The 59,557-nt window shown below is 41.6% G+C and overlaps 1 protein-coding gene across 8 annotated transcripts; it reads right to left on the reverse strand.

The window, feature by feature from the left end:
• Positions 1-1,708: 1,708 nt before the first annotated feature.
• On the reverse strand, positions 1,709-47,610 carry STN1 (STN1 subunit of CST complex). Of its 8 annotated transcripts, none has more exons than XM_042960970.1 (10): positions 47,572-47,610; positions 46,704-46,895; positions 40,046-40,141; positions 33,878-33,946; positions 28,479-28,652; positions 27,600-27,714; positions 23,707-23,881; positions 17,810-17,932; positions 14,437-14,509; positions 1,709-2,484 (listed from the first exon to the last, which is right to left on the reverse strand). In XM_042960970.1, exons 2-10 carry the CDS (start codon positions 46,834-46,836, stop codon positions 2,327-2,329), a joined length of 1,116 nt encoding a protein of 371 aa, XP_042816904.1. In that variant the 5' UTR covers positions 46,837-46,895; positions 47,572-47,610; the 3' UTR covers positions 1,709-2,326. The 8 variants fall into 8 exon arrangements, with proteins under 8 accessions (XP_042816904.1, XP_042816903.1, XP_042816905.1 ...); XM_042960969.1 differs by having other exon boundaries at positions 47,562-47,574; XM_042960971.1 differs by lacking the exon at positions 47,572-47,610 and adding an exon at positions 47,369-47,473.
• Positions 47,611-59,557: the final 11,947 nt, after the last annotated feature.

The raw sequence follows: 59,557 nt of genomic DNA on the forward strand, positions 1-59,557 counted from the left end.
TTTTAACAGATGGCTCTGGCTGCTGTGTGCTAAGTGAACTAAAGGGGGGCCGGGGCGGAAGCAGGGAGTCGAGTCAGGAGGCACCTGCAATGCTCCAAGTGGTAGTAGTGGAGCCGTGAGGAGCAGTTAGATTCTAGAAATACCTTGAAGGTAGTGCCAATGTAACTGGTAGGCAGGTTGGAGGTGGAATGTGAGAGAAAGAGAAAAAGTCAATGGGTTTGGCCTAGGCAACTGGAAAGATGGGGCTGCCTTTTTCTGAATCAGGCAAAACTTCAGAAGGAGCAAGTCTTCAGTCAGGGGTGATCAGGTGCCTGGCTTTGGGCAGGGGTTCGTGACAGCTGTTAGACACCTCAGTGGGGATGTCAACAGGAAACTGAATGCAGGGGTCTGGAGTTCAGAAGAGGTCTTAAGTGGATGCAAATTGGAGAGCCTGTCAGCATATGGATGTTCTAAGCCACACGACTGCTTCACATCTCCAAGGGGGCAAGCTGTACAGGAATGAGCTCTGGGACTGAACCCTGAGCCCCTGGGGACATGGAAGACCATGAAAAGGGACTGAGAAAGAGCACCCAGAGTGTGGTGTCCTGAAATCCAAGTGCAGAAAGTATTTTGGGCGGCAGGGGGGGGGTGATCAACTGTATGTACGTGCATACATATGCCACATTTATGCAGATGTACAGACATACACATACGGGTCAATTGTAATATACTCTGTAAACAGACCTGTACCTCAGTTTTCTTGGGAAGAGTGCTCCACAGCAAAAGGATCTGTCTACTCCATCATTTAATGGCTGCACAGTGTTTCACTGTGTACACATATCATAATTAACTTTTCCCTATGGATATTTTTCCCAGTTGTAGAACTCTGAATTACACAGCAATGGGAATCTTGTGTGTTCATCCTTTCACACCTGTGCGATCATCTCCTTGGGATAAATCCTGGAAATGCGCTGCTGGTTCAGACTCCTTCCTGGGCAGCCCTGATAATCTGAGATGCGGAACATCCGCTGCTATCAGGAAGAACCACTGGGATGTTATTCCAGGCAGACCCCATTCTATGGGAAGCTTCTGAATGCACAGAGGACACAGGGCAGCCATCTGGGTAAACGGCTGTTAGAAATATGGCAGATGTTTGGGTCAAGTCAGAAAGTCCACAACAGGAAGCAATCTGTTGGTCCTAGCCCTCAGCCTGACATATGAAACTGCAGCCGACTTCTGAGTATTAAAACCACTGCATTTCCACATAGAGCAGAACGACTCTGGAGGCCTGCGGGCTCTGCAGCAGAGCCACTAAGAGCTTGTTACGTCAAGAGCAAAGGCAGCAGATGAAGGCAGATGTGCCTCTTTGAAACGACTGTAATTAACTCCAAATCTTTCCTGACACTTCATTTTTTTTTTTTTGCTGGCTGCGTTTGTCGATTTGTCATTTAGCTGTTAGAACAAGCCTGCTACATACCTCAGATTCCACCACCTGTCTGGGCACAAACAGAGTGTTCGTCTGGATGGTGTCGGGACGCCCTGTGCGTTCAACAGTAACCTTGAGAGTAACATCTACCAGCCAGGCATTTGGCTGAGAGCCTCTAAGGACTTCAGGGTGTTAAAGGACAATGTATTTAGTCACGTATGTCCTCAAAGTGTTAAGGAAATGTACTGAGACATCTTTTGATTCAGAAGGAAAGTAAGGAAAATGACCAACACAGAGCCATGCCTTAGATCCATTTATTCCCGTCTCTGGGTGGGTCTGTAAACACCAATCATCCGAGGGCTCAGGACCCACCACTGGTACTTGACCCTTGGCAATCATAGGTGAGTGATACTCATCCAAGAATAAGTCCCCTACATTAGGTTCTTAACCACTGGGAGAGGCCTACAAGAATGTAGCTGATGGTCTGAAGTTCGAAAAGGTTTTAGATCTGTGTGCTCTGGCTATATGCTCTTCATTTCACTTTACCACGTGACATTCCTTTACCCTGATAGGGCCTCAAGCCACATGTACCCCGATTCAGCCGCCAACACCGTTTCCTCCCCTTCTGCTCCAAGAGCAACGCCCGGTCCAGTCAGGAGGTCGACAGGACAGGTTTCCGTCTATGTCACGGCGGAGACAGAAGTGACTTTATCCCAAGGATACAGCAGCGAGAGGGCAGCCTACAGAATTTATGCCCAATTGCGTTCCTTAAATGACTATATTTCATAGTTTCTTAGGAGGTAACTGCCACCAGACCTATCAGCCTCTGCGTGATGTTTAAAATCAGAGCCTGGGAGTGATTGCCGCCCGGTCTTCCTCTTCCTCGGCCCGGCTCCGCCCACGCCATCTGCCAGCGGCTCCTCAGAACGCTGTGTAGTAGTGCTCCATGGTGCTGATGATGTCACTCTGGTCCTCCAGGAGCTCCAGCACTTGCTGCAGCACAGCTTCGCTCAGGCGCGGGCTGACGCTCAGGCGAGCACAGGCCAAGATGTGCTGGAAGTGGCAGCCCTTCTCTATGTCTGCAGGAAAAAGGCAGTTGGCTAAGCTTGGCACACCTGTCAGACCCTCCTCCCGCTCCTCCGTCCTCCCCCTCTGAGTTGAAGTCCTTTTCCACGGATCCTGAGTCCGAACCTGCATTTTAACAAGATCCGCACGCACATTAGGGTTGGAGATGTACTGGTTTAGATTATCAGCAAAAACAAAACAAAAACCCTGTTCTTGGGCCCCTAACTTCACGACGGTGACGTGGACCCATTGCTCAGCTCAGGCCTTCAACCTTCAACGATTCCTAATCAATCACTTGTTATCCAGAACCTAATGGATTTTTAGTGTTTGCTCATCTTTTTTCTCTAGTGCAATTTTTTGCCGACCCCCCCCCCCCCCAGCTTCCCAGGTGGGAGCCCTCTGGAGACTGACAGGAGAGCTGGCTTACAGCAGCCTCTGTATTCTTTCCCTGCCGGCTGGAGATCACAGGTAAGCAATACTCATCCTGACTGATGCTACACCATGGAGAAGAACACCATGGTCTGTTCTCTTTCTTCTTTGCCTAGGCTTCCAAGCAGTCCTGTCTATCATGGTTGTGTTCTAGTAATCCCTTACCCTCCACCCCCAAAAAATCCAAGACCATTTTGTACACCAGGAAAAAAGTTCAGGGTTAGGAGCCTCTTTCCTATTTGAAACCAATGATTTAGAGTAGTGGAATGCACGGTGAAGTTGTGACCATTAGAGGATCCCGAAATCAACTTAATGGGTTGCGATTAAGAGAGACGGGTATAGGAAATTATAAAATGTACTGCATTATAGCATATGTATTATTTTGTGAAACTTTATACTAAATATATAATATGTATATTATATATATATATATACACACATATTATATATAGCTTTGTGTGTGTGTGTGTGTGTGTGTGTGTGTGTGTGTGTGTGTGTATAAGGTACTAGGTCATGATGTAAAATGCATTTGTAATTCTGAGTCAAAGTCAAACCCCATTATCGAAAACAAACTTTCCCCAGATTCACTTAATGCCCCGTGTGGGGCCAGGCTTGGCCTCTCACTGTTGTGTCCCCAGCATCTGGCACACAAGCTGCTCCATATGGTCACTGAATGTTGTTTTCAGAGAACAAAATGCTTTAGGCTCCAGGAAGGTGATTAAAGAGGTATCATAGTGTTGGGCAAAGGCATGGTTTGGGAGTTGGCACACCTCTATGGCCTTGGGCAACTCATAGCATCTGAACCCATTTTCTCACCAACAGGGAGGGGAACTAAGAAGGGGGTGAGGGAACCTCTGAGATCCTTTGTAGCTCTACAAGAATTTCATAAGCGGTGCCCCTGAGCTAACAAAGACTTGCTAAATTCTGACCTCTAGTGGCTCTGTCAACTCATTACTTCTCCCAGGTGGGGTTACTGTTGAAAAATTTGCCATCTTCCACTGCTTTCCAGGCTGTTTCTTCAACATTCATTTGCTAAAGATTTCTGGAACATCTAGTATGTGTGTAGTGCTAAGCAAGGAAGAGCAAGTGGTAGATGGAGAGCTGACTCTGGAGTCCAGCAGACCCGAACTCAAGTCCTGGCTCTGTCTGGGGCAGAGTGGTTCATTATTCTGGGTCTGTCTCCTCACCTGTAAGATGGGAAGAAAAATCACCTACTTCCTCAGTGGTTGTGGGAATGAAAGGAGACCTGTGGCAGGTGCTTCCTACACAGGAATTACTAGGACTCAGTCATCATCTCCAAGACCTATGAAGATGCACATAACCTAGTCCCTGGTCTAAACCTGATGCTTCAGCTCTTCCTGAGAATGGTGATGATGGAGGGTGGAAAGTGGGCCTGTACACAGCAGAGAGGAAGCACTAGGAACTTCACCACTTCTTGGATTTTAATCTATCTTTGCAGGGCCTGGATGCCCAAGCTCAGGGCTCAAGAGGACTTATAGAGACACGTGGGGCCATAAGCAGTGATGTTGACTGTCCTGAAGGCCTTAAACTATTTCTTTAGAAGGGCCATGCTGCTGTCTGGGTGTTGTCTGGGAAGGCTGCTCACAAAGTGACCTTCAAGTCACATGGGGAGAAGGACTGGTATTAGTTTTTCTTTAAGTGTCTGGCAGAATTCACCAGTAAAGCCATCAGGTCCAGACCTTTACTTTGTTGGTAGACTTTTAGTTACTGATTCAATCTCCTTACTAGTCATAGGTCCACTCCAATTTCCTATTTCTGTGTGATTTAGTCTTGGTAGGTTTTGTTTCCAGGAACCTGTCTATTTCATCTGGTTATCCAGTTTGTTAGCGTGCAACTATTCACGGTACTCTCTTACAATCCTTTTTATTTCTGTAGAACCAATACTAATGTCATTTTCATTTTCTGATTTTACCAATTTGAGTCTTTTCTCTTTCTTCTTAGTCCCTCCAGCTAAAGGTTTGGTAATTTTGTTGTTCTTTTTAAACAACCAACTTTTGGTTTCACTATTTCTCTATTTATCTTTGCTCTAATTATCATTATTTCCTTTCTTCTGCTAGCTTTCAGTTTAGTCTGTTCTTTTTCTAGTTCCTTAGTCAAAAGTTGGGTTTTGATTTGAGATCCCTCTTGTTTTTTAAGTGTTTGTAGCTATAAGGTTCCCCTTAGCAATGCATCTCCTAAATTTGGTGTGTTTTCATTTTCATTCATCACTAGCAATTTTCTAATTTCCCTTGTGATTTCTTCTTTGATCTACTAGTTAAGAGTGCTGTTTAGTTTCCACAAATTTGTTAAATTTTCCAGTTTGGTCATTGACTTCTAAGTTCATCACACTGTGCTCAGAGAAGATACTTTGTATGGTAACTTTTTAAAATCTACTGAGACTTGGGGCGCCTGGGTGGCTCAGTCGGTTGAGCGGCCAACTTCAGCTCAGGTCACGATCTCACAGTCCGTGAGTTCGAGCCCCGCGTCGGGCTCTGTGCTGACAGCCTGGAGCCTGTTTCGGATTCTGTGTCTCCCTCTCTCTGACCCTCCCCCGTTCATGCGCTGTCTCTGTCTCAAAAATAAATAAACGTTAAAAAAAAATTAAAAAAAAAATAAATAAAATAAAATAAAATAAAATAAAATAAAATAAAATAAAATAAAATCTACTGAGACTTAACTAGTGGCCTAACATATGGTCTATTGTGGAAAATGTCCCATGTACACTTGAGAAGAATGTCTACTCTATTGTTGGATAGGGTGCTTTGTGTATGTCTATTAGATATATTTGATTTCTTGTGGTGTTTAGGTCCTCTTTTTCCTTACTTATCCTGCTTGTTCTATCCATTATTAAGAGGAGGGTACTGAAGTCTCCAACTATTATTGTAGAACTGTTTATTTCTCCTTTCAATTTAATCAACTTTGCTCAATATATTTTGATGGCCTGTCATTAGATACATAAATGTTTATAATTGCTGTATCTTCTTGCTGTACTGAACCTTTTAATAATATATAATGTCCTTCTTTGCCTCTTGTAAACTTCTTGGTTTTGATGTTAGTACAGCCATCCCTGCTCTCTGTTGATTACTTTTATTTGCATAGGATATCTTTTTCCAGCCTTTCATTTTTTTTTTCAACATTAATTTTTGAAAGACAGAGACAGACAAAGCATGAGTAGGGGAGGGGGAGAGAGAGAAAGAGAGGGAGACACGGAATCAAAAGCAGGCTCCAGGCTCTGAGTTGTTAGCACAGAGCCTGATACAGGACTCAAACCCCCAAACTGTGAGATCATGACCTGAGCCAAAATCGGATGCTTAACCCACTGAGCCACCCAGGTGCCCCACAGCCTTTTCAATCCATTTGTGTTTTTGGATCTAAAATGAGTCTCTTGTAGACAGCATACAGTTGGATCATGGTTTTGTTTTTAAATCCATTCTGCCAATCTGTCTTTTGAGTGGAAAGTTAAATCCATTTAGGTTTAAACTACTGTCCTGCTGGTGGGTGGGGGGAGGACTTACTTTTGTCATTTTGCTATTTGTTTTCTAAATGCCTTATAGCTTTTTGTCCTTCATTTCCTGCATTACTGAATTCTTTTGTATTTAGCTGATTTTTAAAAATTTTTAATGTTTATTTATTTATTTGGAGAGAGAGAGAGCATGAGCAGGATAGGGATAGAGAGAGAGGGAGAGTCACAATCCCAAGCAGGCTCTGTACCATCAGCGCAGAGTTCAATGTGGGTCTTGAACTCATGAACCGCAAGATCATGACTTGAGCCTAAACCAAGAGTTGGATGCTTAACCAGCTGAGCCACCCAGGCGTCCCGAGGTGACTTTTTTGAACAAAAAGTTTGGTGATTTTTTTGAACAAAAAGTTTAATAAATTCCTTTCTCATTTCCTTTTGTCCATATTCTATAGCTATTTTCTTCACGGTTACCATGGGGATTACATTTTGCATCCTAATTTGAATTTATTCCAATTTAACTTCAACACAGAAAAATTCTGCTCCTTTGCAGCTCTATCCCTGCCTTTGTTTTAGTTTTTGTCACAAAATCACATCTCTATGTACTATGTGCCCAAAAACATAAACTAAGTATTCTTCTAAATTCATTAGTCCCTTAAATTGTATAGAAAACAAAATGAGGAATTAAAAACCAAAGTTACAAGAAGGTAAGTAGACTAATCATTGTTTTTAACAATGTATTAGCCTCTTAAATCATACAGAAATCAAAAAGTGAAGTTATAAACCACTGTTACAATAATACTAGCTTTTATAACTGCCCACGTATTTACCTTTATTGAGATACTTCTCCATATGGCTTTGAGTTACTGTCTAGTGTCCTTTCATTTCACCCTGTCAGATGCCCTTGAGCATTTCTTGTAGAGCAGGTCTAGTGGTAACAAAGACTTTTGTTTATCTTAGAATGTCTTAATTTCTCCCTCACTTTTGAAGGACAATTTTGCTTGACTGACCTTTCTTTTTTTTTTTTACTTTCCATTTAGAACTTTGAATGTATCAACCCACTACCTTCTGGCCTCCAAAGTTTCTGATAAGAAATCTGAAAATATTACTGATGAGCCCCTGTGACAAGCTGCTTCTCTCTTGCTGCTTTCAAGATTCTCTATTTGTCTTTGCCTTTCAAAAGTTTGATTATGATATGTTTTGGTGTGGGTCTCTCTGAGTTCATCTTACTTGGGAGTTCACTGAGCTTCTTGGATGTTTGTATGTATGTCTTTCATCAAATTAAGGATGTTTTCAGCCACTATTTCTTCAAATATTCTCTCTCTTCTCCTTCTGGGACTCCCACAATACATGTTGGCCTACTCGATGGTGTCCCGAAAGTCTCTCAAGCTCTGCTCTCTTTTCTTTAACTCCAAGTTTGTTGAATCTTCCTTCTGCTTTTGAATCTCTATAGTGAAGTCTTCATTTCAGTTATTGTACTTTCTAGCTCCAGAATTTCTTTCTGGTTTCTTCCTAGGTTTTCTATTTCCTTACTTAGATTTCCATCTTGTTTATCAACCATTTTCTTGACCTTCTCCATCTCTCTCTTTAGTTCCTTGAACATCTTTAGGCCAGTTGTTTTAAATTTTTCTCTAGCATATCTGCCATCATGGCTTTTTCAGGGACAGTTTCTGTTGATTATTTTTTTCTTTTGAATGGGCTATATTTTCCTATTTTTTTGTGTATGCCTTGTGATTTTTAGTTGAAAACTGGACATCTGAATTCAATAATGTGGTAACTCTGGAGGGCAGATTCTCCCCCTTCTCCTAGGATTTGCTGGGTCTTGCTATTTATTTATTTTTAATTTTAAGTTTTTAAAAGATTGTATTTAAAAAAAAATTTTTAATGTTTATTTATTTTTGAGACAGAGAGAGACAGAGCATGAACAGGGGAGGGGCAGAGAGAGAGGGAGACACAGAATCTGAAACAGGCTCCCGGCTCTGAGCTGTCAGCACAGAGCCCGACGCGGGGCTCAAACTCATGGACTGTGAGATCATGACCTGAGCCGAAGTCGGCTGCTTAACCGACTGAGCCACCCAGGTGCCCCAAAAGATTTTATTTTTAAATAATCTCTACACCCAATGTGGGGTGCAAACACCCAACCCTGGGATCAAGAGTCACACTCTCCTCTGACTGAGCCAGCCAGGCACCCCCGTTTTTTGTTATTTTTTAAAATTATAGGCTGTCTCTATGCCAAGGATCAGCCTCAGGTATAAACTTAAGGTCGTCTCAGGTCTTTTTCTGAGCCTGTATCTTACCCTGGGCATGTATAATCACTTTCTGATTTTTCCCATATATGCAGTTGCTTTTTAATGCCCTAGTCTTTCTTTTCTGGCTCCCAAAAGGGGAAAAAAGAAAAGTGAAGAGGGGGAGGGGAAGGCACCAGCCCTTTAAGTGCTTCCGAAGTCACTTCAGCTTTTGGGGGAAGGGCTTGCAACAATGGGAGGAAGAGGAAGTGCAACAATGCAACAAATTGCATTTGTCTGCAACTCTGTGATCAGAAGCAACAATCAGCAAACAGCACAGATCCCTGATATTTGGAGGACCTGTTCCTTTTTGCCCACCTAGGCTCCTGCAAACTCTGTGCAAGCTATTCCAAGATCATGTACATAGGTGCCTGCCATATGGCTGGGGGAAATGGTACTGACTAAGAGCTGAAAATTGACTGATGTTATCCCTAATTTATTCTCCAAGCCTTCTCCTGGAAGTTGTAAGCCTTCAATAGACTCCAGAGTTCCAAAACAGTTACATCAGACAGGTGCAATTGTTGTCTAAGTGAAGAGATAGATTGCTGGTGCTTCCTATTCCACCACCTTCCTAACAGTTTCATAAAACAGTAATTTACTTAATCTTCAAAACAACCCATCATGAGGATACTTATTATTATCCCTATTTTGCATAGAAAGAAAGTGAGGCAAAGTTTTGTCAACATAGCACTGGAAGTCCAAGCCACAGTAATCAGAAAAGAAAATGACATAAAAGACATCGAAAATGGCAAGAAAGAAATAAAACTGTCATGATTTGCAGATGACATGATACTATATATAGAAAACCCTAAAGACTCACCCCAAAACCATTAGAACTAATAAATGAATTCAGTAAAGTTGCAAGACACAAAATTAATACACAGAAATTGGATGCATTTCTACATACTGGAAATGAACTATCAGAAAGAGAAATCAAGAAAACAATCCCATTTATAACTGCATCAAAAAGAATTAAATACCTAAGAATATACTTAACCAAAGAGTGTAAAAGATCTGTACTCTAAAAACTATAAGACACTGATGAAACAAACTGAAGATAACACAAATAGATGGAAAGATATTCTACGCTCATGGATTTGAAGAATTAATATTGCTAAAATGTCTATAGTATCCAAAGCAAAATACAGATTCAATGCAATCCTTATCAAAATATCAATAGCGTTTTTTAAAGAACTAGAACAAGTAATACTAAAATCTATACAGAACCACAAAAGACCCCCAAAACAGCCAAAGCAATCTTGAGAAAGAACAAAGCTGGAGGGATCATGCCCTCAGATTTCAAACTATACTACAAGGCTGTAGTAATCAAAACAGTATGGTAGTAGTACGAAACCAGGTACATATTAACGGAACAGAATAGACTGCCCAGAGATAAGCCCATTTGTAGACAGTACCTTTTAATCTATGATAAAAAAGGCAAGAATATACAGTGGGGAAAAGACCATCTCTCCAACAAATGGTGCTGGGAAAACCGGACAGCTACGTGCAAAAGAATGAAACTGGGCTACTTTCTTACACTACACACAAAAATAAACTCATAATGGATTAAAGACCCAAATGTAAGCCCTGAAACCATAAAACTTCTAAAAGAAAACACAGGCTGTAAACTTTTGGATATCAGCCTTAGCAATATTTTTTTTGGATGTGTCTCCTCAAGCAAGGGAAACAAAAGCAAAAATAAACAGTTGGGACTACACTGAACTTTTAAAAAGCCTTTGCACAGAGAGGGGACCATCAAAAAACAAAAAGGCAACCTGCTGAATGGGAAATATATCACTGATATACATATATATCATCAGTGATATATATATATATCATTTCCAAATGATATATCTATAAACGGTTAACATTAAAAATACATAAAGAATTCATACATCTCAACATCAGAAAGTAAATAATATGATTTAAAAAGAAGACCTGAATATACATTTTTACAAAGAAGACACATGGATGGCCAAAAGACCAGGAAAAGATGCTCAAGTCACTAATCATCAGGAAAGGCAAATCAAACCCACAATGACCTATCGTTAGAATGGCCAGAATCAAAAAGCCAGGAAATAACAAGTACTGGCGAGGATGTGGAGAAAAGGGAACCCTCATGCACTGTTTGTGGGAATGTAAATTGGTGCAACCACTGTGGAAAACAGTATGGGGGTCAAAATATTAAACACAGAAATACCGTATGATCCAGCAATTCCATTTCTGGGTATTTATCCGAGGAAAATGAAAATACAATATATGCAGCACCATATTCATTCCAGCATTATTTTTTTTTATTTCATTAATTTTTTAAAATGTTTACTTATTTTTGAGAGAGAGAGACACACACACAGCACGAGCCAGGGAAGGCAGAGGCAGAGGGAGACACAGAATCTGAAGTAGGCTCCAGGCTCTGAGCTGTCAGCACAGAGTCCAAGGCACGGCTTGAACTCACAAACCATGAGAACATGACCTGAGCTGAATTCGGACACAACCACCTGAGCCACCCAGGCACCCCTGCAGCATTATTTACAATAGCCAAGATATGGAAGCAACCTGAGTGTCCACTGATGGATGAATGGATAAGGAAGACGTGGTGTATATATACAATGGAACATGACTCAGCTGTAAAAAAGAATGAGATCTTGCCATTTGCGACAACATGAATAGACTTAGGGGGTATTATGCTAAGTGAAGTAAGTCAAATAGAGAAAGACAAATACCATATGGTTTCACTTACATGTGGAATCTAAAAACCAAAACAAAGGGACAAACAAAACAAAACAGAAACAGACTCGTAAATATGGTGAACAACTGGTGATTGCCAGAGCGGAGGCGAGTGAGGGGATGGATGAAATAGGTGAAGGGGGTTAAGAGGTACAAACTTACAGTTATAAAATATAGAGTAAGTTAGGACTATATTTTAATATTTTAATATTAAATTTTAATATTTTAATATTAATATTAAATTTTAATATTTTAATATTAAATGATATTTTAATAACTTTATATTTTAATATTTCAATAACTTCATATGGTGTCAGATGGTAACCAGACATCGTGGTGATCATTTCGTAATGTGTATAAATGTCAAATCACTAGGTCATATACCTGAAACTAATATAATATTAGTGTTGTAGCTCAACCGTATTTAATTAAAAAAAAAAAAGGAAACTGAGGCACAGATTTACCGAAGGTTACACAGCTACAAAGTGGTAGAGCTGGGATTCAAACTCTGGGCAAGCTCCAGAGCCCAGCTTTTCACAACTTTGCCATGCTGCCTGTCTTTAGACAAGCCCAGTATCAGTGCTTTAGGGACCAAAACCAGACTTCATGTTTATAGCCCCTTTCTTATTGTAAGTTTATCCATTACTGAAATACTCATAAACGACTAAAGATTTTATATCCTACCAACCATCGTGATAAGGAACAAATGCTGTAGTTTGTACAAAAGGTAAGAAACACTAAAGGCCCAGTAGGAATGATTAAGTGTTTGAAGATCTATCTATATGTATAATGGGATACTGTGCAACTATTTAAAAGACTGAGGCACTGTTAAATGTGCTGTTGCTGAATGAACTCTAGAAGCCAAGGTTAGATTTAAGATACAGGGTGCGGAACACACAGCATCATATGCTAACTTTTGTGTTGTTTTTGTTTTTTTTTAAAGAAACTGTACAAATGTGTCCGTCAGTGTTTGCAACATCTCTAGAACAATATGCCTGAAACTAGTAACAACCACTGCATTTGGACTTGGGAACGTAAATCTTGGGGCTCAGTGTTTGGAGGGAGTCTGACTTTCCTGTGTGTACTTTGCACTGTTTGACTTCTTACCATGTCCATACATTATTATTCAGAATCTATATATATTTTCTATGTAAAGGGGTAATCATAGCAGGCTGCAAGATAGTCCCCACAAGGTATTTTTGCTGGCATTCTCAGTTACTCCTGGGAGTAACTCCCAGGAGTTCAGCTCCTGGGAGTTTCCTAGTTCTGGGGACTGGCTTATAGCTTCGAGGCTCCCATACACAGACTGAGTGTCACAGGATTTCCACCTTGATGCACACACTCACCAAGGCAGTAGCTGGTCTGTGGGTGAGAAGGGAACGTAAAACCTGCCACTTTTACAGTCTCAGGTCACTAGGCAGTTTGGTTCTCCTAAGAAATGAAGTGTGAATTCCTGTCATTTGCTTCACCAGGCACGGGGATTATTTCAATCCATCCTGTTCCTAGTGCAGACCAAAACAGGAATCTGGCCAGGTAGCCTAGGATGAGGATCAGTGCAGGAAGGTTATCTGGGGAGGGGCCTCTCATCTCTTCATGGTTGAGGAACTCCACATTTCACTGTTCTTCAAAGCTCCCTAAAGTGTGGACAGATAGGTTTTCCCCCAACTCAAGGATACTCGTCCTTGTTGCTCTGAATGATGTAAACATCGGCCAGAAACCTTGCATTAAAATAATAGACTGCTTTCAGTTTATTTTAAGATCTGTTGTGACACCATTCTGGGATCTGACATCATAGGTTCTTAAAGGCTAAATAGGGCTGCATACCACAAACACCAGGACTGGAGACCTGGTCCAGCTCCACCCGCTGACTCAGCCTGGAGTAGGGCCAGGCCCTGGGGATTTAGGGGCTGAAAGGGCTGGGGGTGGGTTTCTCTGGACAGAAAGAGGGCAGGCTGAGGAGACCTGCGGTCATTAACAAGTCTTTCCCCCTTCTCTGCCAGCCTCATTTGTTCACAGATGCCAATATTCGTTATTAGTATATGTTTGCAAAAGACAGACTTTGAAAAGTCATCTTGAAGTCTGATCAGTTTACACAGGATTTAAAGATAGGACTAGTGCTTTCTTCTCTAACTAGTGTGAAAGTGGTAATATCTGTTGTCAGACTATCTACAGTTTGAGTTTCTAACCACTAGGGGTTGACCTAACTCCACTAAAACCAACTTTATTCTAAGCCATTTTCTTCTGCAAATTATCAGGTTCCAAGATGACTGAATTAGTGTTCATAAACTATAATGTCTCGAATCATGCTCCTAAAACTGAAAGTCTTTGTGTTAGAAGAGAGAAAACGGTCTCACTCCGAAGACAAGGTAGGATAAGAAATAAGACAAATTAGAGAGAATAAGACATAGAAGGTCAAAAACTCCTAGCCCAGTGGCTTACCTCACTGTACTGGAGTCACCTGAGATGCTCACCTGTCCAGCTCCTGTCCCACCCCCTAATGAATCAGAATCCCAGAGCTGGGACCCAAGCACTGTATGTTTAAAAAAGTTCCATGGTTGGGGCGCCTGGCTGGCTCAGCCGGTTAAGCGTCCAACTCTTGATTTTGGCTCAGGTCATCATCTTGAGGTTCGTGGGATGGAGCTCCGAGTCGGGCTCTGTGCTGACAGAGCAGAGCCTGCTTGGGATTCTCTCCCTCCTTCTCTCTCTGCCCCTCTCCCACTTGTGTGCATGCTCCCCGTCTCTCTCTCAAAATAAAGAAAGAAACTTGAAAAAAAAAGTATAAATGGAATCTTTTAAATATAATAATAAAAATTAAAATGACAATAAAAAACTCTATGGTTGAGTCTTATGAGCAGCAAAGGTCAGAACAACTGTGCGAGTCTAACACTCACTTTATAAAAGAAGAGACTGAGGCTCAGAGAGGGCAAGTGTCTTGACCAGTCATACTTCGAAGTCACTACTGGGGAAAGCCCCAGGTTTCCTGACTCTCTATCCCAGGTGCTCTCTGGGAGGGAACAACCCCCTCCAGGACATCAGGGCACCACATACATGTATATTACCCCACTTACGATTTGGTTTCTGACAGTCTTCTTGAATGATATGGTGTATTTTTCTGTGCAGTTCTTTGTCCTCTCTGGTTACCTACACAGGAAAACCAGGAGAGAAAGCATTCTTAAGCAATAAAGCAGCTGTGTCATCTCGATTACCAGATTAGTTTTTAGGATAGTTTCTAAAAATTTCCTAATAATCACAAAATAATCCCATCCCTACACCAAAAACCAACAATGTGGTTTTTGATAATTGGCCTATTATGAAACCAGCTCTCCCCCTAAGCAGCTCACGGCTCTGTAGTTGGTGCAGAGGCATACTCCCTTGGAAGGTAGTTTACTGGGGCCATGATGTCAAGAAAACCTGAAATTCTACATTTTTTTTTTAATGTTTATTTTTGAGAGAGACTCAGAGAGAGAGAGAGAGAGAGAGAGAGAGAGAGAGCTCGCGAGGATGAGTGGGGGAGGGGCAGAGAGAGAGGGAGACACAGAATCCAAAGCTGGCTCCAGGCCCTGAGCTGTCAGCACAGAGCCTGACGTAGGGCTCAAACCCACAAACAGTGAGATCATGACCTGAGCCGAAGTCGGACACTCAACCGACTGAGCCACCCAGGCGCCCCTGAAATTCTACACTTTTAAGGAGCAATTTTCTTCCCAAATATTTGTTAACACATTCTTGATGTTTCTCACTTGTTTTTATATTGAAAGAGAGACACAAGTGATCAAAGTCTGATCTCCAACCCGGACTCCTTCCTCTGGGCATGACACAAGTCTCCTGTCTCATTAATTTTCTTCTTACTCCCAACCACAAAGGAAAACAAATGAAATTAAAACCGTAAGGAAAGGCTAGCAAGAGAGTAAATCTAGCCCATCCCTTGAAACACTCTGTCTTAAAGGCAAAAATAACGAAGCTCCTTTCTCAACCAGCTCAAGTAAGAGGGAAGCAGTAACCAAACGGGTTTCATCTTCCTTCCATAGTAAATCTAAAAACCAAAAAGAAAAAAAAAAAGAGAAAGAGGAAGGAAGGAAAAGAGGAAGAAAGGAATAAACAAAAAAATCATGCAAATACATACATGTATGAGGAATTGTCGAACTAGACTTACAAAATGATCAGATTTTAGAACGACCAGATTTTAGAATGAATGGGGATACTGACAACGCCTGCCTTCTCTTGACTCACAAGGTTATTGTGAAGAGCAAATAAGGTAATGGGGGTGAGAGCTGTTGAAAGCAGGAAACTACCAAACAAACAGAAATATCTACATCACAGTGATAACTATTTCCCTGAGGCAAGGCCCTCAGGAAAACAGAAACCTCTAGGACAGGCGAGGAGGTGGAAGGGGAGGAGTGAAGTCAGAGAAGGCGGATGGTTCTGCTGAGGAAAAGAGCCATTATTGCTTGATCACCCCATTCCAGTTCACACTGATTCACAGGAGGAAGTGCCCTAGCCCTGCCACACCTCAGTCCTGGCCTGCTGCCTGTAGTCCTGTAGCTGCTTTCTACAGACACAGAAGGCCAACTCTGGAGCCTCCCGGGGGAGGGGGAGGAGGGGATGGGATGCGGGAGGAGGCATGTTGAGGTGAGCTGCCTAGCATGGGATTCTCCAACCCTACTAGGCCTTTCCATGCCAGGAGGAGGTGGTCTGCACCCACCTTACAAAGATCAGAATACCCTTTTCAAAGGTTACTCAGGGGCACCTGTCTGGCTCAGTTGATAGAGCATACGACTCTTGATCTCAGGGTTGTGAGTTCAAGCCTTACCCTGGATGGTAGAAATTACTTACAAAAAAAATTTTTTTTAAGTTGCTCAAATAGTATTTAAATATATCTTAACTGGGGCGCCTGGGTGGCTCAGTCGGTTAAGCGTCCGACTCTTGATTTCGGCTCAGGTTATAATCTCACAGTTTGTGAGATCGAGCCCCTCAGGGGGCTCTGCGTTGACAGTGCAAACCTCATTGGGATTCTCTCTCTCCCTCTCTCTGCCCTTCCCCCTTGCTTGCATTCTCTCTCTCTTTCCCTCTGGAAATAAATGAATAAACTTTAAAAAAAAATTTTTTTAAATAAAACGTATCTTAATTGAAAAAAAAAAAAGCTCTCTAAAGTAGGGAAATAACTAGAGTAAATCAACATCATGAAAATGTCCTATTAAGGAAAGCTTCCCCTCAAGAATCACGTCTGTAAATACAGAGACTTCTAGGAGTCCTCACAATTTTGAACTGCCTCTAGAATTGCTCATGACTGAAGCCACATCTACACTACGAGCAACAGTCATGAGAAAGCCTGTTTTTACTGAAAGCTTGGCTCCTTCAATTATTAAAGGCAGGCAGTGAGAGGTGAACCTTTAACTCTGGAGGTTATGAGGCAAGCAAGCGCTTGTACCCCTGGTGGGAATGTCAATTAGTAGAGCCTTCTAGCAGGCCAATCAGACTGTGTTGACCAAATGCTTAAGGTACTTGCCCTTTGCTCCAGCAATTCCTCTTTAAGAGCGAATCTTACCAAAATGCTTACATGAATTCACAAAGAGAGTTATGCAAAAATAGCAACAGCAACACTATCTGTGAGAACAAAAGTTAGAATCAACATAAATGTCCATCAGAAAGAAGTGGCTAAAAGTGTATGGCAAGTACCCAGAATATGGAATACCACGCAAGGTCAAAAAAATTGAGAAGTACTAACATGGAAAGATACCTGTGGTGTGCTATTTTGGTACCCCCAAAACTTGCCAGGAAATATTTATTTATTTAAAGTTTTTATTTATTTATTTTGAGAGAGGCAGTGCAAGTGGTGAAGGGGCAGAGAGAGAGGGAGAGAGAATCCCCAGCAGGCTCCATGCTGCCAGCGCAGAGCTTGATGTGGGGCTTGAACTCATGAAACTGTGAGATCATGACCTGAGCTGAAACCGAGTCAGATGCTTAACAGAGTGAGCCACCCAGGCTCCCTGCCAGGCATTATTTAGAGCAGTGGTTCTCAACTGTTCCAGGGGACCCCTGGTGATGTCCTGTGATGTTTTAAGTTGTCATACCTGGTGGGGGGAGTGGGCTGCTACTGCTCTCTAGGGAATGAAGGCCAGGATGCTGTCAAACATCCTACAGTGCAAAGGAAAGCCACCTACAGCAAAGAACCATCTGGCCCAAACAGTGTTAATGCTGAGAAGTCTGATCCATAGGATAATCACAAAAAAAGGCACAGAAGCATCTATAGATGTACATGTGTAAATGCACAGACAAGTGTCTACAAGGACAAATGGCACCTTAGATGAGGCTGACCTTTGCTCCTCATTTTACATACCTCCTTAATGATTTTTAAAAACAGTAAATAGGAATTCTAGGTATTCTTAAGGAATGAATACAGTTGTGATTGAAGGTAGGAAGGAAAAAAAGTTGCAAGTCTCTTACATAGTATAGGTTATCAAAACCATCATCTTTCTGGAAAACAAATCCTTTTTCCTGCAGCAGCTGTATAGCATTCTTAAATATACTATGAATTGCCTTGGAAGTGGTTTCATTCTTAACATCCACCTGTAGGAAGAAGAAAAAGAAAAAGAAGAAAAGAGGTAAGTCCCATCTTACAGCATCTAAGAGTAACTCCCTGGACCAGCTGGTTTATGGATTCACCCAACAGGCTTTTAATCTGCTGAGTCAAAAAGATCCAGGTATGTGGCCTAGCAGGATGGTGACATTTAAGGAGGCCTGGGAAGTTTGCTCAGGCAGGATCATGCTTGATAACTGTTCCATACTTTGGTTGTGGGTTTGTTTTTTTTTAATTTAATTCTACAATATGAAATGGAAAATCAAAAAGATAATACTTAAATTTAAGTATGTGGTTTATATGTCTTGAACATTTAAAATTACTTCTATTCCCATGTGGGTTTTGATAGAACTGTTTCCTAAACAAAAAGATAATCTCTGATTTTATTTTTTTAATTCAGATCCAAAGCATTATATACATATTAGGTCAGTTTTTTCATTAAAATTATGGCTATATGTAATCTCTTCCTAAGGACTTCAGGGAATTTTACACATATTAAAATAAGTTGGGGATTCCAGGATATAAAAAGTATTAAGTAGTCTATTTAATGTTTATTTTTTTTAATTTTTATTTTATTTTTGAGAGAGTGCAAGCAGGGCAGGGGCAGAGAGAGGAGACAGAGGATCCAAAGCAGGTTCTGTGCTGACAGCAGCGAGCTCGATGTGAGGCCTGAACTCAGGAATCCTGAGATCATGACCTGAGCCAAAATTGGGTGCTCAACCAAGCCACCCAGGTGCCCCTCCAACTTAATTTTAAAGAGAGGCAAATAGCTATGTGGAGACCTGTCTGTCAAAGGCGGGTCCATGGGGCTAAAGGCAGAGGGGGTTCTAGACCACATGGAAGGAACCTCGGCTGTTGTCAGTTTTCTATCTCCTCAATTTCAACATTTCTCCTCTTCTCTAAGATACGGGTTTACCCAGACAAATTACCAGGTTCATCCTATGTCTTATTTCCAAGGAAGCTAGGCCTTCAACTGTGTCCCACCATGCCTAACTAGACTGCAAGCTTACCGAGTCAGGGACTTTATTTCAACTTGGCCACCTCCTCCCTGGCACACAACAGATAACTAATAAGATATCTGTGTAATGAATGGGAAATAAATACCCCATTATAGAGGCTGTATCCCTTTTACTATTCCACTGGGGATCTTCAGTCCATTCCTAAAACAAAGTTAAGTGGTGAACAATTGTTCTTCAAGGTACAGATCTATTTTTAACGTGACAGAAATTTGTCAAGATATTTAAAAGATGAGACCACCAAAGACACAAGGCAAAGCTTCTACAAAAGTGTTTAAAGGCAAAGTCCTACCTCTTAAGAAGAATGCTTGTGAAGGCTATCTGGGGCAGTTCCCACAGATGCTAAAGAGAGAACATGCTTGTGATTTGCTGATGACATTTCCTCCAAGTGAATGGAAAGGAAAGAAACCCCCAACGGCCTCGAGCATTCATAACTGCATCCCTAAAGAAACACTCTCTTTCTAGAAGAGGCCTTCTAAAGAGGCACTGTTTTAATCTAAAGGATCCTAGTGATGGTACACAGATATGCTCCCCTGGGCTGAAGAGGACAGTCTAAAATTCTTAATTAATATTCAACAAGCTAGAGCACCTGATCATTAGAATATTAGGGCCTAAAAAGTTAACAAACATTCCAGGTTACAACAGCACCCATTCTCTGAAGGCAGAATAAGGCCAACAGCTATGTGATGACTCCCACGGGCAGAAAATCAATCTGTTAGAATAAACATCTTACCTAGCAATTCTCAGCCATACATCTTTTAATTCAGGGGCGGTGGGGGCGGGGGGGGGGGCTTCAGGCAAAGCTGAGTGCCCTTACTTAGGGGAAGCACCGTCAACCCAAAACAGACTCTCCCACAAAACTTCTACAACTGCTCAATCTTCATAATTCTAAGGAAATTCATCTTCTTCAGTCAATTTACTATAAGGACCCTAAGGGTCGAGTTTATTACGTCTCTTATCAAGATAGAAATAAACTGGAAACTAAAAATGATTGTTACATGGTTACTGCCATCATTAAAAAGGACTCCTGGTTATCCCCAGCCCACACAGAAAGCTTGGTTCCTCCTCCCAGATTTCAGTAAACTCGGGCAGCAGGAAGACATGTGCTAGCACCGTGAGATTAAAAGCACAGTTTCAGCTGTGAAGGAGGAGGACCCAACAGAAAAGGTTCTCTGTAAATATAAACAATATGCGAAGCTTCCTTTCCAAAAACATTTGCCTCGGCTGACCTCAAGACATATCTCCCTACTGGTTATAAAGTCACAGTCTCAAGGGTAAGGCCTCCAATCATCTCTTCTGGCCAGCAGCTTTGCCTGGCCTGGGATTTGTGTCTTTCTTGTCTTTTTCCAAAGAGCAATGACAGGGCTCATCTGATTCAGGAAACCGAAACTGCACAGAGACAAAAACAGTGACTGGTTGACCGTGCTGAGACTTAGCAGGCTTCTCCTAGCCCCAGGTCAGGAACTGGGTGGATCTCTGAAATATATATAGAGTCCTCATTCCCAAACAAACCACATTTATCCAGCTGTCAGAGAAACAATGGTTTTGCAAGGTCTGCTTATCATGTTTCTAGATTTGCTACGAAGGGCCACTATGGAAAAAAAGAAAGGGGGAAAACATTGAAACCCACTCTTCCCTTGCCTCTAAACTATAACACTATCACAATGATTTTTTTGTGAAGCTTTCATCTGTATGACAAGAGAAAAGTGCTGAAGGATCTAGGGTTTCACCATCACTGTAAAGCATCCTTAGTCTCCCAGGCTCTCTTAAACAGAATTCAATTTAATGACACTGACCTCCCCAGAGTCATGTGAAGGAATAATTCATAATTGATGGAAAAATAGTTTGCAAAGACAAAACAAAGTGCCACATTCATTTCTTTTTCAACATACATGACTGGGCAGACACAAGTTTCTGCTCTAAGCATTTTCAAAAAGATATCATGCCAAAAGTTCCCCACGGTTGTTTTGAATGGAGGAGCCCTCAGAGAATCCTCAAGTCTCTCTACAGAAGAGTGGGTTCATGGGAAGAATGTGGTCTTTGCTCGGCTTCAAAGTTTCCTTCAGAACATGCCGACAGAGTGGTCAAAAGTGCTAGGAGGCTGACTTGGCAGGGAGCCTCCTCTAAATGACCAAATGGGAAGAAGGTTAATCTTGCTGTCTGCAGACAGCTGGACAGCCCCAACTGCTTAGAAGCAACAGTGACACAGAACAAAGTGGCCAGTCACGACCCTCTCCACCTGGGTGTTTCCTGAAACACAATACCTCATCTCTGCGAATGAAATTGTGGGTCACCGGGCACACAGCCTGGTGCCAGGAAGAGATAATTAGGTTCACGAACGAAACTGAGAAGCAGTGGTCATGCCTCGGAGGTCAAGATGAGGACCTGTTATCTGTTCCACGAGAATCACGAGGAATAACTTATGTTACCTATCAGAGCTATTCAAGGCAGCCCTGTTGGGATGGCAAAAGATCGGAAAACTTCCATGCCAGAAATGGAGAGAATGGTTAAATGAATTATGGTACATGTAACAAAAGATTATTATAGCGGCAAATCTATATATATGGCTAGGAAAGGATCTGTAAGACATGCTAGACATGGAAAGCTAGGTACAGATTAGTGTTTAGCATGCCACCAGTTGTGTACAAAAAAGGGGATATAACTACTTCTAGTTAACAAATACACAGACTGTCACTGGAAGAATATTCATGATACTAGTAATGATACTTATCCCTGGAGAAAGGGGGTAGGAGGGAGGATGGGAAGGAAACTTACTTTTAACTAGATACTTTCAGGGACTATTTAAATTTTTTTAAAAATTTATTTGAGAGAGAGAGAGAGAGAGAGAGCGCCTGAGCAGGGGAGAGAGGGGCAGAAGGAGAGCGAGAAAGAATCTTAAGCAGGCTCCACACTCAGCACGGAGCCCAACATGGGGCTTGATCCTATGACCCTGGGATCATGACCTGAGCCCAAATCATGAGTCAGACGCTCAACTAACTGAGACACCAGGCGCTCCAGGGACCTTTTAAATTTTTAAAAAACTATTCTTTCCTTCAACCAACACATGATTATTAAGAACTTACTTTATAGGACACCTGGGTGGCTCAGTCTAGGTAAAGCATCCAACTCTTGATTTTGGCTCAGGTCTCATGGTTTGTGAGTTTGAGTCCCACATCAGGCTCTGCGCTGACAGTGTGGAGCCTGCTTAGGTTTCTTTCTCTCCTCTCTCTCTCTCTCTCTCTCTCTCTGCCCCTACCCTGCTCGTGCTCTCTCTCTCAAAATAAATAAACTTTAAAAAAATTAAATAAAAACAAAGAACTTACTTTATGGCAGCCCTATTCTAGGCTATGGTTCTAGAGAGCAAAGAACAAGACAGGCAAGACCTCCACACTTACAGAATTTAAATTCTGGCCGAGGAATAGGCAGGTGCACAAATAAATACCAGTGAGATCCTGAGATATGAAAACAGGGTGATAACATAGTAAGGAAGTAGGTGGCTATCAGAACAAATAGGGAAGACAAGAAGGTGACATTTCCTGGTAAAATCAATAAAATAAGTAAATATAAATTGTGTTACAACAATAAAAAACCTAAGAATTCCAATGAAAGGGAGCCTAAAACAAAAGTTTCAAGTAATAGCAATTCCAAGTGAATAAGTAAACACCAAACAACTTAAGTTCACCTGAAAAAAAGGGACAGCTCTTTCCTGGAGGAGTAGGAAATTTCTGGCATGTTCCTAGAAATTTTTACTTATAAACTAGACTGAATACAACTTGGGTCTTTATTCAAACTCTCAAAACATGACAGGTTAACCTTGTTTTGATGAAGAGAGAACAAGTCATTAAAAACCTTTGTTCAGTTCGAGAATCATCCTGCTGATCAATAAATAATCTTGGAAAGATAATTACCTCTTCTCATTTATTTCCCCCTCATTTGCCTCCTGCTTAGATTAAATCCATCTCAGTGAATACAAAGATCTAAGTACTATGAACCTTAGACTTTTTGTTTTTTCCTACCTAAAGATTAAGTTGACTGAGATTAAGTGAGGAGGGTAAAAGGGCAGGTGCATATTCTCATTTCAAGTTCTGTTCTGTTCCAGAACAGAAACACTGAATAGGGGCGCCTGGGTGGGTCAGTCAGTTGAGCGTCTGACTTCGGCTCAGGTCACGATATCACAGCTCGTGAGTTCAAGCCCCGCGTCGGGCTCTGTGCTGACAGCTCAGAGCCTGGAACCTGCTTCTGTGTCTCCCTCTCTCTCTGCCCCTAACCCACTCAAATTCTGTCTCTGTCTCTCTCAAAAACAAATAAAAATTTTAAAAAAATTAAAAAAAAAAGAAACATTGAATAGAACCATAACCTCTGTTCTCTGCATTTACCCCGTGAATCTTTTTTTTTTAACTTTATTTATTTTGAGAGAGAAAGAGCAAGAGAGAGAGAGAGAGAGAGAGAGAGAGAGAGAGCACATGCACACATGTGAGTAGGGGAGGGGCAGAGAGAGAGTGGGAGAGAGAATCCCAAGCAGGCCCCACATTGTCAGTGCAGAGCCAACCTGGGGCTCAAACCCATGAACCTTGAGATCATGCCGTGAGCTGAAATCAAGAGTTGGACGCTTAACTGACTGAGCCACCCAGACGGTAAGTGCTCCCCTACCCTCTGAGTCTTAATGCCGCAGTCATGTTCCCCCACACCCTTCAGCTGCAGACATGGGACAGGGGACTTGAATTCTCACATGGGCATACTGCACTTACCTGCTCAGAGCAGGAGCTGTGAGTCACAGGCTGCCTGGCCAGGGACAGCAGAGATTCCACAGTTTCCAATTCCTGCTGGTAAAAGGTTTGTACTTTGTTCTCCACGAGGAATTCTTTGGCTTTTTCACTCAGCAAACATGTGAGATTGGCAAGGTCCAGGGCACCTGGATTGCTGCTAGGGGAAAGTTTTTAAAAGCCTTGCAGAGAACTATCACCTTTGTTTCTTTTTGGTGTGCATAAAATAGAAACCCAGCAAGGAAATGCAACGTTATACAGATGTTTGTTTTAGTGGTTGATTGAAGTATAGCTGACCAAGATGCTATATGAATTTAAGGTGTACAACATAGCAATGACCAAGTCTATACTATGCTACATTCACAAGTGTGGCTACCATCTGTCCCCATTATGCTATTACAATACCACTGACTATATTCCCTATGCTGTATCTTTTATCTTCGTGACTTCTTCCATAACCCAAAGCCTGTATCTCCTACTTTTCTTCACCCATTTTGTCCATCCCCCCTGTGAAGGACACTTAGGTTGCTTTCATATCTTGGCTACTATAAATAATGCTGCCATAAACACAGGAGTGCTTATGTCTTTTTTAATTAGTGTTTTTCTTTTCTTTGGGTAAATAGCCAATAGTGGAATTACTGGCTCATATGGTATGTCTATTTTTAATTTTTTTATTTTTAAACTCTTCCCCATTGTATATTCTTGCCTCCTTTGTTATAGATTAATTGAGGATATAAACATGGATTTATTCCTGGGCTCTTTATTCTGTTTCATTGATCTATGTGTCTATTTTTGTGTCAGTATCATACTCTTTTGATTACTACAGCTTTGTAGTGTAACTGGGAATCTGGGATTGCGTTACCTTAAGCTTTGCTCTTTTTTTCTCAATGTTGCTTTGGCTACTTGGGGTCTTTTGTGGTTCAGTACAAATTCTAAGATTACGTGTTCTTTGAAAAATGCTGTTAGCATTTTTATAGGGAATGTGTTGAATCTGTAGATTGCTTTGGGTAGTAGAGACATTATTAACAATATTAATTCTTCCAATCCATGAGCATGGAATATCTTTTCATTTGTTTCATCTTCAATTTCTTTCATCAAAGTTTTATAGTTTCCAGAGTACAGGTCTTTCACCTCCTTGATTAAGTTTATTCCTAGGTATTTTATTCTTTTTGGTGCAATTGAAAATGGAATTGTTTTCTTAATTTTTCTTTCTGCTACTTGGTTATTAGTGTATAAAAATACAACCAATTTCTGTGTATTAACTGTGCATACTGCAACTTTACTGAATTCATTTATCACTTCTAATAATTTGTTTTGGTGGAATCTTTAAAATTTTCTATGTATAGTATCATGTCATCTGCAAATAGTGACAGTTTAACTTTTTCCTTACCATACCAATTTGGATGCCTTTTTTTTTTTCTTGTTTGACTGCTGTGGCTAGAACTTTTCATACTATGTTGAATAAATGTGGCAACAGTGGACTTCTTTGTTCCTGTTCCTGATGTTAGAGGAGAAACTCTATTTTCCACCAATAAGCATGATGTTAGCTGTGGGTTTTTTACTTTACTATACTTTACTATGCTATGTTCCCTCTCAAAGTGTTGTTGAGAGTTTTTATCGTGAATGGATGTTGAATTTTGCCAAATGCTTTTTCTACCTCTAATGAGATGATTATGTGATTTTTATCCTTTGTTGATGTGGTCATGTTGATTGACTTGTGAATATTAAACTATCCTTGCATTCCCAGAATAAATCCCACATGATCATGGTCGAATGATCCTTTTAATGTACTGTTAAGTGCAGTTTGTTAGTTTTTTTTAAGTTCATTTATTTATTTTTGAGAGAGAGAGCAAGCAAGCAGGTGAGGGGCAGAGAGAGAGGGAGAGAGAGAATCTCAAGAAGGCTCTGCACTGTCAGTGTGGAGCCCAATGTGGGGCTTGAACTCATAAACCATGAGATCATGACCTGAGCCAAAATCAAGAATCAGATGCTTGCTTAAGTGACTGAACCATTCAAGCGCCCTGAGTTTGCTAATATTTTGTTGAGGATTGTTGTATGTATGTTCATCACAGATATAGGCCAGTAGTTTTTTGTAGTGTGTCTGGTTTTGGTGTCAGAGTAATGCTGGCCTCATAGGATATATTTGGAAGCTTTCCTTCCTCTTCTGTTCTCTGGCATAGTTTGAGGAGAACAGGTATTAACGCTTTCTTAAATGTTTGGTAGAATTCACCTGTGAATCCATCTGGTCATATACTTCTGTTTGTTGGGAGTTTTTGATTATTGATTCAAATTTGTTACTGGTAATTGGTCTATTCAATAATAATGCTTGTTTTTGACATAAAGGGCAATTCATGCAGTGAGCACTGTGTGGTTGTTTAAAAGGATCAGGCAGGACTACAGGAACTATGATATTCATGAGATTTTGAAAAAAAAATGTCAATCTGCCAAATGGCATATATAATATAGGTATAATCCCATTTTTATAAAAAAGCAAATGAGAACCCATAAAATATATGAGTGAATATTCATGCTTGTATATGCACATAAGAAGAAAGTTTAAAAGGATACACATCAACCTATGCACAGCGGTAACCTCCGGACAATGGTACTGCGGCAGACAGGAAAATGAGGAAACTTTCACTTTTTACTTTTTATGGGTCTGCAGTTTGGGTTGTTTTTTTTTTTTAAAGTTTTATTTATTTATTTTGAGAGAGATCACAAGTGAGGGTGGGGCAAGAGAGAGGAAGGGGGGAGGGGGAGGGAGGGAAGGAGAGAGAGGAAGGGAGAGAGAGGGAGAGAGAGAGAGAGAGAGAGAGAGAGAGAGAGAGAGAATCCCAAGCAGGCTCCATGCTGCCAATGCAGAGCCTGACACGAGACTCAAATTCATGAACCGTCAGATCACAACCAGAGCTGAAACCAAGAGTCAGATGGACATTTAACCAACTGAGCCACTAAGGTGCCCAGTTTTGTTTTTTTTTTTTTATGTAAGGGTTTTTTAAATGTAATATATACGCATGAAAAAAATTAAAGGGTACACAGTGAAAGTCTCCTTTTTATCCTGTTTCAGTTCCCACCCTTAGGCGGCCACTGTTCCTAGTTTTCTGGCTCCCCTCAGGGTTCTTGGATGCACACACTAATGGGTATGAATATATCCTTGCTCCTCCTGGCTCTTTTTCACCCCTGCACAAAAGAGTAAAATCATCCCTGGTTGGAATGATGGGTTTCATTTTTTTATAGTTTTTTGTTATAATGTGCCACAGTATTCTTTTAAAAAAATTTTTTTTAATGTTTATTTATTTTTGAGAGAGAGACAGAATGTGAGTGGGGGGGGGGGGCAGAGCGAGGGGGAGACAGAGAATCTGAAGCATGCTCCAGGCTCCGAGCTGTCAGCATAGAGCCTGACACGGGGCTCAAACTCACGAACCATGAGATCATGACCGGAGCTGAAGTCGGACGCTCAACCGACTGAGCCACCCAGGCGTCCCCACAGTGTAGTGTTCGGATTGTGATGTTTCATTGCCGCTTTCTTTAGGTTTCCTACCTTGGCGCTCATTGAGCTTTACAGTTTTCTGCATACTTGGAAAAACCTCATCAATTATTTCTTCAAATACATTTTCTCTGCTCCCTGTCCTCCTTCTGGGACTCTGATTACACATACATTTTCTCACAACCACCTTAGAATATGTGTACTATTATTATCTTCACTTTGCAGATACGAAAATTAAGGCATATGGCGAGTAAGCAGACTTGCCCAGAGACCCTCAGTGAGTAAGCAGATGGTTCAGGATTTGAACCCAGACCCACCCCAGCATCTGGGGTCCCACTGCTTGGCCTTATTGCCATTGTCACATCTCTAGCAGTGAAAGGCCACAGCTTACCTTTCTTGCTCTAGGGCTGGGCTCTGGAAAGGCTGGTCATAAACTTTCCTGTAGATACTGGGCAGCTCAAGCATCCTTGCAATTTGTATGTTGCACACTGGATCATCCACTTTATCTAACAAGCCATGGGGGAAAATATGCCAGAGAAATTATAATGAGATCAGGTCTTTCCCAAGTCCAAATTGTTGCTAGGTGCCCAGGGGATCTCCTTCCCTATGTGTGCCCAGGGAGCATACATTCTAGATGCACTAAACGATTCCCCCTTATCCTTCGAGAGGGTATGCAATGCACTAAGCATCCCAGGCTTGGCCAGGCTCCTGGCCCAGGCTTGGCCAGGAGCAGACTAGAACCAGGGAAAGTATGTTTGCTTTTTCACTCATCTGTTTCAATGGCAGACAACAGGGGCTAGCCTTGGGATTTCCAAACCAAAATCAACCAGAGCACTGCAAAAGGTATCTCTTAGAGGACGTGGGACGATCATATTTCTCATCAGCTGTTTTCCTTCAAAGTTAATGGACTCAATGGTGTTTCAGAAATCTCCATCATTTTAAGGAATATGAACACTCTGCCCTAAATGGATTGACACTTAGAACTTCAAAGTACTTTATTATGTTACCCAAATAAATTTGCCAGATATATATAATAAATCATTTATTTTCTTCCCCAATTTGTAGTTACCTCTCTTCAAAATAAAGTTAAGAAATGCTGCTTTTGTAAAGAAAGCATGTTATGAAATATAATTTCCCAGAGTTACATTTTTTAATCTGAACTTTTTAGGAGTTTGACTTTTAGCTAATCCAGAGTTTAGTAGCTAACCCACAGTTTACTGGACACACACCCAGAATAACAACCAATGTGGCAGAAATTACTTGAGCTTACAATAAGTAGTGACACGAATTTCTCGTTCTTCTCTGTATGTGTGGATATAACCTCTGATTTGGATAATGTCCCCAATTTCTATCTTTGTTCTCTGCTCAATGGTCTCTTGCAGCTTCTTAAGCTGTGAGGTTAAGTTCAGCTCCCCTATAGTTGGACCACCTGTCGTTAATAGGGCTAGAAGAAAACAGACAAATGCATAACACAATCACTCCGCCACATTTGTGAGGTAGTTTTGGGGAAAGACCAACATATCTATTCATTCTATTTCTGATTAGTTGCTCTACCGCACAAAATCTATGTAACCTTCTGAAGTCCTCTGCTGAATAGAAGGCATAAGTTGTAATTATTCAGAAGTAGGGTGGAAGGAAGGGAGTCTAGAAGGCCTGATAAATCCAAGTGGGTGAGTTCTGGCGTGGCTCCGTTCTCACTCCTACCCCCGCATCGCCAGTGCAGTCAAAGGGCTCTACATGGTCCTGAGCTGAATTCTGTATGAGTTCAGCCGGGCTTGGTGGCAACAGCTCTAAACTCCTTAAAGCATGTTTGCAGACTGGGGTGCCTCAGCCGAAGCATCTGACTTCGGCTCAGGTCATGATCTTGCCATTTGTGAATTTGAGCCATGTGTCGGGCTCTGTGCTGACAGTTTGGAGCTTGGAGTCTTCTTTGGATTCTGTCTCTCTTTCTTCTCTCTGCCCCTACCCCCCCCTCAAAAATAAACATCAAAAAAAAATTTAAAGTGTGCGTGCAGGAAGACAAGTCTGGCATAGAAGGAAGGAAGAAGGCCCGAGAGTCTTCATTTGCAGTTCTGTTTATGGGGAAGGCAAATGTGCCTCAGGCTGATTTCCCACCTAGGTGCTCAACACCCCAATCTCTCACTCTTACCTCTCATCTTTGTTGGGTAACTGGGGTAATCTCTCTCTCTCTCTCTGTCTCTCTCTCTCATACAACTGCATGGTGAAAAGAACCCAATGCACATTCAATTCTAAATACTTTCTATCACTTAAGTTTAATTTCAAATTGTAAGAGTTAAATAATAAGCATAGCCATGAATATTTGGGTACTGTAGGTGCTATTCTAAGGACTTTACAATGGATTAGCACATCTAATCCTCACAACTATACCTATTTACTATTAGCCCCATTTTATAGATGAGGAAACAGAGCCACAGAGGTCAAGCAACTTGCCCAAAGTAAAACAACTAGTTAGCAACCAAGCTGGAGTTTTAACTCCAGGAGTCTCTGACTCTAGTGCCTTCCTGCTATTCTTTATTCTCTGCTGCCTTCTCCTAAGTATACTCACATTTCCCAGTTACAGCTAGTGTGTGTGAACAATTCTGTGTTCTCATTTTCTGCCTGGCATAAGTTTAAATTCACACATATCCACAGAATCCACACAACTCTAGCATTTTAAATTATAATCAAGCATTCTGTCATGTTAATATGCCACAGTTCGTTTAGTCTCATTAAATATTTCATTCTCCCCTCCCTTGTATAATTTTTTATTTTGTTTTTTTTATCGCTAGCACTGGATGGGACCTAGAGGTCAACACTTGGGTAATGGAGTCAGACAGACCTGGCTGAAATCTCAGTTCATTTCTTAACTAGCTGTGGGACCTTGGGCAGGCTGCTTAACCTCACTGTGCCTCAGTTTCCTCAACTATGAAATGGGGATAACAATGGAGTCCACCTCATATACAGAGTTGTTATATATGATCTAAGTTAACCCTTCCATCATGAGCTTAGCACAATTTCAGATCCACAGGAAATATTCTATAAATGTCAACTATTTGTAAAAATGAACAATTAAGCCCTCTAGACAAAATTATATTGTTTTCTTCGGCGTCTTACTGGGAATCACTGGATAGGAAAGTCAAAACAAGGTTAAGTTCGTTACATATTGTCAGAATGTTTGCCAGAAAAAAACAAACCATTCTCTTTTTACAAGGTGTCACCAGCACGCAAGCACATTTGTAGCTCCTATCCTGGCTTCACTTGTTTGGACGTTTAGTACCTTAAAAAAATACATGGTTCCATGATATTTCATTTTGCTTTTAAACTGCCAGACTTTTTGGGACGAGCACTGGGTGTTGTATGGAAACCAATTTGGCAATAAATTTCATATATTTAAAAATAAATAAATAAATAAATAAATAAAATTTTAAAAATAAAAAATAAACTGCCAGACAGGCTATTTTATATATATATACATATATATATATATATATGTATATATATATATATATACACATATGATGATCTACTCTCTGTATTTCTTTATGTACAGAAATCATCTTATACATTCAATGTATTATTCATGTCTTTTGTATACTTTATGTTAACTTCTGAAAAACTGGGGGGGAAGCTTTATCAGTGTGCTGATTATATCCACCCCTCCCCATTCCACTGCTTTTCTATGCTTATTTGACTTTATTTTCCTACATAAAGGCGTGAAAAGATCTTTAGCCTATCCCATTGTCACTGATGATAGTGTTTAGTGCTTTAACAGCTAGGGACTTAGGAGAGCTTAACATATACACCCCCATGTTCACGCAATAAATATATAACTTCATCTCCTTATGCCACGTAAGCTGAAAGACAGGGGTTGCAGTTACCTCTTTCGAAAATATTTTCCTCTATCTGAACCAATAACATTTGCTAAATGCTGAGGTCTTTCCTGCTGTTGTCTTATTTTAGCTCTGTCATATATTAGCGGTCCTATAATGAGTGAACAAATCTCTCTTTTAGCCTGGTGATCACATTTTCTGCTTTTTAATCTAATACAACTTAGAGAACTGTGGCTTTGTAAAGAGCAAAGGCATTACTTTTCTTGTAACACATCGACTCTACCAAGGGAAATGGCAACCTCTAGAGCACAGAGCACTTTGTGTATCCAGTAACCAATACCTAGGAATCTAGACGCAATCAGCATTAATGTTACTTAGCTTACTGGGTTTCTTCAGAAAATACCCCAAGTATTACTTTTTAAAAGGTTATTCCATCTGTGTTCCTATTTCTCAAGCCCTCTTCTACTTGGACTGAATTTAAAACACTTGATAACAAATGCTTCATGCAGCACTGCTGAAATAACCAGACTAACGGCTGGTCTGAGAATGAGGCCCAGCGTTCATTTCAATGGTGAGCTGAATTTCTGAAAGGGCTCACGCTCTGTAATTTAGTGAATGTAATGAGATGGCTGGAGCCTGACAGAATTTCATTTTAAAAAGCCTATTCCATCCTGGAAGATAAACCCCCTCTAAAATTCTAGTATCAAGGCCAAGCTTTCTTAACTTATCTCCAAAGTTAAGTCCAAATGGTGCACTCAACAGGACATTTATAGGAGTTAATATCATATTCTTATATACCTTAACGGGCTGGAACACGATTTTGACTCAGGCTAAATTTTGTTTAAAAAAATTAGTCTTCATTGGCCACTTTCCAGGGGAAAGCTTTTAAACTGAGGGCAATTAAATGAAAAGGAGAGAAGGGGCTAGTCCAGAACAATTGAAAAATATCTCTTCATATATAACGCGACGAGAATAATTTCCAGGTTTTTTTCCTTGTACTCATACCCTCTTGTTTTTATCCTCAAAGAAATTTCCAATAAAGGCTACCTGCTGTGACTGTTCTTCTATTCATCTACTTAGAAATATTTTAAAAATCTCACTCAGTAGCCATTCTATCTTAAAAAATTACTATATAGGAGTTATATAATATTCCTGTATCATTCTTTAAAAAAAGAGTTGATTTTGAAAATTAAAACAATGTCCAAAACAGGAGTCTACAAGCTATAGGCCATGGGCAAAATCCACCCACAACTTGTTTCTGTAAATAAACTTTTATTGGAACCCAACCATGCCCATTCACCTATGTACTGTGTATGGCTGCTTCTGAGTTACAATGGCAGTATGGAATAGTTGAGGTTCAAAGCACATGGCCCACAAAGCAGAAAACATTTACTAGCTGACCCTGTACAGAAAAAGTCTGCCGCTCCATAGTCTGAAACAAGATTCTGACAACACAAAAACCATAAATCCGCAAGTGATTTTAATACCCTAGACATATATGCAAATTCAAATATCTGATTGTCTTATAGGTTTACTTCTTGCCTGTGAGGCAGCTGCATAAAAACCTGTTGTCTCTTTTAACTTTTATCTACAAAGCTTCCTCTTTTTTTTTTTTTTTTTTTTGGAATGTTCTTATTTATCTTTGAGAGATAGAGAGCACGAGCAGGGGAGGGGCAGAGAGGGGGGTGGACAGAGGATCCAAAGTGGGCTCTGCACTGACAGCAGGGAGTCTGATGTGGGGCTTGAACCCACAAACCGTGAGATCATGACTTGAGCCAAAGCCGGACATTCAACCAACTGAGCCACCCAGGCGCCCCATATCTACAAAGCTTCCTAAGCCAATTAGTGCCAATGGTTAAGATGTTCCCAAATTAGGAAATGGAATACTGAAGTTATATGAAACTGATGGCCATATTCCAAACATAAATATGTCAGAAAGTTAAGCAAAGGAGCATTCCACTGGTCGGGACAGTCAAACTAGGAAGCTGAGATTCGGACAGGTGATGGCAAAGAGGAAAGGCACCACGCATCACTGAAGGAGACAGATGCCAGAAGTTAGATGTTATAGCAGGCAATATTTAGTGATAACCCCACTGTATACGGCACCATGCCGCGTATGTTATAAAACAGAAAAACAAGGTCCCAGTTTCTGTAGCTCCTCTAGAACCAAAAATGATCATCAGTTCTGCCTACCATTTTTTGATGTTATACACTTAACTTAAAAAACAAGTAAGAACTATTAAAATATACTCAAGGAATTCCAAATGGTATTTCAGTTATAGTCAATGTGTTCAATATACGATTTTAAAGTTTCTTTTCAGTTTATATAATTGAGCTAACTTCAAAGGAATTCTATCTTACCTTCTCATCAACATTAGAATTTCTGGTATATTTGAGATTTCAGAAAATCTGGATCACGGCAGCACAGAGTTAGTGGCAATCATGTACGAGGAAAAGTCTTCAAAATCTTCTTTGGTTAAGGGATATGCCTGGAGCAAGGGGGTTCTGACCTGACTGGCAAATAAGCTAAAATATCTCGACTGACGTAATAGCTGCCACGCTAAAAATGAAACGCTGGAATTCCCAGCAGCCACGTCACACTCCTGCAGGCTCAGGAGGAAGTGAGCACTAAAGAGAAGGGAGAAACAAACACAACTAGCTCTTCTAGGATATTAGTCTGCACAGTAGCCAGAGCTCCGGGCACAGCGCTTTGAGCTGATCAACAGAATTCACCAGCGGATAAATGTGAAAATTTAACCCTACAGCTGTTGTGATGAACCACCCTGAGTAAAAACCATTGGTTAGCTGAAAAGTAAAACAGTGTGTCAAATAAAAGTACCTGAGGAAGACTCGGTATTGTTCGACTTTTTCCAGCAGATGCAGTTTATAACTCCAGTGCTGTCATCCACTGCAAGAGAAGCATAAAAGGGTAGAAGAGAGATCTGGGCACTGCTAGTGAATCAGTATACCGACACTGGATTTTGCCATACCAAAAAATGACATTTTTCAATAGCCTGCTTGGTCAAACCCTTATAAAACTCTCCTACTTAAAAAAAACCCTTTTTTAATATTTATTTATTTTTGAGAGACAGAGAGAGACAGAGCATGAGCAGGGGAGGGGCAGAGTGAGAGGGAGACACAGATTCTGACGCAGGCTCCAGGCTCTGAGCTGTCAGCACAGAGCCCAATGTGGGGCTCGAACCCACGAACAGCGAGATCATCACCTGAGCCGAAGTCGGACGCTTAACCGACTGAACCACCCAGGTGCCCCTCCTTCTATTTTTAGAAGTAACCTCTCACAGTATGCCAGGAGTTAAGTATAAGGAGTTAAAACTGCTTATCTGCACATGCTGATGTAAAACACGATCCTAACAGTATGTAGTCAACATTTCACTTACCCTGCCTCAAGGGTACTGATGATTAATGATTTTAAGTTTATTTATTTTGAGAGAGAGGGAGAGAGAAAGAGAGAGAGAGAGAGAAAGAGAACACGTGCACATAAGCGGTGGGAGGGGCAGAGAGAAGGAGACACAGAATCCCAAGCAGGCTCTGTGCCAACAGTGTAGGGCTTGAACCCAGGAACAGTGAGATCATGAGCTGAGCCGTAGTTGGATGCTTAACCAACTGAGCCACTCAGGTGTTCCAAGGGTACTGATGATTCTTGACCACACCTCTCCTAAAAATGGGGTCCTCAGGAAGTTAAGTACAAAAATCTCAATGAATGCAACATGCAAAAGCGGCCTTGCTCTCCCACGGTGAAACAAGGCAGCGCTGACACGGTCTGTGGTGAGAGGCACTTAGAGGGTAGCCTTCTCTCACCATTTGCTCTCTCATGAGCTCTATGATTTACCAAGACAGAGCACCCCAAATATTCTGACATGGACTTCTCTTTGTGAACAAACTTCTGCCCAGTCCTTAACACTGCAGGGGATGTAAGGAAAGCCAAGTATATTGCAGAAGGGCAAAGTTTTATTTTCATAATGGCAAATAATTCTATCTTGTTCACATAAATAATTTTGGCTTATTTTATCCTTAATGAAACACACACACACACACACAGAATTCCCACTGCACTTGAATTTATAACTGCAGAGAAACTGGAAATGCTTGCTATGGGATGACAGGTGTTTCCTCTTTGTCTAATTTCTGAAAAACTCAGAAAAGAGATCAGTGGGCTTAATGATTTTCTAGAAAATCACCAGCAAGGCTGTTATAAAAGCCCATGTAATATAGAACATAATGCAAATTTTTTTATTGCTGGTTTAAATCTGTGTTGAAAGCAGAAGCCAAGAATACTTCTTATATGAAAATAAATTCTGGATGGATTTTATTAAATGTAAAACAGGTGAACTTAAAATGATGAGAAGAAAATATGGGTAAATACTTTCGAACTTTGTGCTTATAGTTGGTGGGGGGATTCTTTAAGCAAACCTGAAAATCAGAACTCATTTTTAAAGGTCTGATATATATGACCAACTAATAATTAATACTGTACAGCAATTTTCCAAATGATAGGGCTAGTGTCTTTATTAAGACACCAGAGAAGCTCATACAAAAGTGGGCTTTTGTATGAGCTCCTCATACAAATGAATAAAGAACAAGACCACCAGAGAAAAAATGGCAAAAAAAAAAGAATATGCAACTCACAGAAGATATAAAAATGGCCAATAAACGTGTCAGTACACTAAATTCATTAGTTACCAGAAAAAGAACAAACATAATGTCTCAATTACTAGAATAACAAATATTAAAAAATACTGATACCCTTGCTGTTTCAAAGAGACACATGGACCCCAATGTTTATAGCAGCACTATCAACAATAGCCAAAGTATGGAAAGAGCCCAAATGTCCATCGATGGATGAGTGGATAAAGAAGATGTGGTGTATATATATACTATGGAGTATTACTCGGCAATCAAAAAGAATGAAATCTTGCCATTTGCAACTACGTGGATGGAACTAGAAGGTATTATGCTGCTAAGCGAAATTAGTAAGTCAGAGAAAGACAAACATCATATGACTTCGCTCATATGAGGACTTTAAGACACAGAATGGATGAACATAAGGGAAGGGAAGCAAAAATAATATAAAAACAGGGAGGGGAACAAAACATAAGAGACTCTTAAATATGGAGAACAAACAGAGGGTTACTGGAGGGGTTGTAGGAGGGGGGATGGGCTAAATGGGTAAGGGGCATTAAGGAATCTACTCCTGAAATCATTGTTGCACTATATGCTAACTAATTTGGATGTAAATTAAAAAAAATTGTTTTTAAATACTGATATACCCTCACATGCTGTTAGTGGAAGTGTAAATTCGTATCAAATTTCTAAAGAGCAAGTTAGGACACCAGTTGAATTTTTAAATGTATATATCCTCTGACTTCGTGATTACTTCTAGAAATTTATCCTGGGGAGAAAAACAGAGTAAGTACCCAGATCTATACATCTTGTATAAGGCCGTTTGTTGCAACATTATTTATAATACTGGAAGTTGGGTGGCTCAGTCAGTTGAGCGACCAACTTTGCTCAGGTCATGATCTCACAGTTTGTGGGTTTGGGCCCCTCATTGGGTTCTGTACTGGCAGCTCAGGTCGGGTTCTGTACTGGGAGCTCAGAGCCTGGAGCCTGCTTCGGAATCTGTGTCTCCTTCTCTCTCTCTGCCTCTCCCCGGCTTGCACTCTCTCTCTCAAAAATGAATAAACATTAAAAAAAAAATTTTTTTTAATGAATTACAATGGCATAGCATATGGAAGTAAAAAGTTATTATGAAGATTTTTGTTCACTGCTGTTAAAAGATATCCATGCCTCATTTTAGCAAAGAAATCTTATATAATATTTTTTAAAGTTTATTTATTATTTTGTGAGAGACAGAACACAATAGGGGGAGGGGCAGAGAGGGAGAGAGAATCCCAAGCAGGTTCTGTGCAGCCAGCATGAGCCTGATGTGGGGCTCAAACTCATGAAACCCTGAGATCAGGACATAAGCTGAAATCAAAAGTCGTGGACGCACAACTAACTGAGCCACCCAAGAGCCCCAAGAAATCTCATATATAATCTAATTCACATAAAATGTTAAATAGTGTACTTTGACAGAAATTATTTTAAGACTTTAAAATGATAATAGTTTCTTTTGGAGCATAGGAAAGGGACTCCACGTTGAACGTACATGCTCACTGTAAGCCTCATTTCAGAAATATTGAGAGAGAAATATGCATAACAGCTCAAGGAAATAAGACATATATATATTTCTCCAATATTAGGAACATGTAAAACTATTAGGAAGGATGTTCACCCAAACGTTGACATTGTTTTTATCTTATTTATAGGGTTTTACATGACTTTAACGTACTTCAGTAAAATTTAGTCTAATTTGAAATTTTATTTTATAATGAATATCATCTTAAAATAAATCAATAAGGAAATTCTGAATTAAAAAATTGTTGGACACCTCTAGACACACTACTTCTGTGGCCAGTAACAAATCTTGGTTTATCATGTAGTGTAAAAAATATTAGCACATGAACACTTGTTCTAGGATGTGTGAGGACACTGACTACAGCCTCTCCAGGACTCTTAGTCTGAGCTTAAACTGCTGCCAAGTGCTCTGGGCACTGCCACCAAACCCTCTGACCTTCTGGTTTGTAACCTCTCCTGGAGGGTGCTGCTCCCCGGCAGTGTAAGGTCTGGCTGCTGGAATGCCCTGGTAGGGGAGCCCCCTTGCAGTGCTGCACAACGTGCTACGCCATTCGCCTGGGTCGCTGGCCTTTTGTTTCAGCAGTGGAATGAGTCAGCGACAGCAGGAAACACCCCCAGCACAGGCCTGTAGTGAGTCAGGTGGAGCAGGACCCAGTACAGCAGGGAGTGGCCGCCTGGCAGGTGGCCCGAAAGCCAAGATGGCCCTAGGACAGCAGGGAGGGTGCAGCTCTCCCCTGAACAGGCCTCACAAGAGTTAAAGTCACAAAAGCATTTCTACTCTCAGTTACCTCAACCCTCAGATGCTTTTCATTTTCCCATAGCCCACAGATGGGTCCTGTTCTTGTAACATTCATTCTAAAGAAACTGTTTATTGGGGAAGAGTCCAACATATCACCTTCATCTTGTTTTAAACTCCCGACCTCTACATAGTTTCCATCCCAGACCCCATGAGAAGGGGAGGAGCTTGGGAAGCCCAACCTATCCTAACAATAAAGCATGTTGTACCCAGCAAAAACAAAAACAAAAACAAAAAAAAGCAGATGAAGTTGATTTTGGGGAGAGGGTGAGCTGATGGGGGGAGAGAAAAATCAAATTGAGTTATATGGAGATATACGGCTCACTAGAGTCAGTAAATAGATTGGATCTATAAATCTCCATCAGTGGAACCTTGAGCAAATGAATGGACCTTATTTTTCTCATCTCCAAAACGGAAAGAACGTCTGTCCTTACTATTTCAAATGATTAGGGGGAGAATAACACCATGTACGTGAAAGTGCTTTGTAAACTGAAACTACCATTTCATCACTGATATTTGGAGAGGTAGTACTTTATTATACTACAGAAAATGTGCTTGCCCACAGCTGAGTATGCTGTAGGAAATTGGTGGATATTTGTTGACTTGTCTGGAGAAAAACAGAACGAATACCTTTGGTAAAATAAAGCAGAGAAGAGATCCAATATGGGGATGCCTGACAAGAAGATCTATTTTAAAGTTTAAAAAAATATATATATGCTGGGCAAAAGCAGAGGGCATGAGGAAACTCATCTCTCACATGTTATTTTGTAAGCAGGAGACTGTCACATTCAGGGAAATGAATACCTGTTGAAGAAAGGCAATGATATTGTATCTATACATTAGCTATCATACACAGACTGCCAGTGAAATGGTCGCAGTCAACTTGTTCAACTGCCTTCTGTCTCTCCACAAGGAGAGCAGGAACACAAATCCAAGGCAGCACACCAGAAAGCAACAACGTCAATTACGGCAAAGATTTGGAATCCGAAGTTAAGCTTCCCACTAAATATCTAGGTTGGCCTCCCAGCTACAGAGACTCTGAGAGTTGCACAAGGCAACAGATGAAAATGCTTACATTAAACTCAATGAAAAAAAATCAAGACCCACGACACTAATTGCTGCTATCCAAACTATAGAAATCCTTCATTTGGTTTCCATCATCATGAGGGGAGGGAAATTTTATGATAACAGATATTCACCCCTGAGTACCAAAAGGCTTTTATTAAGAAAAGATTTATTTTCAAGTAATTTCCATGCCCAACATGGGGCTTGAACCCACAACCCCGAGATCAAGAGTCACATGCTCCATCGACTGAGCCAGCCAGGCACCTCCCCAAGAGACTTTTTAAAAATACTGTTCTGGGGGCACCTGGGTGGCTCAGTCAGTTGAGCATCCAACTTCAGCCCAGGTCATGATCTCAAGGTTCATGAATTTGAGCCCCACATCGGGCTTGCTGCTGTCAGCCTGTCAGCACAGGGCCTGCTTCGGATCATTTGACCCCCCACTCTCCCTCTGCCCCTCCCCTGCTTACGATCTCTCTTTCAAAAAATAAATAAAACATTAAAAAAAATACTGTTCTGGATACAAATCTTATTATTTTTATACTTATCTTCTTAAAGAGTCTATTTTAACATTAATCTGGCCTTTTTTATTTTTAAAGGTACCAATATAAACATTTGTTACCATCCTTTGCCATTTATAGCTATGCTGTCAGGTATCAGGTATCTAACCTTGATCATCCAGAGATCCTAGACTGTCATATTTTAATTCTTCCACCTCCAAACTCCCCATCAGCTGTCATGTGAAAGTAGGCATCAGTGTCATTCTTACTTTTTGCATCACTTTACACTTGGTCCATGTCAGTGGCCCCAAGGGGCTCCTAATAAAGGACAAGTGCGTGGGCTCTGTGAGAGTCCCCAGCTGCTCTGAAAGGCTAGGGTTGCTTGATATTCAGTGTTCCGCTAAGTGGGGTCCTTTCACATAAACTCAGTGTTGGGCACAATTGTTCTTACCTCCATAGCTGTAGAAAGTATCCTTTTCTCTTTTTCCAATTACAGTTCCCAAGATCTCCACCTGTTTTATTGGATGCCCATTGTAAAAAAATACTCCTGAAATTAAAAAAAAAAAAAAATCAGCCCTTGACAAATGGCAAGCCCCAAGAAATTCAAATGTCTTTCCTTAAGGGTTCTAAGTAGAAAGTTTGGCTTTACTGAAGCCTGTACTAATGTAGAAAAGAGAAAACAAATGTTGCCCAACTAGATCTGGTTAATCTTCTTTCCACTTGTGAAAATGAAATATGCATCCTTGTGGACCTCTCACAAGGGGCCTGAAAACAGTATATTATGAGACCAAATCTATTTGGAGAGGCTATAAAAGAAAAGAGAGGAAATCACAAGAAAGGCTTCTTTGGCTTTTTTACTTGAGCTCTTCTAGGCAGCCAGTCATCATTTATATGAATTAGCAGCAGCTTTTTATTTTTTTAAATATTTTTAATGTTTATTTATATTTGAGACGGGGGGGGGGCAGAGAAAGAGGGAGACACAGAATCCAAAGCAGGCTCCAGACTCTGAGCTGTCAGCACAGAGGCCAAGTGGGGCTCGAACTCACGAACCGTGAGATCATGACCTGAGCCAAAGTCTGACATTTAACTGACTGAGCCACCCAGGCATCCACCCCCACTTTCTTTTTTAAAGAGAAGATGATTAGGTTACAAGATGCTGCCTTTGGGGCCAGATTATAATTCAAAAACTTCTCTTCTTAAAACTGTTTTCAAAACCCAGAGAACAGATGCCAACGGGCAGCTTCCTGCCAGAGGAGAGACCTGAGAAGACAAATCATACGCTAACACCTGGAGGCCTTTTGTGGACTCTGGAAGGGTTGTGGAGGGACTCCTGGCTGCAGTGAGTCCCTGATTCCCACCCAAGGTCCCAGAGCTGTCCTGGCTCCTGCAGAGCTTCCTGTCTGCGCACCCCCAACATCCTAACCTAACTCCCTATTCTGGCTTAAGCTACTGGCATGTGCATGTGTCTCCTACAGCTAACGAAATCCAAACTAAAACCTCCAGCTTGTCCTTTTTCCCACCATGATGGCTGAATTCTTTAGTTTTAGAAAGAGGCTATAAACATTTAAATGGCTATTTCCTTTTAAAATAAAGATATGAGGGGTGCCTGGGTGGCTCAGTCAGTTAGATGTCCAACTTCGGCTCAGGTCATGATCTCGCAGTTCATGGGTTCAAGCCCCACATCGGGCTCTGTGCGGACAGCTCAGAGCCTGGAGCCTGCTTCAGATTATGTGTCTCCCTCTCTCTCTCAAAAATAAAGATTAAAAAACAAATTTTTAAAAATAAATAAATAAAATAAAGATATTAATTGTAAACAAAGAAACATTCACCAATGTAGGCATCTGACCACCTCCTCCCTCCCCACCAAGCCTGGACAGAGCCTCTCTTCTCCACACCCATAGGGCTGGGCAGCAGGACGGCCCGAACCCTGAAGCCCTTCAAAACCTCCAGACTGGCCTCCACTGACGGCTCTCGTTTCCCATGTGGATAAAAGGGCTGGGGATGAGACACTCATGGAGAGTCCCAGAGGATGGACAAGGAGGCTCTAAGCCTCAATCAGCTAGAGATCCTAGAAGGGTGAGATGTGGTTGGAAGGAAAACATGGTGGCAAATTTAGCCAAAAGAAGGCCCTCTCCCTGGCAGAGCATCCTTCTCAAGATGACTTAGTGGATTAGAGACCATGCCCAGGGCAACAAATGGGGGCCATGAGCTGAAATGGCAAGGCTGCACAAGGGAAGGAGCCTGAGTCACTGTGTCATTCCCAAGGAGAGTCACCCCCTTCCAGCGACACTTGGGTTGAATGGGGACAAACTGGTTCCACAGAAAATCCACGACATTTCAAGTGCAGGATACTTCCAATCAACTTCTTCTGAGTTCTTACGATTGATATCCAGGCCCCTTAGTTACCACCTTTGGTGAGACCTTTGGGGCCTCTGCCCCTGCCTGCCTGCACTGACCAAACACAAAGGGCAAGTTCAGAGGAGGGAGAGCCCTGCAGGACCTCCGCAGGCAAGCTCAGACTTCCTGTGGCAGAAGAAAGTTTAAATCAGGAGAATGAGCCTCACCTATGGATATGGGCATAGAGTCCTGTCCTGGAGCGTACCCCAACACCCTGCCCTGACATGCTTGTGTGCAGAGAAGAGCTATGGCATGGCCCTCCTTTGGTTTGCTGCAGGGCCAGGTGGGGCGTAGAGTGGCTTGAACTCCAGGCTGCTCTCTGGCTGCAGCCAGCACTTTCTGCTTCCCCAAATGCATTGTACAGGTAATAACACTTTCTATCTGTGTCCTGAGCACAGCCAGGTTGGAACCATTCTCTGAATGTGACTGGCCTTCCCCTATCCCAGCTCAAAGATGGTCTGTCCTGGGATTGGTTTGCATTAGAGACAGCACACTCCACAGGATTCCATGTGTCAGTTGTGGCCCCAGGACCACAAAATAGGAGGAGGCAGAACTGTGGAGACCTCTGGACCCATTGGAGGATCCACTGTCTGCCCCTGAAATATCTTTCCAGCTGGTCCTAGAGCCACTATGGGGTGCTTCACGGGTGATGTCTGAAAGCCTGAGACAGTCCCAGGCCTCTGTGGGTTTCCCTGGACACCCTGGTATGTGCTGCTATGGTGGTTTTTATAGTAAAGAGCTGACACACTTTAAGAGTGGGAAAAGAGCTAACCAAAATGTATTCTGCCTACGTTGAAACATACAAAAAAGGTGGTTAACAAGACTGGACTAATGACACAAGCCAGGGAAGTCTTCAAGTCACCTGTGATGGAGGCTAATCCTCCAGTGTTGCAAACTATGCTGCGCCACTCAATAAAAATCTGAACAGGTCTTCACTTGAGAACACAACAGACTTTCTCAAGAAAGCACAGGAAAGAGTGACCCCTAAACTTTTATCTCCTAGACTGACAATGGTCACCTTCAAGGACAGACCTAGTCACTCCAAGGTGCAAACAATCCTTCCAATCTTAAGTGACTGATGCAATAAACGTCTTAAAAGCATCACAGAACAACGGAGAACCAATTTAAAAGAAAATAACACATGGGTTGAATCAAAACAGAGAAAATCAACTGAGGAGGAAACACGCTGCTTGGAAACAGAGAAGACACTTCCCAGAGTGTATGGAATCATGAACGCCACATATCAGAAGCACAACCTACAAGAAGATGGCGGAAGACATGGAAAAGATTTGGGAGAGAACTTCCTTCTATCAAAACAAGATTCTCTTCTAGGACAAAAGGGCTCAATAAAAGTTGGATGGCAGCTCTGCTGACCGAAAGAAAGCTCAGTAAGCCAAGAAAAGAAAATAACCAAGACGACGGATACTGGCTTATGTGGAGTTTAGGCTGCAACCCCAAGTGTTTCTGCTCCTGCTGCCTTTGTTCCACATGAAGCCCAAGGAGGCGCAAACATATCAGGGGGAATCATCTGGATCATCAGGGCTGCAGGAAGGAGGAGGGTCAGGCCAGGAGGGTTCAGGGATCTGGAATCACAGAGGCAGGCTTGATTCAGCTTTCACAGTAGCCAACCCCCAAACAGCCACCACTCCAGCAAGACATTTGTCTGTTTTCTCTCTTTTAAAAATATTTTTGATTTACCTCTTTTTAGTCTAACTGCTGTTATTTAATTGATGTATGAATGCATTCAAATACCTAAGATACTATTTGTTATTAATTTTTTATTTTATTTTAGAAAGGGGGGGCGGGGGTACAAGGAGAGAGCAAGACAATCTTAAGCTCAGCAGGGCTCAATCCCATGACCCTGGGATCCTGACCTGAGCTAAAATCAAGATCAGATGTTCAACTGACTGAGCCATCCAGGTGCCCGATAAGATGCTATTTTTAGTATAATTCTTATGAATACACTATTTCCACTTCATTGGACCCTCAAGAATTAGATAATATAAGTACTGTATTTTGATTTAAACAACATTCACTATATCCCATTATTAAAGTCTGACATGGATATTTAGAATAATAAAGACAATTTCTTTATGCTATAAACAAAAAGATGCAGCAAAAAAGACCCCAAAACCTATAAACACCACCACCACCACCACAGTCAAACTTTGTAACATTTTTTTCTTAACATTTTGTATTAGTTTAACCCTAAATTCACAGAGTTGACATTTTGCAACCATTTTGCAAGGCAATTCTGATGGCAAATAAGCAGAATAAGGTCAAATTTCAAGTCAAGGTCACAGTCTCCCACAAGACTGCTCTTTCTTCAGTCACTGACCCTAAATTTGGGGGTTCTCAGGCCACCCACACTTCTGACCAAAGCACTACAAATTAGGGGTTCCTGTAACTCACTCAGCTTTGATAATCTGCTAGAATGGCACACAACTCAGGAAGGTGTTAGACCTATGACTGTAGTTTCTTAGTACAGGGTACAAATCAGTACTATCTAAATAAAGAGAGGCATAGGACAAGGTCTGGGAAGGTCCAAGCACAAAGCTTCCATATCCACAGAACACATCACCCTCCCGATAAATCAATGTATGATTACCAACCAAGAAAATTCACCTGAGCCTCAGTGTCCAGAGTTTTTACTCGAGTTTCAGTATGCAGGCAAGACTCAATCCTTGGCCACATAACAACTCAATCTTCAGCCCCTCTCCCTTCCCAAGGGGTTGGGCTGATGTCACCCAGCTGGAAATCCCAGCCCTCTCCGATCACACGGTTGTTCTTTCAGGCATGGACAACCCCCATCCTCAAACCAAACCAAAAACAACACAGAAGTAAAAACCTAGACTAGACTAGGGGAATTTCCCACCCTTAGGGCCCTACAGTATAATCTAGAGAGTACTACTCTTGTGAAATTATGGTTGGTGTCTGCTTGAACCATGAAGTTTCATTTTAAAAACAAGAGTAGGCAGTTAGTTCGGTTTTTAACAGGATGCCTGGAGGCCAGCTATCAGGAAATTTAGATACCGGTCCGCAGCAACCCTCCAAAACCAAAGCCACCAGAAGCTGGATCAAAACAGACAGACCCCAGACAAAGAAGGCCAGAAACCCTGATCGAGTAAAGGAGAAAAGGCATGAAACCCTGCTCACAAAAATATCCCTCCCAAAGTAATAAATTTTCCATCCCCTAACAACTGTCAATACAAGACACAAACCCAAAACCCCAGGCACAGCTCTCCACTGAGTTAGCCTGTTCTCACATCTCACTTTAATAAACTTTCCCATTTGCACTGCTCAACCATGTGTCTGGTCTCTCCTTGAATTCTTCCTTGCTAGGAGACAAAGAGCCTCTGGCAACATCCCTTGGAAGGACTGGGTGGAGGCACAGGGCCCGGGGGGTGGCGAGGGGGGGTCTCCCCAGTCCACCTGGCAACAAAATCACATCTGGAACAGTATTACCAGTGACATAGCAAAGACCATCAGGATCAGTTTTCCTTGGTTTGTTGTTAATACATCGTAAAGTCCTTCAGCCACAAGAAGCATTAAGCCCCTAGCATGCCCTGATATTTCCTTGAGCATCTACAGAAGACCTTCCTTTCAAATGCAAGGCTGGCATTTGTTGTGAAATTGCTTTCTTCCTGAGTTGAGCTATGAAGAATACCGGCCTGTTCTGGAAAATGGACAACTGTGGGGGAGGACGGCTGCCTTCCAAGGAAAAACAAAAAACAAAGAACAGACAATCTCCAACAATAATAGGAAACCAAGGTGTGGTGAAAAATATGCACAAAAGGCTTTAAAATAAGGCCATCCAAATATACTTGTACATAGAACTGGAAACACACAAAACATCCTCTCATTAGAACTGTACATACTTGAGATTCTTGACTACTTCTGACTCACAGCTTGCTATTCAAAACAGCAAAGAGTTTAACCAAACTTCTCATATAACACAGTAAACATGTGAAGACCCATGCACAACTAAGTGCATTATTTAAATCTACCTCAAATTATATTTGTTATGTTTTAGGTATGAAGAACCTATCTTTATTCTACCACTTAAAAAAAAAGTGATTTCTTTAACTTTACATTTTTAATACTTTTTTTGCCCCAATTACTATTTCTTTGAGGGACCACTACACGCCTGGCACTGTTTTAAGCACTGTAATTACATAGGTGTATAAAGCAGATCACATCTTTCCTCTCAAGGAGTTTATACAACTTGGTTCTGATTAAGTGAAAACAAAACAAAACCCCACAAGAAAGTCAGGCCTGGTTAATCCTTATTTTTACAAAGAAGACACCTAACCTTTACAGGTGAGTCACATGCCCAGGCCAGTTAGGAGGCACAGTTGAGAAAGAGAACAAAGCCTAGAGATGCCTGGTCCAGTGAGCTTTCCACCAAGAGCTGTCCCAAAGAAAAACTACTGAGCCTGTTATAATATGAGAGATCTCAACTGCAGACAAAAACGTTCCTCAGTACAAAGGTTACTTCCCCAAGCATTTATTTTAAGAAATAAAATTGAGATTTAGACTTTTTAACTTGCATAGAAATGAACTAATTTGAGAGTCCACGCTAGGTCATTTTCCGAGTCTGCAGGAGGCAAGGCTCTCCTGAAAGCCGCTAAGCCCCGAGCATTCTGCAGCTTTGAAGAAGGCTGGGGTGCAGGTGCAGCACAGGGCATCCTCCAGGCCCACCAGCCACATACCTGGTACCTGGCAGGACTCCTTCAAGTCCAGGATATCCCTGATGTAGAGTTTTGCAAAGGCTAGAAACACAGGATCCAAACCCCACAAGAGGGAAGGGGTCTCCTCTTCAGATCGGCTGGATTCAGACTCCATCGGGAGGCTGGGCTTTGGCTTCCAGCCAACCCTGAAAGGCTCTGCGTCACTGAATCGATCTAGATAGGAGACAGAAAAAATCAGGATGCAAAGCGTTTAAATTGGGTGAAATTGGCATGGCCCCGAAGCTGCTCCCGGGCGGGCATCCAGAACTCCGGTAGGGATAAATAAACCCAGGGGTCCGGGGCCTGTCCAAGCCAGGGGCCTAGAGGAAAGAGGCGCTCCTTGGGTGAGGGCCTGTACGTTCATTATGGTTCTCTCTCTGGAATCTCCTCTGCCCCACGGGAGTATTTCTCCTTCCCCCGAAGTACCGACTTAAAAACGGCTAAACGCTAACTTTTCACTTCGGGGAGATACCCATACAGGCGTACCCTGAAACCGCTTTAATGGGCGGGGTCCAAGAGGAATGGGCGCCCACGTGGCCAAACACCAGGGGGGTCAGAAGGGGTGGATCTGTGCGTCGCCCTGCCCCTACACCTTCCGGTTCGGGGATACACTGAGGAAGGGAGGAAAACGGAAACGAAAAGCAGACCCGCTCCAAGCCCCTCCCGCCGTGTCGCGACGCTGGCCCCCGGCCCCCTGCCCTGAGGAGCGCGCAGGCCCGGCCCTTCCGGGCGCTCAAAGGCCTCGGGCGCCAAAGCCCCGCCCAGCGCAGAAGCGCCGGGCCCAGGTCTTCTTAGCAGGCGCGAGGGCAGGACACATCTCCCGACTTTCCACCCACCCACCTCTCCCCACCTGAGCCTTCCCTCCCGACTGCCAGAGTTTCGCCACGGCTCCGCCCCGCCCCGACCGCGGCCCCGCCTCATTCCAACGGGGCCCCGCCCCAATCTCTCTGCAGGTGGCGAGCCTGCCTAGCGTGTCTGGCGCAGGCAGTGCTCTGGTCCCTCCATCCGCGCTGTCTCCATGGGCTTCCGCTGGAGCGCGCAGCCCAAATCTCTGAGGCCTGGGAGCTGGCTCTGCAATTCCTGCTGTCCGAACCCCATCCTCCAAGTCTCCCTTTCAAGCCGTCTCCCGCTAGTGGTAGGACGATGAGTCAGGACCACCAAGACGTTGGGACTGGTTTGGGGGGCACGGGTTTTTTTCCTGATCTATTAAATGAACAAATAAAAAACGCAGTACCGAGAGCGGGACTACATTGTGGCATATTTTAAATGTTTACTTACACTTGGTGAGTGATCTACTAACACACACACGATATTGGGACTCTACTCACAATGGAGATAATGTCAGTATCTAAATGTGAGACCTTGAGTGAATGTGAAGTCTTGGCTCTAACCAAGGCTAGCCTTACAAGATCATGGCAATAAATTTTGTCTTCTTTCCTCTTATTCGGTGTATACTCTGGAATGTTGTACGCTTAAGAATTTTGAAATACTGGCATTTTGGTAAATCATGGCTACCTTGATGGTGCTTGTCCCCATTGGCCCTAATTTAAGGTGAGAAAAGAGATAAAGGGCATCCAGATTGGCAAGGAAGAATTCAAACTTTCACTCTTTGCAGAGGACATGATACTCTATATGGGAAACCCAAAAGACTCCACCAAAAAACTGCTAGAACTGATACATGAATTCAGCAAAGTCACAGGATATAAAACCAACATAGAGAAATCAGTTGCATTTCTCTACACCAATAATGAAGCAGAAGAAAGAGAAATCAAAGAATCAATCCCATTTACAACTGCACTGAAAACCATAAAATACACAGGAATAAACCTAACCAAAGAAGTCAAGGATCTGTATGCTGAAAACTATAGAAAGCTTATGAAAGAAATGGAAGAAAATACAAAGAAATGGAAAAACATTCCATGCTTCTGGATTGGAAGAACAAATATTGTTAAAATGTTGACACTACCCAAAACAATCTACACAGTCAATGCAATCCCTATCAAAATGACACCAGTATTCTTCACAAAGCTGGAACAACCAATTTTAAAATTTGTATGGAACCATAAAAGACCCCAAATAGCCAAAGTAATGTTAAGAAAGAAAACCAAAGCAGGAGGCATCACAATTCCAGACTTCAAGCTATATTACAAAGCTGTAATCATCAAGACGGTATGGTACTGGCACAAAAAAAAACAGGCACATAGATCAATGGAACAGAGTAGAGAACCCACGAATGTACCCACAAATGTATGACCAACTAATCCTTAGCAGAACAGGAAAGAATATCCAATGGAAAAAAGACAGTCTCTTCAGCAAATGGTGTTGGGAAAACTGGACAGTGACGTGCAGAAGAATGAATCCGGACCACTTTCTTACTACACAAAAATAAAATGGATGAAAGACCTAAATGTAAGACAAGAAACCATCAAAATCCTAGAGGAGAAAACAGGCAACAACCTCTTTGACTTTGGCTGCAGCAACTTCTTACTAGAAATATCTCTAGAGGCAAGGGAAACAAAAGCAAAAATGAACTACCGGGACCTCATCAAGGTAAAAGACTTCTGCATAGTGAAGGAAACAATCAGCAAAACTAAAAGGCAACTGATGGAATAGGAGAAGATATTTGCAAATGACATCGGATAAGTGTCAGTATCCAAAATCTATAAAGAACTTATCAAATTCAACATCCAAAGAACAAATAATCCAGTGAAGAAATGGGCAAAAGATATGAATAGACACTTTTCCAAAGAAGACATCCAGATGGCTAACAGACACATGAAAAAATGCTCAACACCACTCATCATCAGGGAAAAACAAATCAAAACTACAATGAGATACCACCTCACACCTTTCAGAATGGCTAACATTAACAACTCAGGAAACAACAGATGTTGGTGAAGATTTAGAAAAAGAGGAACCGTTTTGCACTGCTGGTGGGAATGCAAACTGGTGCAGCCACTCTGGAAAACAGTATGGAGGTTCCTCAAAAAAATTAAAAGTAGAGCTACCCTATGACCCAGCAATGCACTACTAGGTATTTATCCAAAGGATACAAAAAGCTGATTCCAAGGGGCACATGCACCCCAATGTTTACAGCAGCATTATTAACAATAGCCAAATTATGGAAAGAGCCCAAATGTCCATCAGCTGAATGGATAAAGAATATATATATATATATATATATATATATATATATATATATACACACACACACACACAATGGAATATTACTCAGCAATCGAAAGAATGAAATCTTGGCATTTGCAATAACGTGGATGGAACTATAATGTATTATGCTAAGTGAAATAAATCATTGAGAGAGAAAAAAATACCATATGATTTCACTCATATGTGGAATTTAAGAAACAAAACAAATGAACATTGGGGAAGGGAAGGAAAAATAATATAAAAGATACTCTTAAATACAGAGAACAAACTGAGGGTTGTTGGAGGGGTATTGGGTGGAGGGATGGGCTAAATGGGTGATGGGCATTAAGGACAACACTTGTTGGGATGAGCCCTGGGTGTTATCTGTAAGTGATGAATCACTAAAGTCTATTCCTGAAACCATTATTACAGTGTATGTTAACTAATATGGGTTTAAATAAAATTTAAAAAAGAAAGATCAATGTATTTTGTGGGGAAATACAGGTCATTCCTTTTGAGGAAAAAAAAAAAAAAAGAAGAAGAAAAGATAGCCACATTCCACTCCCAAAAGTAAATAGGAAAGCTACATCATAACCTTACTCAAGATGGCAAGAGTTCTTACTAATTTATAGGGACTCTGTACAATGGAAGGAGGGAGTAGAGGTCATTCTGGCAGGCCACTCCTGGGGGAGGCAGGTAGTGGCCAAAGAGATAATTACTAAACTGTTTAGCAGAGAAGGAACTTTAAGCAGCTGGAATGAAAATGTGTGTCATTAGAATGATGGCATTTAATTACATCCCTGACCACTGAAGGAGCTGAAAAACAGAACCGTTGGCAAAGCATAGCATTGCCCATATTCTACTGCAATAAACAGTTGTTTCCATAGAGTTTAAGATTCAATTAAGAGGGGCACCTAGGTGGCTCAGTTGGTTAAGCATCCAACTTTTGTTGAGGTCATGATCTCATGGTATGTCGGTTCAAGCTCCACAGCTCAGACCCTGGAGCCTGCTTCAGATTCTGTCTCCCTCTCTGTCTGCCTCTCCTGCACCCACACTGTCTCTCTTTCTCAAAAATAAATAAACATTAAGAAAAATTTTTAAGATTCAATTAAGAGAAGATACCTTTTTAATAGGAGGAAGTTTCTCTTCAAGGAAGCACATCCAGTAGGACACCCAGAAGGATGGGTGCTTCTGGTTGACCTATCAGATGAGGAGAGAGACAGAAAATGTCGGGTGACATTTTCCTGGTTGAACACATCCAGGGTAGAACCCAAGAAGAAAATCAGTACTGTGTGTACTCAGAACCTGAGATTTTAGGAGTGACTCTTTTGGTTCACCCAGGGGTAGAGTGCTAGAGCCCTTGGGAACCCCAAGCTTACTACCAGCCCTCGGGAGGGCCACACCAGGTGGGGGGAACAGAGCAGACTGCCCCTAACATCATCTTTTACAATGAAGGGAAGATTCCTTGGAGACCAAAGATGCTTCTTTTTATCTGAGCTTAAAACTTGAAGTAGCAGATTGCAACTGAAACCTAAGGTGAGATGTGGAACAGAATTTCCAGACTATAGAAGCATCTAGGGGGTTGGGAGGACCTTCCTCCTACCATCTTCACCAGCATAGACTCCAAGTTCACCAATCAACCACCTGGAGATGTGCAAAGGACTCCTGAAATCATGAGCACTAGAGGGCTCTTTCAGCTTGGGACTCCACAACACGGCCAACCAGATATTTCAAAACCCAATAGTCAACTCTTAATGCTGGGAACCTTTCTTATGGAATTAGCCATCGCACTTCTCAATGTGAAATAATGTTTCATTTTGCAAGCACTTTTGACAAGCTAGACAATTTTTTCTAGAAAGTTCAGATTTTAGCAAATTCTTCTGGAAATTGAGGGGATTGAACTGCACAGCTCCTGCTTCAAAGTGCAGATTATCTTGCCTTAACCATTTTGACATTTTACTGGTAGAATGGAGTTTGTCCACTTGTATATTGGGTTAGATTTTCTGGCTGAAGTGTATAATAAAGATAACTTACACATTTTTATTATGTTAACTTTATAACCCTGGGGGGGATATCTTTAGTTATTCAGCATACCTTGAACACTCTGTGTGCTATGTGAGAGCACTAACAATTTTTATTTCACTGGAGCTAGAAGAGTTATGCATGTAATATATTAAATAACAAGGCAAGAGCCTGACTTTCACATATATACAGGATGTGTGGCCTGGATAGTAACTATTGTATGGGTTAGAGGAGGTAAATGGGGGAGGGGGCTCATTAAATAAGATAACATGCAGCTGCTGAAACAAAGTAAACACTCGATACATATAAGATTTTATTATTAACTATGGAGTTGGGATTTAAGCTAGGGTTTGAGACTGTGGAGGGGCTGTTCATTTATTTGTGAAGCATGTTCGTAAAGCACTTGTCAAGGACTATACCAGACGCTGAGGGTAAGAAGGAGACAGGACAGACTGGGAAGAGCCCTCATGGAGCTTCCATTCTGTTGGGGAAGGAGGGAAGGACAATAAACAAAATAAGTAGAGATAGTCCTCAGTGTTTTGAAGGAAATAAAAAAAATGTATTATGATTGGGGCATCTGGGTGGCTCAGTCCGTTGAGTGTCTGACTTCAGCTCAAGTCACGATCTTGTGGTTCGTGAGTTGAAGCTCCACATCGGGCACGGAGCCTACTTCAGATCCTCTGTCCCCCTTTCTCTGCCCTTCCACCGCTTGGGCTCTCTCAAAAATAAACATTAAAACTTTTTTAAAATATAAAATAAAATAATGTATTACGATCGCTCATAATGGGGTGTGAGATGTTCTCTGTATAGATCTACTTTCATCAGATGAGATAAAGCAATATTCAGACTGAGACCTGAAAGATGGGAAAGAGCTGGGCCCCGAAAAATGCTGCAGAAAGAGCATTCCAGGCACCAGAGTAATGGGGGATGTCTGGAGGCAAGACAGTACTTTCTGGTTGGAGGAGCAAAGAAAACATGGGGGAGAGTGGTTTCAAATGCAATTGGAGAGAGAGGCAGATGGCAGATTCCTAAGGGTCTTGTAGACCATGACAGGTCAGGATTATATTCTCAGTCTCCCTAGATGCCCAGAGAGGGATAATATTGTGATAGGGTGGGAGCAGGGCAAAGAAAGCAGGATGAGCTGGGCACATTTGTGGGCAAGCCGACACAAGGGCCTGGCTTAGAGGGCAGCTGGAGTAGAAACAGGCTGCAGACCAAGATTTCAGCTAGAAGCTGAAGAGCTTCAATTGGTTGCTACTTTTATTCCCTGTGAACAATAGAGGGTTGTTGATTACAGATCAGAGGAAGGATTTAATACAATTTTTAAAATTGCAGGCAGGGGGTTGTGGGAGGGGTGATGGGCTAAATGGGTAAGAGGCATTAAGGAATCTACTCCTGAAATCATTGTTGCACTATATGCTAACTAACTTGGATATAAATTTAAAAATTAATGAATTAAAAGTAAATAAATAAATAAAATAAATAAAATTGCAGGCGTACCTGCCCTAACATACTATGATAGGGAATACAAACATGAGTAAGAAGAGTTTTGTGCCCAATTTACTGAATCTATCCTGAAATTTTTGTGGGTTTTTAAAATGTTTATTTATTTATTTATTTAGACAACATGCATGTGCAGGGAAGAGGGGAGGGGCAGAGAGGGAGAGAGAATCCCAAACAGGCTCCACGCTATCAGCACAGAGCCCAACATGTGGCTTGATCTCACAAACCATGAGATCATGACCTGAGCTTAAATTAAGAGTCAGATGCTTACCTGACTGAGCCACCCAGGCACCCCTACAAATTCTGTTTTAAGGATATTTACCAAATAACGGTGAAGCAGCTAGAGTAAGAAGACATCGCTGGGCCAGTTAATCATGGGCCTCACCGGTATCACTTCTCCTCAGCAGCCTTGCTCAATCCCTTGTGATGTCACCCACCCCCCTCTGTCTGGCTTCTCTCTGGCATATAAGCATGCTCTTCTCCTCTCTTTCAATGTCACCCAACTTTAAGGAAACAGCCTCTCTGAGGACCCCAGCCCATCAAGCCCCTCTAGCTCTCTTGCTCTCCTTTCAAAGCTAAATTTCTTGGAAGAGTAATACGTGTGTCCTATTCACACTTGTTTCTCATTTAACCTACCACAGTCTGGCTCACCTTAACTTTCAACTAACTCCATCCCAGTCCCCCACTCCACTGAACCTTCTCTCCTAAGGCTGGCAATTACATTCAAATTCTCAAACACAGTGGATACTTTCCTTCTCATGATTCTTCATTTTTTCTGACTTTCTAGCACTTGATGTTGATCTGGTCATATTTTCTCCCTATCCCACCTAGGCTTTCTGACATCCTTTTGTGGTTTCCCTTCTACCACTCCATTTCTTCCTTCTCAGTGTCCTCTTCCACTGTTAATCTCTTACATTGATGCTTCCCAAGGTTAAGTCTCCTGTCTACTTCCTTCTCACCCCATGTGCTTCCTCTGAGTCGCCTCCTCCATACCCGTGGCTTCAACTGAACCGTTATTCCCATGATTCTCACCTCTTCATATCTCAGCACTTTCCCTGGAGCTTCACATCTGAATTTCCAACTGGACCCCTCTAAGTATCTCAAACTAAACCTCTGCCACCACAGTTCTGCCCCTCTCTTCTCTGTCAAATGGATGTCACCACCACCCACCGATCATCTAAGTCAGAAAACTAGAAGGTTTCATGGACACCTCCCTCTCTCTCACCCTTAGATGAAATTAATCACGAAGACCTACCAGTTCTGCTTCCTAAATATGTCTTCTTAATTTAGTCCCTCCTCCCTGCCCCTGTTGCCATAGCCTTAGTCTAGGCTTTCCTCATGGATTGTCTGGATTGCTGCCACCACTTTCCCAACCCGTTCTTCTACCTCTAGCCTGGCCCGTCTCCAGTTCGTGGTCTCTGCTGCTGCCAGGATGATCCTTATGAAATGCAAATTGCACAACACTACTCCTTTGTCTAAATAAATTCTCTCAATGACTTTATGTAGTCTGCAAAATAAAGTTCAGATTTCTTAGCACCTGGCATCTGGGTGACTCAGTCGGTTAAGCATCCGACTTTGGCTTAATTCATGATCTCACAGTTCATGTGTTCAAGCCCCACGTCTGACTCTGCACTGACAGCGTGGAGACTGCTTGGGATCCTCTCTGCCTCCCTCTCTCTCTCTGCCTCTCTCTTTCTCTCTAAAAAATAAATAAATAAACTTAAAAAATGTTTTAAAATATTTCGTGGCATTTCATACCAGGTTCCTCATGGCTTGGCTACTGCCTACCTCTGGGCTCATCTCCTACCAACCCCTCGCAGCTATCCTACTCTCTAGGTTAGTATCTCCCCAGTGCTGTTCTGAGGAGCACTTCCTCAAGATATTAATAATAAGTCTGGTTAAATCAGAGAAAGGATGACAACAAATTTTAACACAGTAATAGGCATTGAGAATGTCCAAGAAAGGAACAGAGTGTGTCAAGTTTGAGTGCTCAGCTCTGTTAACATCTCAAGGAATTCAGTTTGGGAAATGCTACTGCAGGAATCTGAGACAACTTAGCATTCCTAAAATATGCCATGTTCTCTTTGCTTCTCCCCCTCTGCCTGGAATGCCATTCAGTTACTAATTAATTTTTAAAATACACTGCATTTGCTAAGGAGTGCTATATACTGGGCATATAAAGGGCAAAGAGGCTCTACATGGGCCAAACAAGGAAACATGTGATTACAACGCGTCAAGATAAATGCTATGTAACTTGGCAGGGGACCCGAGTTGGGGAGATGGGGGGACAGCAGCCTTACCTCCTCCCCTTTCACCTGGGTTATCTCTGAGATAGGCATCAGTTTTCACTTCACGAATTTTGAGACCTACTTGTTAAGTGTATATGTATTTATAATTGTTATATCATCCTGAGGTATTGACACTTCTATCATTACAAAATGTCCCTGTTTGTCTCTAGTAATATTTGTCTTTAAGTCTACTTTGTCTAATATTTATAAAACCATTCCAGATCTCTAACAATTACTGTTTGAGTGATATATCTTTTCCATCCTTTCACTTTCAACTTATTTGTGTTTTTGCTTTTTTTTTTTTAAGATTTTATTTTTAAGTAACCCAGTGTGGGGCTAAAACCCACAAACCCCAAGATCAAGAGCCACACGTTCTACTGACTGAACCAGCCAGGCACCCCTCAACCTATTTGTGTCTTTGAATCTAAGGTCTCTTAAAGATAGCATATGGTTGGATTGTGTGTTTTTATCCAGTCTGACAATCTCTGCATTTTGATTGGGCTATTTAGACCTTTCACATTTAATGCAATTGCTGATTTGGTTGGACTTATATTTGTCATTTTTCTCTATTTGTTTTCTATATGCGAACTCTATTTTTTATTCTTCTACTCCTCCTTGACTGGCTTCTTTTATGTAATGTAACATTATGTAATGTTTTCAATGTAACATTTAAGTTACTTTGTTAGTTTTGAATAAAAAAAATAGTTTTTTAGGGATTTTTTAGAGATTATAATCCAAGGATTACAATATGCATTTTCATTTATCACAGTCTATTTCAGATCAGTACTAATTTAATTCCAGAAAAATGTAGAAGCTTTGCTTCAACATATTTCTATTCCCTCCCCCCTTTCATGCTGTTATTATCATTTTTATTACATCTGTATATGCTATAAGTCCAACCATACAATGTTATAATTATTGCTTTGTATAATTGTATGTCTTTTAAAGAAGTTAAGACAAGACATGAGAACCAGAGAACTATGGTCTTTTATATTAGCCCATATAATTATTATCTCTGGTACTCTTCATTTCTTCCTGTACATAAGGCATTCCAAATTGCATGAGCCCCTTTGACTATGGCAGAGTTATTGCTGGTACTCATGGCCTGCTCTGCCTTAACAGAGCATCTATATCGGTCAACCTGGGGCTGGGGACAGGGTGGGGAATGGGGGAATCCCCAGGCCAAAATGCCATAGACGCCTACCATTCTTACCTGAAGTCCAAGCATAAATGCTTTTCAGATCGTTGTATGATTTTGATCTATTCTTAGAATGCTGAAATAATTACTCTGGTCAATTTTGTCCAGTTTTATATCTGTATTTTGGGGTGATTATTTGCTGATCTTTTCAACCAGCTGTGGCTGGAAGTCCTGGATGGTAGGGCTTTAGTTAATAGAAGGGCCATTGGGTCAGGCAAAATGATGTGGCTTAAGAAATAAGGGGGGAGAAACTGAATCATAGAATAAGGCCAGAAATTACCTAGTCTGAGAAAACAGTTCCTCACAGCCCATCCTGCCTCACGGACTTTGAAAATTACTCCTAAGTCAGCATGAGGCATGGTGTGAACCAGTGCGCAGTTCACTGAACCACTTTCTGGAATGAGGAGAACGAAATGACATTTGGCTGTGGTGAGACACCCTCTAGGTACTTACATTTAAAACAAGGAACTCCTTCCCGCCCAATGGTCTGATATACCAAAGGAAGTCCAGAAACTAGGATGATGATCTTGGCAAAGATGAAGAGGAGAAAGTAATTGGCTGGGGTTTATCCTGGAGAACAGAGAATGAGTTTCTTATGAGGAAAACCTGTGTCTCAGGAGCCAGGATTGAGTGCATGAGAAAGAATTTTCTATTTTGAATTTTAAAAGTCTGTATCTCAAAGAAAGTAGAATGGTGATTGCCAGAGTCTGGAGAGAGGGTAATGGGGAGTTGTTATTATTACTATTTTGAGAGAGAGAGAGAGAGAGAGAGAGAGAGAGAGAGAGAGAAAGAGAGCACAAGCAGGGGGGAGAGAGACAGCATCTTAAGCAGGCTCCACGCTCAGTGCAGAGCCTGACAATGGGGCTTGATCCCACGACCGCAAGATCATGACCTGAGCTAAAATCAAGAGTCAGTCTCTCAACCGGTTGCACCACCCAGGCACTCAGGGGAGTTATTATTTAATGCTGCCGAGTTTCAGTTTTGCATGATGAAAAGAGTTCTGGAGATGGTTCGTGGTGATGGTTGCAGAAAAATATGAATGAACATACCTTATGCCACTGAACTGTATACTTAAAAATGATAACAATGGTAAATTTTATGTGATGTGTATTTTACCACAAAAAAAATTTTTTTTAATGTTTATTTATTTTTGAGAGAGAATGAACAGGGAAGGGGTAGTGAGAGAGGGGAAGACACAGAATCCGAAGCAGGTTCCAGGCTCTGAGCTATCAGCATAGAGCATGATGCAGGGCTCGAACCCACAAACCGCAAGATCATGACGTGAGCTGAAGTTGGACGCTTAACTGACTGAGCCACCCAGGTGCCCCTAGCGTAATTTTAAAAACTGAAAGAAGGTCTGAATCTCAAGGCAATGTTGAGCATAGTGTGTGCTTAATGGTATATAAACCTATGTGACAGTCACCTGTGCACTGTATTACACCTGATCTTTTAAGCCACAGATCCACATCATGTTTTGCCAAGTGGAGAGAGTCCCTTACTTACTGGATGGTTTATGAAATAGATGGACTGTATTCAATTGGACTCATGCTCATAATAAGGTGAATGGAAACAATCAAGCCTCGATTCTTCACCTGGAGATTTGGGTACACACCCACACTTCTGAGAAAGTCTCAGAGTATTGCTCTGACAGATGACAGATGTCCTTACATGGACAGCACTGGCAATACAACTACTTCCCTCATGGTCACCAGCTATCTGCCAGCACACCAGCTGGAAAATAAACTGTGTCTTATTCTTATATTTCTCCTCTTATTATAAAGATGCTACAAAGACTGTAAAGCACTTGGAGCTATGGATTAAATTTTGGAGAAATGGGATTAATAGTCATAATAACAGGCCAGGATAAGAGGATTAATAAAAATATCAAGAAGGAATTAGAGCTTTTCTTTTTACCTAGGACCTTTATAAAAGCTTGATCAAATAAATTGTGTACAGCTGTACCTACAATTTTAAGACTAATTAAAAGTGATGATGTGTTTTCTATTTTTTTAATGTTGGGCATATTTTGTCTATTTAATGACAAAAGTCATTTTTTTTTTAAGTTTATTTATTAAACTTAAATAGAGAGAGAGAGAGAGTATGTGCAAGAGGGGGAGGAGCAGAGAGAGAGAATCCCAAGCAGGCTCCACGCCATCAGCGTAGAGCCTGATGTGGGGCTCGAAATCATGAACCGTGAGATCATGACCTGAGCTGAAACCAAGAGTCAGATGTTTAACTGACTGAGCCACCCAGGCGCCCCCATAACAAGAGTCATTTTAAAATTAGCATCCCTTGAATTTCACAAATGTAATGTTGAAAGAAAAACCAGATACAAAAGGGAGTCTATACTGTATGATTGCCTTCATATAAAGTACAAAACCAGGCAAAACTATTCTGTGATGTTAGATGTATGGATAGTGGTTACCCTTTGAGTGGAGGTGGTGACTTTCCAGATGGGATCATGAAGGGGGCTTCTGGGGATACTGGTTATTTAATGTTTCCCGATGTGTATCTATATCATATTTCAATAAAATTTTTTTGAAGTTTTCATCCTTAGTATTTGAATTAGTTGCATTTAAAGCTGAGAGGAATTGGGGTGCCTGTGTGGCTCAGTCGGTTGAGCTTCTGACTTTGGCTCAGGTCATGACCTCGCAGTTCGTGAGTTTGAGCCCCACATT

The sequence above is a fragment of the Panthera tigris genome, chromosome D2 (assembly GCF_018350195.1).
Source record: "Panthera tigris isolate Pti1 chromosome D2, P.tigris_Pti1_mat1.1, whole genome shotgun sequence".
Taxonomy (NCBI): Eukaryota; Metazoa; Chordata; class Mammalia; order Carnivora; family Felidae; genus Panthera; species Panthera tigris.

Coding starts and splice junctions, on each gene's coding strand:
- STN1 (XM_042960970.1), bottom strand. CDS start 46,836: ATGGAGTCTGAATCCAGCCGATCTGAAGAGGAGACCCCTTCCCTCTTG. Junction 28,653..33,877: donor CAATACCGAGTCTTCCTCAG/GTACTTTTATTT, acceptor GTTTTCTTCTAG/CCCTATTAACGACAGGTGGT. Junction 27,715..28,478: donor AATTCGTGTCACTACTTATT/GTAAGCTCAAGT, acceptor ATGGCTTGTTAG/ATAAAGTGGATGATCCAGTG.